At 60.2% G+C, this 61,958-nt stretch overlaps 4 protein-coding genes across 16 annotated transcripts; 2 read left to right on the forward strand and 2 right to left on the reverse strand.

Moving 5' to 3' along the window:
* The first annotated feature begins 6,262 nt into the window (after positions 1-6,262).
* UBE2Q1 (ubiquitin conjugating enzyme E2 Q1) lies at positions 6,263-21,067 on the forward strand. The gene is made up of 13 exons (XM_073322929.1): positions 6,263-6,658; positions 9,817-9,921; positions 10,339-10,443; positions 11,356-11,406; positions 14,920-15,060; positions 15,882-15,966; positions 16,568-16,628; positions 17,201-17,291; positions 17,387-17,445; positions 18,025-18,073; positions 18,848-18,943; positions 19,508-19,574; positions 20,628-21,067. Exons 1-13 carry the CDS (start codon positions 6,383-6,385, stop codon positions 20,657-20,659), a joined length of 1,218 nt encoding a protein of 405 aa, XP_073179030.1. The 5' UTR covers positions 6,263-6,382; the 3' UTR covers positions 20,660-21,067.
* A 2,390-nt stretch (positions 21,068-23,457) lies between these two features.
* TDRD10 (tudor domain containing 10) lies at positions 23,458-34,069 on the reverse strand. 8 transcript variants are annotated; one of them, XM_073322930.1, is made up of 13 exons: positions 33,883-34,069; positions 32,986-33,048; positions 32,062-32,138; positions 30,673-30,734; positions 29,926-29,996; positions 29,212-29,371; positions 28,647-28,689; positions 27,725-27,806; positions 26,967-27,114; positions 26,177-26,322; positions 25,280-25,434; positions 24,191-24,261; positions 23,458-23,794 (listed from the first exon to the last, which is right to left on the reverse strand). In XM_073322930.1, exons 2-13 carry the CDS (start codon positions 33,000-33,002, stop codon positions 23,738-23,740), a joined length of 1,089 nt encoding a protein of 362 aa, XP_073179031.1. In that variant the 5' UTR covers positions 33,003-33,048; positions 33,883-34,069; the 3' UTR covers positions 23,458-23,737. The 8 variants fall into 8 exon arrangements, with proteins under 8 accessions (XP_073179031.1, XP_073179034.1, XP_073179036.1 ...); XM_073322933.1 differs by having other exon boundaries at positions 33,020-33,048; positions 33,883-34,068; XM_073322935.1 differs by lacking the exon at positions 33,883-34,069 and adding an exon at positions 33,658-33,796 and having other exon boundaries at positions 33,020-33,048.
* Positions 33,552-47,182, forward strand: SHE (Src homology 2 domain containing E). 4 transcript variants are annotated; one of them, XM_073322911.1, is made up of 7 exons: positions 33,751-35,213; positions 36,412-36,529; positions 37,172-37,298; positions 40,434-40,748; positions 41,237-41,396; positions 42,083-42,202; positions 44,199-47,182. In XM_073322911.1, the coding sequence occupies exons 1-7, from the start codon at positions 34,714-34,716 to the stop codon at positions 44,383-44,385; spliced, it is 1,527 nt and encodes a 508-aa protein (XP_073179012.1). In that variant the 5' UTR covers positions 33,751-34,713; the 3' UTR covers positions 44,386-47,182. The 4 variants fall into 4 exon arrangements, with proteins under 4 accessions (XP_073179014.1, XP_073179012.1, XP_073179013.1 ...); XM_073322914.1 differs by having other exon boundaries at positions 34,997-35,187; XM_073322913.1 differs by lacking the exon at positions 40,434-40,748 and having other exon boundaries at positions 33,552-35,213.
* A 1,455-nt stretch (positions 47,183-48,637) lies between these two features.
* On the reverse strand, positions 48,638-59,512 carry IL6R (interleukin 6 receptor). Of its 3 annotated transcripts, XM_073322908.1 has the most exons (10): positions 59,415-59,512; positions 55,390-55,629; positions 54,998-55,121; positions 54,027-54,208; positions 53,656-53,816; positions 51,869-52,013; positions 51,707-51,750; positions 51,363-51,444; positions 50,887-50,995; positions 48,638-49,875 (listed from the first exon to the last, which is right to left on the reverse strand). In XM_073322908.1, exons 1-10 carry the CDS (start codon positions 59,485-59,487, stop codon positions 49,668-49,670), a joined length of 1,368 nt encoding a protein of 455 aa, XP_073179009.1. In that variant the 5' UTR covers positions 59,488-59,512; the 3' UTR covers positions 48,638-49,667. The 3 variants fall into 3 exon arrangements, with proteins under 3 accessions (XP_073179009.1, XP_073179007.1, XP_073179008.1); XM_073322906.1 differs by having other exon boundaries at positions 53,656-54,208; XM_073322907.1 differs by lacking the exon at positions 51,363-51,444 and having other exon boundaries at positions 49,689-49,875; positions 53,656-54,208.
* Positions 59,513-61,958: the final 2,446 nt, after the last annotated feature.

Raw genomic sequence — 61,958 nt, forward strand, 5'->3', positions numbered from 1 at the left:
CCTCCGAGTCGCTGCTCAGTCACCCAGCGCTCAGCTCCCTAGAGCTGCAGCATCGTGCATGTGAGTGCAGGTCCGACGTGGCAACTGGCTGGGTGATAAAAGATGGATAAGACGGTACTTGGCACGTCTGGCTGGGCCATGCCCAGGGGTGGGCTCCCACAGGGCCACCTTTCCAGCAGGACCCTGCCTAGGCTGCACCTCCTCTGGCTCCTCCAGCTCCCCCTAACCATGCATTGCACCCTGGCCTAGCACCTCTGGCTGGTGCTCCCCTGTGCCGGGGCTCCGCCCTCCAGGCCCTGTGTCCTTCTGTCCCCTGCCCCGGGGGCTCCTCATGAAGCAGCCCCTGGTGTTGAAGGATGGTGCAAGGGCTGGGGTGGGGGTGGGGGGAGAACACAAGGGGCACAAGCAGCTCAGAGCCCCATGACACAGGATGGTGAGGCCTAGTGGATAGACCAGGCAAGGGGGGGGGTGAGAAGGGAGTGGGAGGCAGGACTCCTGGGTTCCATTTGCAGCTCTGCCACGGACTCGCTCAGGGCCCTGGAAGGATGTCCCATCCCGTCTGTGTGAGTTTCTCCATGTGTAGGATGATGCCGTCTTGGGGAGTTGAGGCCTCCTCCATTAACATGTGTAAAGGGCTCTGTGACGAAGTGGGACTGTTCTTAACCTGGATTTGTGCTGGAAATGGCCCAACCTGATGATCACTTTAGATAAGCTATTACCAGCAGGACAGTGGGGTGGGAGGAGGTATTTTTTCATATTCTCTGTGTATATATAAAGTCTGCTGCAGTTTCCACGATATGCATCTGATGAAGTGAGCTGTAGCTCATGAAAGCTCATGCTCAAATAAATTGGTTAGTCTCTAAGGTGCCACAAGTACTCCTTTTCTTTTTGCGAATGTTTCCTCTGAATAGTGTGGGGGTGCCTCAGTTTCCCCTAGGCAGTTCTTAAGTATCTAGGGGGTGGGATGAGGGTGTATGATCATTGCAGAGCCCTAGAGGGCAGGTGTGTGCAGGAGTCTGGACACAGAGAATGGCCGACACCCTGTTTCCTGGCAACTGATGGCCTGGGCCCTTCCCCCCTGCAAGGTGAGAGCTACAGGGTTGGAGAACAAAGGAATCCAGTGACCTCCTGGCCCAGGGAAAGGGACAAAGCCCAGAGGAGGAGGGGCTGGAGGGAGTTTCAGTTGGGGGCTGGCCGGGACATGGAGTGAAGGGCAGACAGGGTTGTCTGGCTCACTGCCCCCCAAAATGGACCCAGCTGAGGGGTCCTGTTCTCTGCACCTGCAAGCTCTGTTTTAGACCATGTTCCTGTCATCTAATAAACCTTCTGTGTTACTGGCTGGCTGAGAGTCACGTCTGACTGCGGAGTTGGGGGGCAGGACCCTCTGGCTTCCCCAGGAGCCCTGCCTGGGCGGACTCGCTGTGGGAAGCGCACGGAGGGGCAGAGGAGGCTGAATGCTCCAAGGTCAGACCCAGGAAGGTGGAAGCCGGGTGAGCTGTGTGTCCTGCAGACAGGCTGCTCACAGAAAGGCGACTGCTCCAGAGTCCTGACTGGCTTCATGGGGAGCTGTTCCAGAGCATCGCCCAGGGACTCCATGACAGGCTCTGAGCTGGCTGCAGGATGGGGACAGGCAGGGCACTGTGGCGGGTTCACCCAGGGCAGGTAAGTGAGCAGGGCAGGGCCAGGCCAAGCAGCGCACAGGGTGCTCTCAGCACCAGGGGGCAGAGCCGGGATTGTTTTCCCTCTGTCCCCAGTTTCCACTCTGCCCTTCTACATGGGCTCAGGCCTTCTGAATCCCCAGCGGAGCTGGGGGGAAGCTCCCCCACAGCCATGCCATGCTACGGCCGTGCCAGGCCTGCCTGTTTCCCTACCGGAGATGCAGAAGATCAAGGAGGGCAGGGCTCCCGAGGGTCCCAGAGAAGCCCCGTCTACCCCGTGCCCAGGAGCAGCATCGGTCCCTACAGTCTATTCTCCCAGGCTCTGGTCTAGTTTTAAACCTCCCCAGTGAGGGGGCTCCCAGCCTTGCCCCAAGGTCAGTGGAGGCTCATTCAGTCCCAGGCTCCACCCTCTGGGGCAAGTGACCAAGAAACCCCCGAGCCGGAGCCCGTGTCTGCACTGTTGCTGGGGGAGGGGTTCGCTTTGTGCCACGGGGGAAGGGGCGTCATATGCATGTGCCAGGTTGCCACGTGCCAGCCAGTGCAGCTCATGGCTGGGAGCAGCCAGTGGGATCATCTCCCGCCTGCCCTGCGGCTCCCGGCCCGGCGAGGCGGGGAAGGGCCCAGGCCAGGCGGGGCCCCCCGATCTGTGCCGGGAGCCTGGCCTATGAGTGACAGCAAGGGGCCTCCAGCATGTCTGTGTGGCTGGTCACAAATCCTTCCCCAGTGGCTCGTGAAGCTGCCAGTCTCAGCACCAGGCGTCCCCCTCCCCCTGCTGCCGGCAAGGTCCCTTGAACACAGAAACTCCAATACCGCAGCCAGCAGCTCCTGCGACCTTTCTCTGCACAGACAAGGTCAGGATCTGACTGCTCCCTCCCGCCCCGCCGCCGACCAAACGCCTCCTCCCCTCCCTCTCTGGGTGTATCTAGCTCCAGGTCTCGTCTCCCCTCCACCACTGCCAGCCTGTCCCACTGGCAGACCAGGCCCGTCAGCACAGAGACTTGGCACCAGGCAACGTGAGAGAGAACCGCCGAGAGGAGCAGGGCTGGAGGACGCAGCCACCCCTGGCAATGGCACCTGCTCAGGCTGGCAGGAGAGTGTCGCCCCTCGGCCAGGTGAGGCAGGAGCCGTGGGAGCTGTCCAAGCTGGGCAGTACCCACGTGGCAGAGCAACGCCCCCATCTCTCCGCACTGGGGTGGAGCTGCTGGACGGCCGGGCTGGCGGAAGGCAGGGACACTGGATGCAGCCTCAGCACCTGGGCACCAGGTTCTCCCTGTCCAGGCTGGCACGCGCAGCAGAGCCCAGGGAGTGGAAGACCTGCCAGGGGACTGGGTCACGCTCAACCCCTGCTGCCCGCTGGTGGAAATGCCCCACGCTGTCCCCTGTGCGCTGGGTGGACACAGGTGTGATTTAACTGCCTGGGCATGTCTGGGTTACATGGGGGGCTGGTAGGGCTCCGTGTGGAGGGAGCCCAGGGCTGGGGTAGCAGCACTGATTCATTGCCTGTAAGGAAGCAGCCAGCCAAGCGGAAAGCTGTCAGTTCACAGCTTCCTTGCGGCTGCCAGCCCTCAGCGTGGACCTGCCCCCACCTCTTCCCATCTCTGTCTCCCCCGCACTTCCAGCATGTCATGGTGGAGCCTGACTGAACAGGACTGGTCCTGCAGGGAAACCCCTCCCTCTGCCAGCTGCAGACTCACTCTGTCTACTCCCAGCAGAGGCCATGGGGGACTGCACTCAGCCCTAACCCTGCTGTAGTTGGGTGGGGTCTGTCCAAAAAGCCACTCCCCCCCCCCCGATCGTTCCCCAGTGGGAGATGGAGGGAGCTGGCAGCAGCTCATGTTGCCATGGGGTGACATAAATGGCATCCCATGGCTGGCCGTGGGAAGCTGCCCTAGCCCACAGAGAGGCGTGGGTATTGCCAGGTGCCTCGGATGCTATCCCGAGAGGCGCCCCAGGCTGGATCCCCCCCAGCCTGTCTCTGTCAATTCCGCTCCAGCTTCCAGTGACCTTTCCGGACACCATTTGCCCGTGGCAAATGCTGACTCATGGTTGCAACTCTGGGAGCCGGAGCCCTCGCTGAGCTGAGCCAGGTGGCGGGCGCTGGTTTCCAAGGCCAGGGGCAAGTTCCATTTGTCTGTGTGTTCAGACAAGCACACGTGACATGCCACGGGAAGGATGGGAATGCCACAGCTGGGCCCACCTGATTGGTGGGGGGAGACCTCCAGTTAAATCACTTCAGCATCACTTCTGTGCCCCTCCCGCCCCCCCCCCCCCCTCGGCTCTAAGGTGTGTCTACACTGCAAAGAAAAACCCACAGAGCCCGGTCAATGGACTCAGGCCCAAGGGACTCGAACTGTGGGGCTAAAAATAGCTGTGTCAAGGCTTGGGCTGAGGTCTGAGACGTGCTGCCGCAGGGTTGGGTTTTGGGACTATCGTGGCCCTGCTCCTGCCCACCTTCATCATCCCTGTTTAGGAGCCTCAGCTCTCTCCACCAAAGTCCCCCAGGGATTAAAAACATAAATGATGGCTGGGTGGCTCACTGCTCCTAATCCCGGAGAGCAGAGAAGCCTCCCAGAGGGTCAGTGCGGGCAAGGGGTGGCCCCCTTTCTACAGCAGCCCAGATTCCTGTTGTGCCTGGCAGAGTGGGGAGAACTGGAAGCAGGTGCTGCTCACTGAACAGACATGGGGGGAGAATGGTGGTGTGTTTTGCTGCAAGGAGACCTGCCTGTGTCCAGCCAGGCAGAAAATGCCCGTCAGAACAATCCTGCTTGCAGAGCAGCAGCAGCTGTCGGCAGCACCAGTTCCAGGAAGCAGGGGATGAGCTCTGAATTTTCCACTAGGCTGGAGCCTGGGAGACTTCGCACAGCAACTTCACCCTGGAAATTTGGCAGCTCCAAGGGGTTCGGATCCCCTCCCCACACAAAGGGGGGACAAGGAGAACCCTAGGGAGCAGGGAGCTGAAAGCAATTCCGGAGCATCACTGCCATGGCCTAATGGCCTCAAGGCCCTGACTCAGCACTGCTGCCCTGAGAGCTGTGCACTGGAGAGGAAGGTGGGTCTGGAACAAGGTGCAGCATCATTCCAAGCCATGCACTTGAGCTGGGCTTTCAGGGCAGAGCTCGTACTCAAAGTAACTCTCCAGGTGAGCAGGAGTGTGGTAAGCCAGACATGAGACGTGGTTCTTCCACTCTACTCCATGCCGATAAGGCCTCAGCAGGAATACCATGTCCAGTTCTGGGCACCACACTGCGGGAAAGCTGTGGACAAACTGGAGCAAGTCCAGAAGAGAGCAATAAAAATGATTAAAGATCTAGAAAATACGACTTATGAGGGAAGCTTGACAAAACTGGATTTGTTTAATCTGGAGAAGAGAAGACACAATAACATAACATGTAAAAGGTTGTTATAAAAAGGATGGCAATAAACTCTTCTCCTTAACCCCTCAGGACAATGGGCTTAAATTGCAGCAAGGGAGATTCAGGTTCAACATCTGGAAAAACTTCACTGCAAGGGCGGATAAGCACCAGAGCCAGTTACCTAGGGAGGCTGCGGAGTCTCTGTCATTCGATGTTTTTAAGAGCAGGTTATAGACAGACGCCTGCCGGGGAGGGTCTAGGTAATGCCTGGTCCTGCCTCAGAGCAGGGGACCAGGCGAGAGGCCCAACCAAGGTCCCTTCCAGCCCCGCAATTCGCTGATCCCTGAACCCAGCCTTCAGGAGGGGGAGCGAGTTTCAGCGGCGCCTGGCGAACCGCACCAAGCCCTGGACGGAGGCAGGAGCCTCGCCGCGGTCACGCAGCTGCCCCGCTTCACGGGGATTCCCCCGACCCGCAGGCCCCGCACAGCGAGAGGGCAGCGGCCCCGCACCCCACCGAACCCCGCACCCCTGGGCGCTGGATTCCCAGCATCCACCACACACGAGGGGAGGGGCGGGGCCCGGGCCCCCGGGGAGGGGCGGGGGCTGCGGGGCCCGGGAGGGGGGAGGGGCCCGGGAGGGGGAGGGGGAGGGGGGCTGCGGGTCCCGGGAGGGAGGGGAAGGGGGGGTGCGGGGCCGGGAGGGGGAGGGGGGCTGCGGGTCCCGGGGGGGAGGGGGCTGCGGGTCCCGGGGCAGGTCCCCTGGCTCTCGGCCCCTGCCGGGGTCTCCCGCCGGGGGCCGCCTCCTCCTCTGGCCCTCGCTGGCCACCCGCCGGCCCAGGAAGGGGCTCGGGGCCGGGGCCAGTCGGGCGCGCACCCCCAGGCGATGCCACAGCAGCCCGCCCGGCGGGGGGGGAGGGGGGTTGTCACGTGGCTGGGGCGCCCCCGCTGCTCCCCCCGTGGCCGGAGCGCCGCCCTCCACCGGGGGCAGTGGGGGAGGGGCCCAGGATCCTCTGCGCCTGCGCCGGGAGAGTTAGCGAGGGCGGGGGCCACTTCCGGCCAGGGTGTGCCCGTCGGGGAACTCACTTCCGGGCCCCGGTGCGTTGGATCTGGTCGTCACTTCCTCTGTCCGGCGGAGGAGCTCAACGTCATTTCCTCTGCGGCTGCGGCTCCTCCCAGCGACAGGTGTGCGGGGGAGGGGCCACTTCCGGTGACGACGACCCGCCTCCTGGCGCGCGGGCCGGTGGGAAGGGGCGGGGTGACTTCCGGGCAGCGGGGCCCGTCCCGGCCGCCATCTTGGGCCGGCTCCTGGCGCTGAGGCGGGGTCGGCGGGGCCCGGGGCCGTCGGCGGCGGAGCGGGTCCCTCCATGGGAAGATGCAGCGGGCGGGGGCGGAGGAGGCGGCGGGGTCGCAGGCGGCGGCGGGGCCCGGGCGGAGCGGGGGCGGCGCGGCCTCCCCCGGGCGGCTCCTGAGGCGGGAGCTGCGGCTGCTCGAGTCCATCTTCCACCGGGGCCACGAGCGGTTCCGCATCGGCAGCGCCTGCCCGGACGAGATCAGCTGCGAGTTCGTGCCCGGGCCGGGGGCCCGCGCCGGGGGGTCCGGGAGCCGGGGCCCGCCCCCCGGGCCCGTCCGCATCCACTGCAACATCACGGTGGGGGGGGCGGGGATCGGGGGAGGGGCGCTCCCGGTTGGGGGGGGGCGGGGATCGGGGGAGGGGGAGGGGCGCTCCCGGTTGGGGGGGGCGGGGATCGGGGGAGGGGGAGGGGCGCTCCCAGGCGGTCGCTGCGTGGGGCTGAAACGCCCCAGCCCGGGGCTGGCTCCGGGCCGGCGTCTCCGCCCCATCGCCGGGTGGCCGCGGGGGGGTTAAAAGCTTCCCCGTGGCACGGGCCGGCCCCAAACCCTCGGCTCTTCGGCCAGCACGGTCGGAGCGGCCACGCTGCAAAACCAAACCGCGCCGAGCTCAGAGCCGGCCCGGCTCCTTGGGGCTCCCTCCGTGGGCCTGGAAACAGCAGCGTGCCGGTCCCCTGGGGGCTAGAGCCCCGGCGAGCGGGTGGGTCTCCGAGCCAGGGCTCCAGCCCGAGGTGGGACTGTCTACACGGCTACTTGTAGCCCTGCGGCATGAGCCCAGTCACTTGACCTTGGCTCGGAGGTTCGCTGCCACAGGATTTTAGGTTTTTTAGTTATTTTTTTAGCAGTGTAGATGTACCCTTTGAGAGGCAGAGTTCAGTCCAGCCTGCTCTTCTTCCTTGCTGTGAATCCCAGGAACTAAAGGGCTGTGGTAGGAATGCTGAGATGAGCCCCTGCCTCCAGCGCTATATTCATCCTCACTAAAATGGTAGTTATCTCTTCCCCTAAGGAACAGTTCCCTTGGCTCATTCAAGTTTAAGCTTCCTGTCCTGCACCTGCTCACTCTCTGGGATGATCAGGAATGGGTTGGGCGTTTAAATTTAAAAGTAAATGACCCATTTTAGTCTCCTTTTCAACATGAATGTAACTGATCTGAAATGCAAATGCCACGCTGCCCCAAAAGATGCTGCAGGGTTTCTGAGCAGAGTGGAGCTAGAGCAGGGGCAATAGGACATGGAGGGAGAGATGTGCATGGTGTACCTATGAATAAATCTCTCTTCAGTCAGGTGGGATTAGCTTCTGGATTAGACCCTGAAATCTCTGCCCTTTAGACACTCAGCTGTAGGTACTGCTGTATGCAGACACCACCTCAGCTGAGGCTGGCTAAGCTGGGGCTCGTTTGATGTGAGGTTAAAGTGCTAGGGGTGAGCAGTTTGCTCCTAAAACCCTGACTGCATGTTCATTTCCAGTAACTAGTGAGACACAGCTGCCTCAGGATGCTGTAACCCACTTCACATGTTATGCTGCCTAAGGTGAAGGGGGGTTGCAGATGAGCTGCGCCAACTATTGTCTCCATGGTGCTGGGAATATCACTCAGAACCCCAGGTGCCACTCTCCTCCTGTTCTGATTCAGATCTGACAACTGGGGATTGTGGCACCCCCATTGTCCACTGGGAGGAATGTGGATTATGGTAGACTTGTGCCTGTTGCCAGTTGTGATTTGCAGACTGCTCTATGGTGTTGGGTGAAATTCCTTAGGTGGACACAGGATAACCCAGTCTGACCTTCTGCTATTTCCTGAAACATCAGCATCCTGCTTCAGAGCTGCTGCTCTTTGCTTTCACGGGGAGGATGGCAGCAGGATTGCAGTGCACACACAGAAGCCAGAAGGTCACTGGGCAGAACTTTGAAATGGTAAACTGCAGTCTAGAGCAGCCTGCAGTGCGCACAAACCTTGGTGCAGAGTGCACATTGGGTTGGTGTGTAAGCAGGGTGTGACTGCAGGCTTGCCCTAGTATTGGGGCAGTCTCTGAATTGGATTGCTCCTGAGATTGCAGGAGAGGGATGGTGTTGGCCTGTTGTGACTGGACAGTTGCAGCAGTTAAACTGGCCATGGTGATTCTTGGGTCGGTCTCCCCTTCTGGGGGTCCCAGTGGGAATTCTGCTGGATAGAACTGCGTGCGTGTCTTTGGCCCCAGAGGATTTCCATTATTATCCTCAAAAAAGAAAAGGAGTACTTGTGGCACCTTAGAGACTAACCAATTTATTAGAGCATAAGCTTTCGTGAGCTACAGCTCACTTCCTCAGATGCAAGAAAGCTTATGCTCTAATAAATTGGTTAGTCTCTAAGGTGCCACAAGTACTCCTTTTCTTTTTGCGAATACAGACTAACACGGCTGTTACTCTGAAACCCATTATTATCCTGTTTCTCAGGACATGTAACTGTTGTAAGCGTTTAGTCCAAGACAAACCTCTCTGCTGCCCACCCACGCACAAGGTCTCTGCCCAGGGTGTTTGCATGCAGCTCAGAATGAGGAATTTTTGTTGAAAACACTGGTTTAGCTGTGTTTGAAATGAAACGTCAAATAAGGACTTGATCTTTCTGGTGCACATGAGACTCCTGGCTCTGCGTGGGCTGGATTTTACAGGACTCTGTTTGTTGTGGGTAAAAAGCAAAGGCTGAGAGTTCCCTTTCAGGGAGCAGTTGAGCATGTGCAATAAGAACATTAGCACGCTGCAGGGGGCTTTGGAGCTCATGGGCCTTATGCTGCAGCAGCCTCATTGACTCAAACATTCTTGTTGTACCTAGGTATTGGGGCCTGCTCAGGTAGGGTAGGTTAAAGGCTGGGGTTGCAAGCAGCTTGTCCTGAGGAGAAGCAACATTCTGCACTCCCTTGCCCAGGGGTCTATTTCCATGATGTGAGTTCCGGGATGATTTTCCAGAGGGCTTATTTAAAAAAAAAAAAAAGATACATTACCAAGTGCTGTCAGCAGAATGCAGGGCAGAGGGGGCCTGCTGCCTGCTCTTAAGAGGCTGACAGGCAGTGGTCTGCGTAGGATGGGAATGTAGAATTTAATTCACTCTCCTCGCCATTCCTGATCTGGCCCTAGTGCCCGTAGGCAGTAGTGTGAAGTGACATAGACTTTGCACTTTTCTTTCTCTCGCCTCCCCATCCGGCAGAGAGCTTGTGGGTTGGAGGGAGTGTAGCAGCACAGAATTGACACAGATTAGTGCCATCAGAGCTATTGTTTATTTTGCCTCCATCGGGGATTAGTCCGGAGGGTGGAGTGCATTTGCTTGGACGCTGTCCTGCTGAGCCATGTGTTTGTGAGGGAGGAGAGACAGGACTGCAGCTTGCTGCACCAGTCAGAGGGATGCTCCCTCTGACATCCTAGGCTGGGTGGGGTTGAGGTGCACTCTATAACAATGGCCCAAATGTGACCTTTTCCCCTGTTCTCTAGGAGTCTTACCCAGCTGTTCCCCCAATCTGGTCTGTGGAGTCGGATGATCCAAACCTGGCAGCTATCCTGGAGAGGCTGGTGGAAGTCAAGAAAGGAAATACATTGGTGAGGGTGGCAAGGAGTGGGGAAGGGCTGGATGTGGAGAGCTTGAGTAGTAAAAGCCCTACGAGTCCCGTCTGCTCTGTGGTTCTCTAGTGTTCTGCCTGGTGTGACTGTAAAGGGATTTGGAGAGTCAAGCCGAGCAGTTCAGGCTTGTCCAGCTAGTGAGTCTCCCTATCCTCTTCTGTTACGTGGGATGTGGCTTGGTTGCTGGTTGCAGCCTGCAGTCATTCTGGCATACAGCCCGCACTGGTGCGGTGCAGAAGCTGCGTTCAGTAAGGAGCTTCTCCCATGACCTCCCCACGTATCTCAGTTGCATGCAGTGAAGAGTGTGGTGGTGTCAGGGGCTGCTTAGGCTGCACTCTATTGCTGGGGGCTGTGTGTCTTTTTCTAATGCTGCTTGTCTGTCTCCTCGCTGGGCAGCTTTTACAGCACCTGAAGCGGATAATCTCCGACCTGTGCAAACTCTACAACCTTCCCCAGCACCCAGATGTTGAGATGTTGGACCAGCCTCTGCCGGCAGAACAGGTAACAGGCCTGAGACAAGCTGCTCCGACCTTGACCTGGGGGAAAAGCCTGCTGAGAAGATGGCTTTTGTGCAGCTTTGCACTGCAATGGCCCTTCTCCCATGTGCCCAGCCCTAGCTGGCACTCTGTCTGTCGTGGGATTCTGTGGTGCTAGATCTGGGGGTGCCCTCCAAACGGGGTCTGTTTTCCAGGGTTGCGGCTTTCCTTGCTCTCCTGGAGCATGGCAGATGGACTAGTACCTGTTTTCACCAAAGTGCTGCTTGCCTAGTACTCAGCAATGCCCTGCATCGCGTGTGCTTCTTGTAACATAGAGAGGGCAGTGCACTGCACGGGTCCTTTTCTTGCCCAGTCTCTGTGCGGGTGTCTGTGGAATTGAATGTGTATGTGTTTAGCTTCCGTACCTGAGACGAGTACGTCACCTTGGCATTACTGGCCAGCTTTGTTGAGCCAGGTTGCCTGTGCGGTGCTGGTAGAGCCCCGACTTGGTGATCTCCCCACTCTGGATATGTATGCCAGTGTGTCAGATGTTGCCCACTGGGCTTTCTCTGGTTACTGCCCCAACTTAACCCTTCACCTCTGAGGCAGCTATTCTAGAACAAACAGCCTGTAAAAAGCTTCTGGCTTCACTTTAGCTTTAAGCTGAATTCTCATTGTCAATCCTCATCCAACCTTCCCTGGAAGCATTACAGGGGATTCTAGGGCTCCACTTGCTGTTAATGAGGTACAGAATTGCCTAGGCCCCTGCCCCGGAGCACCTGTCGGCAAGCTTTGCCTGGTGGTAGCTTCCTAGCTGAGGTGCTGCTTGTTAGCGCAGGCTTTCTGGGTAGTTGTCACTCAGCTGGCTAGCTCCTCCCTGCAGAATGGCAGCGAATCTACAGGGGCCGTTCTGATGCTTGTCTCCGTCCTCCCATAGAGCACCCAGGAAGAGGGGTCCTCGGAGGATGAAGATGAGGAGATGCCAGAGGTAAGTGCTGGGGAAGTTCACACACTATCCGGCAGCAGGGGTGAGGTGGGGAGAGCGCTGTAGTGACATGTGTCAGGAAAGGAGCTGAGGCAGATTAGCCTGAGCAGCAGTTGTCAGATTCAAACCTGGCTTGTTCCTGTTCAAAGCATGAGCAGCTCCTTATGCTGGCCAGGTTGGGATCCGTCACTGAGCGTGTTTGGGAGTCATTGGGTCTGCTTTACTGATAGCCTTAAGGAAACGATACTGCTGCCATCCTCTGCATTTGGTTGATATCCGAGACCCGTGTTTTCAAGACTTGCCATTGCCAGGGGGAGATGAATTGTGAGCTGGGAACGGAATCCCTTGGCTTGCTGCTTTGTCTGTTTGTACTGCAGTTCTCCAGGGCCTGAAATTTACCAGCTAAGCTCTTTGATCTCCTTGGTGTGGAGTTTTGAGTTGCCATTGCTGGCATTGAAATTGCATAATGGAAATCTGACCCCTGGAGAGAGAGGGTTAGGCAGGCTTGTGAAGTGTGCAAGCAAGAGACTTGGCCAGGAGGTGAGAGGTAATCGTATCTCACTGCAGGCTGGTGAGGACTCAGTTTTGCTGTAACTCCTGTCGGCTTTAGCTGTTGGTTTGCGCGCTCAAGGCCTTTTCAAGGGGATGGAATAAACCTGACTCTGCATGGTGATGTTGCCTAAGATGCCTCTGGCTAGGAAATGGGTGTGCAAGGTTCATACAGTTCTTCCCAGCCATTACAGCAGAACCTGGGGGGCAGTTACAGGCCCTGTACAATTAGTGGGGGGTGGTACAGTGTAGGGATTGTAGTGAAGATGAGAGCCTGTTGGATCAGGGATAGGCTCATCCCCTGAGAGAGGCTGTTGTGCGTTAAACTGATACGCGACATCACATACAGTATGTGTAAACTCACCCACTTTCCCAGCCTGCCTGTGACATATACACTCCCCCACACTGCGCTGAGCTGGAACTGTCAGTAGTGAATGGACCCTTGAGAACTGGGTGGTAACTAGAGTCTCATGCTTTTTACAAATGTGGAATAACATAATAAAACGAAAAACCTCACCCTGCAGTTACTGCTGCATCCCACAAGGCTGGGCCCCTCTCCTCACTCCAGGCATTGCAGCTGTGTTCAGGGTGCAGTGCCGCTTCAGGTTTGGCCCAGCCATCCTTCCATCATGACAATGGGGGCGCAGCTGGGCCAAATTTGAGTGAGTGGCGATGTGACCCCATGCACCAGGTCACAACGTCACTCTCTCAAATCTGGCCTGGCCACTGCTGTCACCCCTCCACCCACTGTTGTCATTTTGGGCTAAACCGGAGTGGTGATGTAACCCTGTGTGCCTGGTTGTGGTGCCTGGAGTGGGGAACTGGGCTTAGCCCTGTGGGACAGGAACCACCACTGTGGGGTGAGTGCAGGTCAGGCTCACTTTCAGGGCCTCTGAGCCCCTGGGGCGGGACCAGACCCTAGGGGGAGAGTGGGTGGAAATGGATAAAATGAAATGAAAAAATCACATGGTCCTAGTGATAACACACTTGGTCCTGAGACTCAGCTGGACTAACTCTGACACCTCCAAAATGACCCCTGATCCTGGGCCCTGTGGCTTCCATCAATGTGCTGTGGCCAGGATCACTGTAGGGTGCTGCGCAAATTAATCCCATTTGGAGGGGTTTCCTAGGCAAAGCCCTTCCCAAAACACATCGTTTCTCCGGAATAGCGACAGGTGCCCTGGAGCGTGTCGAGAGCAAGGTGCTCCCTCACGGAGGTTTAAAACTTCATTGAGGTTCTGCACATAGTGAGGAGGTTGGTGGAGTCGGCACTTAGCTAACAGAGCTTTGTATGGAGGGACACTGCATCTCTCCTGAGTGCCGATAGCCATCAGTGCCTCAGCGCAAGTGACGAGTGCAGTCTGCGGATGCAATGGGTGTAACGCAACACATTGCTGCGCTGGGGAATGGCGCTTCTGACCATGCTCTGTGAGGGTTGAGCAGCCAGCGTGCTTTGGCTCTATGTGGATAGTGTTTTATGTCCCACTCAGCTACCTTCCCTGGCGAGCTGACTGTGGAGGGAGGGAAGGGGGCTGCAGAGCTGGGGGTGATCTGGAAGACCCTCCACAAGTACCCTGAAATACGGGACTACTTACAGAGAAAAGGGCTCTGAGCTGCTCTGGGTTTCACAAACACAGAGGCCCTGGGAATCTGCCCTGGGTCCCTTCCACATGCTTGGTGACCACAGCGTTTGTCTCCATGTATTGAGACAGCTCCGATCGCTTTCCCCCTTCACGAGCAAAGGCTGAGCGGAGCTACGGAGCCTTCCAGTTCGGGGGAACGTACATAAGGGGATAGTGGCTAATTATAAGAAGAGCTGGACTTGGCAGCAGAGAAGCCGGTAAACAATGAGCTGTACGTGCCAACTTTACATGTGGAGAGGAAACATGCCTGAGGGGAGCAGAGGGAGCTCACCTGGAGTCTGCTCAGAAACCTGCTTAATTTTGGGTCTGGGTTTCCTCTTTCAGAAATCTGCAGCCTCCGCCAAGGGGTCCCCCGATGAAGTAAGGGAGCAGGGACAGCGTTGGGAAGGGGAAAGGGCAAGATGGCTGGTGGTTGGGGAGCAGTTGGATACACAGTGAGATTCTCATGTGGCAGCTGAGACCAGCAGAGCCTAGTAATGACTGGATGTGGGATTTCACCTTTGAACGAGCTGCAGCCAGTTCCCCGTGGGAGGGCTGGGGCTGTGGGAGTGACAGCGGCTACAGAACCTCAGTATTTCTCTTGCTCTGGAGATGAGAATTTCTCGGAGTCCCATTGTTGAAATCGGGGTGAGTTTGCGTGTGCGCTCCAGGGACACGTGTAGTCTGCATGGCTACACGTGGCCAGTAGCTGTGTAGCAAACATGCTGTCTCCAGCAAAGGATGCAGGGATAATCCAGAGAGCTGCGTCTGCTCTGGGATCCTCGGGCGTTCTGAGCCTTGCTGTTCACTAGAGGCAAAGAGCCGTCTTTACTCGTGCTCGCCTGAGTGCAGCGACAGCTGGGAGCTGGAGAAGTGCAAAGGTGTCACAGCTGTATGGTGTCAGGGCGATGGAGTTTGCAGCTCCCTGGCACTCTTTACCTACTTGTCCTGGAGGCAGAGCATTGCAGGATGGGCTGGGGGCCATTCCAGGTAGTTTCCTACTCTCTTCCTGATCCTCCAGAGGAGTGAAGTGCAAGTGGTGTGCTGGACCCAGCTCGCTGCCCAGGGACTGGAATTTCCCATCCCATAGCTCAGACCTGGCTTCCTTCTGCCCCACGCTGGCTTCTGACACCACAGGCCCACCAGGATCTTGTGACATCTCTGCACATGTTGGGAAGGGAGTTGCTGAGAATTTCCACTGAGGGAGACTGGGAGCCCAGGGTGCTCCTGAGAGCCTGCCCTGGGTATCGTACGTTCCATTGAGTTGCTGTAAAACTGCAGCTGCCGGGAACATTGAGGAGTGGAGCTGGGTGTCTGGTGTGAGATCTTTCTTCTCCCTGCCCAGGACACTGAGGACTTGGATCACTATGAGATGAAAGAGGAGGAGCCAGTCGACGGGAAGAAGACTGAGGATGACGGCATCGGGAAGGAAAACCTGGCCATCTTAGAGAAAATCAAACAGAACCAGAGGCAAGATTACTTAAATGTACGTGTCACTAGGAGGGGGGAGGGGCTGGGGCACAGAGGGGGCCAAGGGATACCCAGTGAAGCTGCTGCACCACTTGGGAGAGCAGTGCTTGGGCCTGCGTCGGTCCCCTTCTGCTGCAGTGTTCTAGCTCCCTAAGCACAGTGAGCCTCAGTGACTCCGGTTTCCATGGAGGGATCTGCATTTGCTCAGTGCTCATGACGCTGGTAGTCTGCATGGCCACACCTGGCCAGTAGCTGTGTAGCAAACGTGCTGTCTCCGGCGAAGGATGCAGGGATAATCCAGAGAGTCCACGTGAAGACAACTGTGCTTGGGTGCCTTATCCAAAGGAATCTGGCTCGCTTACCTCTAATGCTACTGGAAGCAAGTGCAGCTGCTTCTCCCACTCCTTGCTGGAATTCAGGCCCCCTCCTCCAATACAGCTGAGCTGGAGCTCTGCCCTGCACAGCACCAGGAGGTCGGACCCTTCCTGGACTCCTCTGTTTTTGCTGGGGTACAGCAGGTGTCTTGGGGTAACACAGGTCTCGCCATTGGTCTGGGCTTGTCTTCGCTCAGCTCATCTCGGGCTCTCTACCTGCCTCCTAACTTAGAGGATCTGAATGTCTGGAGCAGCTGTCACTGGGGAGGGGTGGCCGTTACCTGGAAGACTGGAGATCTTGCAGTGCAGAGGAGGGGGCTGCACTGAGGGCAGTAACCCACCTGGGCCAAATCTCCCAGGGCAGGAGTTCTGGCTCAGGCCTTGGCTTCAGTAGCAATGACTGTAGTGAGACCAGTGAAACAATGTGATTGCCTCCTCATCCCTCTTCCCGACCCCCTTGCAGGGCGCAGTGTCTGGCTCTGTGCAGGCCACTGACCGGCTAATGAAGGAGCTCAGGGATATTTACCGATCACCAAGTTTCAAGGGCGGTAAGTGGTGACTAGTCTTGGGCCTGGAAAAGGGGGAAGGAGGGAGGGGCAGCTTCTGACCTTACTTGTGGAGGGCCCTGCTGTGTCTGCCCCGCCTTAATCTGATTGCTTGTGTCATGGTTGTGCCAGCCGGTAACTAATGGCCAGGGAGAGCTGGTCTGTTGAGCAGGTCACTTCCCTTCCCTATGTCCTAATGGAATGGGCTCCCCAGAGCCGTGTTTGGGGTTCAAAGGAGATGGGGGAGCTGGACCAGTGATATCCCGGTCAGTGTTAGAGGGGAACAAGGAGCTTATGCGTGGTGGGGGGCCTCTGAGTTGGTAGTTGCTTCCCTTAAGTCTCTAGATGGCCCTTTCACCGTGCGCACTGGTGGCGGTAGTGGGATGACTGTCCCCCGCCCCTACGCCCCAAGACTCTGGGAGGGGCAGTCAGAGTTGCTGGTGCCCCATGGGGACAGCCTGTCTAGACAAGGGCGCTCCCTGCCAGGTTGAGCTCGTGCTTTGTCCCAAGGTGACTTGGATCCAGAGGGCTGCTGCTCAGATCCTTGTCTGAACAGCGACTGCTGTCTGCAATGGCGCTGACGTGTCCTTTCTCTGCTCCGCAGGAAACTATGCAGTTGAACTAGTGAGCGACAGCCTGTACGATTGGAACGTCCAACTCCTGAGGTAGGTGGCCTGGCTCGGGAGGTTGTAGGCAGAACTTGGGCTGGCTGGGCCCTGGTACATAGAGCTTGTGTGTAGCGGGAGAGGAGGTGGGAGCTAGTGACTAGAGCAGGAGGTGATGCTTGACGGATCTGGGCTGTGCTCCAGACTCTGCCACTGAGACTCACATGCCCTGCCCACTCTGTGCCTCGGTTTCCTCTTTGCTTCGAGGGAGCTGTGGAGCAGAGAGCTATTTGCTGTTTCTGGAGCTTTGGCATGGGTGCATATGACACAGTCCCGCACCCCCCTGCCCTCCAAATGCAGCCACTCCTTGCCTAAGGCCACACATGCTTCCCTAGGAAGCTGTCGGTGTCGCGCCATGCTCCTGCTGGGGGGTCCTTCCGTCTCCTCCCCTGGTGCATGATCCTGCTCTTGCCTGGGGAGCAAGGGGCTGGGCTGTGAACCTGAATCCCTTCGTGTTTGTGTTCCAGTAGAATGGGCTTGGGGTCAGCCAGGTGCAATTGCCCTGAGTTCCTGTGGGCAGTACAGAATGTTGCCTGCCCTGCGCTCTTACCCCATGGGCTCTTCCTTTGCAGGGTTGACGAGGATAGCGCTTTGCACAATGATCTCCAGATCCTCAAAGAGAAAGAAGGGATGGACTTCATCCTCCTAAACTTCTCCTTTAAAGTAAGGCCTGCTGCCCCCGGTCCCTTCCCGCCCCACTCTGCCCTGCCGGAGCTTGTATTGTGATTCTCAACAGCCCTGTCTCTCTCTCCTTGCAGGATAACTTCCCTTTCGACCCACCGTTTGTGAGGGTTGTGTCCCCTGTGCTCTCGGGCGGGTAAGTGACCATTCAAATGATTGCGCTTGCCACCAAGTGCTTTGGCTGCGGCAGTCCCTTGTCCCAGATCTAGGGAGCTGCTGCTGGGGCGCAGTTAGATCTCTGCATTAGTACCAAGGATGGTGGTTCTTCTGGGCTGGGGAGGGGGTGTAGATAGTCTCCGTATCTCTTTGGTCCAAGTCCCCTTGCTGGGTCTGCGGAGAGCATTTGAGGTGACGCTCCAGTGACTCCACCCCCCACCCCAGTAGGTCAGTGGCCATCTCCCCAGTGTGCTGTTTGCTATTGGTGACTGGAGGCGCTAGAGGGGGAAGGTGACTGTGGCCTTTCGTGGGGGAGTGCAGGGCCCAGCATGGGAGGGTGACTGTGGTGGTGACAGAGGTGAAAGGCGCCGGAGACCTGCTCAGCTCCTGTCTTCATAGCAGCTAACTAGTGCTGTTTGTGTAGAACTGCCACCCCCCTTTGACGGGGAGCAGTGACTAGATACCTCAGGCTCAGGAGGGGGAAGGGACTAGGCATTGCTGCAAGAGATCTGTGTGATTGTCCTTCGTGTAACTGACTCAGGTCATCTTCCCTCCCAAGGTATGTTCTGGGGGGAGGAGCCATTTGCATGGAGCTGCTTACAAAGCAGGTGAGTGTCTTCTCTGCAGCGTAGGCTGCTGCACTGTGGGAAGGCCTGTGTTCTCACAGGTGGCCAGTGTGTGCCCTGGGCACCTAGTGCTTAGGTGCTGGGAGCCCTGCTGGTGTCTGAAAATCCTGCTGCTAGTGTTCACGCTCACACACTGCTCTGACTCCTTGACTGCCTGGCGTTATGGGGCTTCCCTGTTTTGTACAGCACTGCTGTCTTCGTTTTCGGGGAGGGAGAAAACATTTGCTTACAGGATATGGCAAAATGTTCAGTCAGTGGGCAACAGTGCCAAGCAGCAGTGTTTTCAAAGCGGGGGAGGACTTGAAGACTGCAAGGTGTTGAAACTTTCAACACAATCTTAAGCAAAGCAAATCTCTTCCCTCCCTCTCCTTCTCCCCCCCCCTCGAGTTAGTGTTCCATCAGCCTCCGAGAACACACCCCAGTTCTCTAGGGCTAGCATTGTTCTTTTCACTTTTATAGGCCAGGGTGAAGAGGGTCATGAAAATGTCCCTCTCTGAACAAGGGGTGACCAGCCTGCAAAGATTGACAAACACTGGCCTAGCACACTAGTGCAGCCTGAGGTGGGCAGGCTGCTGATCCTCTGTTAATAGCCGTAACCCAGCATTGCTGGATGGGGCCTGCCTGGACCCCCCAGCGGCGCCCAGCCGAGAGAAGCCAGCTCCTGCCAGTCAGGAGCAGAACGCCTTCTGTTGGCTGTTGCCTAGTCACTGGGAGGGCAGGTTCCCGCCAGTCTCACTGTTTCACCTTGTTTTGCAGGGCTGGAGCAGTGCCTATTCTATTGAATCAGTGATAATGCAGATCAGTGCCACGCTGGTGAAAGGGAAAGCAAGGGTGCAGTTTGGAGCCAATAAAGTAAGGCCCTGTCTGGAGCAGCAGGGGGAGGAGGGAGTGTTTGAGACCTTGGTAATGTTTCAGAATCATCTACTGTGTGGATGCAGTTTAAAGCCAAGATTCCCAGGTGCCTTAATACTTGGGAGCTGCTGTTTCCTTGGCTGACGTGATGAATCAGAAATGCCAGCAGTGTGCTTTGTCCGGGGCTGTGGGATGGAGCCAATAATCCCGGTGCGAAGCCCCCTGTGCTGTCATGCCTTTTGGGGCCGCAGTACCTACCTGCATCTCAGCACCCTCAGAGCTGCCAGGCATGCTCAGGAAACCTGACTGGGCTTGGGATGACGTGCTGCGTTCTTGTTACAGCTCTGGAGTGGGGGCTGGTAACCCTGCGCAGATGGGATCAGTCGCAAGCTGCCTGCCACCATCAGCTCTGATCATTTGCAGCCTTAGGTGTTGGTCCCAGAAATGGGTATGAAGTGACTTGGGGTGGGACATCCCATGGTGCTGGCCCGGGGCAGCTGGTTTAACTGATGCCCGTGTTCTGTAGTGCACTGACCTGACTGTCCCTCTGGCTTCCCCTTGCAGAATCAGTACAGCCTGACGCGAGCTCAGCAGTCCTACAAGTCCCTGGTTCAGATCCATGAGAAGAACGGTAAGGCCTCCAGTGGGGGGTGTGTGTGTGTGTGGGGGGTGTCTGTCTGCCCTTGCCATGGGGCTCCTGCAGAGGGCACAGCAGAAGAGACAGCATGTTAAGCCTGTCTGTGCCCACTTCAGAATCACTGCTTGAGAGCAGAGTGACTGAGTGGGATGCAGGCAGTGTGTCTAGTGAAATGCCCTGGTTCTCAGCTCGTGCTTGGACCTTGTGCAAAGCCTCCTCTCTTGGCATGTGGGAAGGACCCTTCGCTCGCTGCAGAAAGAGACCGAATGTAAGTGTGTGTCGCGCAGGGGAGATGTTGTGGCATCTGTGCAGTGGCAGGATGTCTGGCCTTGTTAAAATGTTCCTGCACTGCTTCATGATGTCTGATTCCATGAGGCTTTACCCATCTTATCCATGTGGAAGCTAGCAGCTGGGGCAGAGCAGGACTGCGAATAACAAACCCAGCTGGATGGAGAACTCGGTCTCTGAAGAACTGCAGCAGCTCGAAGGAGCTGAATGTGTAATACCTTACTTGGCCTGAGACCGAGATGAGTTACTGCTGACACAGTTCTCTCCTGTTTGCTGAAACTATCCATCTCTTCCTCCACCGCTTCTCAAATGCAGGTGCATGGGGCATATTTCAGGGTGGGTTAAATTTGGTACCCAGCTAATTGAACCATGTAATGCTGCCACTAAAAGAACGGCTGTGTAGCAGAGCAATAGCTGGGTGATGCCTGGCCTAGCCATCCTGGGGGTGCTTGTGGTCCCACAGAACTAGACCAGGTATTGCATGTGCAGAGCTGGAGTGCTCGAGATGGAGAGTATTTTCCTGCCCTGTGCGTGCAGCATGCATACTGTGCAGTGCTTCAGTGTGGGCAGAACCTACAGGCAAGGCATGGGAGGGGGGAGGAGACTGTCCAGCTGTCTATCGCAGAGCTGCATGGTCTCACATGTGAGGCTCTTGTCATATAGAAGGTTGCAGGAATCTGGTGTGACTGTTCTGGGGAGTCTAGCTGTAGTAGTGGGGTGAGACTTGTCCCTCCCATGGAGTCTTTGCTCTTGTTTCAGGCTGGTACACACCACCCAAGGAAGATGGCTAGCACTGACAGCTGGCTGGGCTCTGCAGGACCACTTGGTTACTTTTGAACGCTGTACTTGGCCCGTAAGATGCCCCTGTGGCTCCCTCCTGGGATGTGATCGCTCTGCCTGTTTGCAGGACAGTAATGTCTGTCATAAACTCAAAGGGGAAAACTGCGTAATCAGTCGGACTGACATGAAACTCTTGCTGGACCTTTGCTAGCAGGCATCCTTATTAAAACAAAACTCTTGAGCCTCTTGTATTGCTGGAAACTTTCGACTCCGCTCCGGTCTAGAGCACCCTCCTCACCTATGCTACGGATTTAATTTATTTTCTTATTTCATGTACACTGCTTTTTTTGGTTACAGTGTATGATGGATGTGTATGGAAAATGTATCTTTGAAGAAAAATTACAGTTTGTTAATTTGAAGATGCTGGTCTGACTGTGTTTTCTCATGTTACTGCTGAGCTGAGCTCTACACTGCAGGCACACCATACTGCTCTGAGCCCCTCAAAGCGATTGTGGGCAAGCCAAACTCTGTCTTCAGTGTGGCGGTGGAGCTGTGTTGGGGACGGGGCAGTATGTCTTTCTCTAACTTACCCCTGGCCAAAATCTGCTTGAGATCAACACTTCTGAAATCCCCACAGGAGAACTGATTGGGGAAGTCTGGTATGCAAATGACTTCTTTGAGCATCCAAATTCCATGCTGTAAGGAAGAGGTGGTTAGCCTGCTAATCTGCTAAATCAAGAACAGATTTTCCTTCTAGAAACCACAAAGCGTCTCACTTCTGGAGAACAGAGGATAAAGTAGCTATAATCTGTATGTGCTCTGGGGGGAGGGGGCTGTCGCTGCTGGGGGGGACTGTAAGAAGCCCTACGCTTGCTTGCATGTGAGATGTTGCCCTGCTCTCTAACCTGTTCTGGTTTTGTCTCTGCCAGGGCTGCTGTTCAGTAAGACACGGGTGAGCAAAGCACCTCGCATTCAGGGAGACAGCAGGTTCAGTACTAAACTGGCTAATAGCTGGGCCAGTTCTGTGCTCCCTGTAGAGGTAACAGAGCATCTCTACCTCCTACACTAGTGAGGCAGGTTACTGGCTGAGGGGAGGTTTGCCTGGAAAGGCAACCCTGTTTATGCCCCCCAAATTCATGGGGTGCTGATGAACTGATTATGGCAGCTGGGCTCTATCCTGTAGCCTCTGACTCCATTTCTGAAGAGGTATATGACTGCCCCTTTTACCCTTGCTGGCAGTTAACTATGTGATCTCAGTCCCCTGGACCTGCTGAGTACAGCTGGGCTTCTGGGCCTGGAATTGTCAGTGTGCAAGATGATGTGAATCCTCTGGCTTCTGGCCTCTAGCTATGGGCCATGAGACCAGCAGATCATCCCCCATCTGCCTCCTGTGTGGTTGGTTCCTTCCTTCCTGAAGCAGCTGCTGCTGGCAGCTGATTGCCCAGAGGTCTCCAATGGGGTAAACTGCCCCCTACTGCTTTCCTGGAGTTCAGGCACCAGGGGAGGGTGTGTGTGTTGGACAGAGTACTCCCTGCTCATCCCCTTGTTCGCTTCCTGTTCTTATCTTCCATCCCTTAAACGTGGCATTTAGATGGCCAGTACTGTGACTTCATAGCTGCTGTAACATCTAGGCCTGTCAGCATGAACTTTCTCGAATAGAAGCTACCAGAACTCAGGCACTCAGAAGATGCCCATTATCTTAACCAGCAGCCCTTCTGCATCTGTACTCTAGAATTACATGGACCATTTCATGGCCTGCTTGTAAGCCAGTTCTGTTCACAGAATAAAGGAAGCAGAGTGTCATTTGGGAGGGTCCAGGCTGTTTTCCTTACCAATTTTAGAGTTCCTCTCTGACTGAAACCTGCTTCACAAATGCCCTCCACCCTTTGAACCATGGTAAAATACCCATCTCACTGCAATCCTTCAGTAGAGTAAGACCCCGGGACAGGTTCATGGTGGGAGCTGAACTCCTGTTCTGATGTGCCATCAACCAAACACAGCCAAGCCACTTAATGCTAGAGAGAATTTCCCTCAAGCCCTAGCTAAAATAAAGACTTTCCCTGTGATTAGAGCTTTAAACTCACACACTAGATAGCTGGCTATTGTGTTGTAAGCTAGAGCACCTCACTAAAATGTTCTGTCCAGCTTCAAAGCTGCCTGCCTCATGCAGGGGTTTTACAGCTTTGTTTTGCCTTTCAGAAAAAGGCTTCTCTAAGCCAGGTTCACCAGCCTGGAGGTCACTGGGGGAGAATCTCAATGGTTTCACAAGAGCCAGCTCTACCCCCTGACTTTCACTTGTGAAATTAAGCTTGACAACTTCTGATCTAAAACTGTGGGTGAGGTGGGAGCCTGAGGCCATTTTACTTTAAATAAGCTTCTCAAGCTAGCTTTGCTCTGAGCCCCAAACCCAGACACTAGGGGCAGACCGGAGTTATCCATAGCCCTGATTCAATTAGTTTCTTCCCACCTTCAAAAACAAACCAACCTCTGCCCTTAAGCCTTGGCAGTTTAGTCACTCTTAAGAACTGTGTATTTGGACCCTGTCCAATCAGAGAAACAGAAATTGGGGATTTGTACCTACACTTTAAGATACTTTACCCAAATGAGCTTGCGGGCACAGCGTGACAAGGCAGCAGCTGAAGGCTCTAGTCCTGCTGAAGAAAGGGCTGCAAGGCCTTGTCCTATTAGCACTGAGGGAACAACCCTCCCTTGGGCCCAAAGAGGTGATTTGTTCAGCAGACAGGCACTCTGGACAGACCCACACCTAGCTCCAGCATGCCTGTAAACACAGCAGCTAGCTGAGGCAGCATTAGTGGGACTTGCCAGGGTCCATTTAATAGTCAGGCGCCAGAGGGACAGTCAGCAGCTCCCTCACAAGTCTACAGAAAAATCAAAACTATATAACTTCCCCTTGAAGCTAAGCGGGGACATCACTAAACCTGGAGAAATAAGAGACTCCCCCCACTCACAACAGTGGAGCCAGTTAATAAGGCTGGTTCAGGTTGAAGACTACTTTTCCAAGGTCCAGCAGTTCTCTACCCCGCTCCTCCTTTGGGCAGCTAGAGGCAGGTGCAGCCCCGCAGGGGACTTCAGCTCAGAGCTTCCTCTTCCTCCTCTGCGCAGAAGGTGAAGCTCAGGATGTGAGGCTGGCCCAAGGCAAGTGGGGCAGCGTTAGCAGGTCTCACCCACCATTTCCAAATCCCTCCTCTACAAAGCTGCCATTGGCCTCCCTTTCCCTCCCCCTAAGCCCGTGACCCACTGCCACTCACTCCCCTTCCAGGGAGGCTGGTGGCAGATGGGTAAAGATGTCACAGGTGTGGGAAGGAACCCCAGGGGACCTGGTCACTGCTGTACACACACCAGAAAGCTGGCTCAGGTATGTACGTTGGTCCAATGGTTAGACACATTCACACCCAATAAAATAGGACCCCAGGGTTTGTGATGACAGACGTGACCAATGGTCATGTGCATTTTGGGGAGGACAGCATCCCCTCAAATAACAGGAGCCTTTCACACACCAAGTGTGCAGGGCTACGTATTACCTCCAGGCGAGACGGGCCAACCACCTTCCCTCGCAGGATTTGCCGGACCATGGGTCTTGCAGAGACAATCTCTAAAAGACAAGGAGGGTTCAGTGGGGTTCTGCCCTGCTCCAGACGGAGGAACGCAGGACAGTAACTCAGTACTTTAAACAGCCAAGTGATTCCAGAGTTTACAGGGACCTGGCAGGATGCTCCTGTGTATAAGCTGTTGGCCTGGGAGGTGGGAGACCCAGGGTTAAGGCCTGGCTCCATGTGACTTCATTCTCCACCCGTAAAACAGGGGCATGGTACCCACCCTAGGGAGGTTGTGAGGATACAAAGACAGGCAAATAGAAACCATCTCTTCTGTTTCCAAGCGTGCTGTGGTAGACCCCATTAGCAAGGTGGTATTTTAATCAGAGGCATTAACTAGTGATGGCAGGACGAGGGATGCAAACCAGCAACTAGATTGGTAACCAGGGGGAAATGAGAATTCAGTCCACCCAGGAAAGCCAGTACAAGGTGGGCTTCCTTCCTGTTACACCCAACCCACGCTAGGAGCTGAACTGCTCTGAGGAGCAGCAAACATTTTATGGTAAATTAGGAGTTCGTGATACGTTGTCACTAGGCAGCAACCCAGCAGGAGGAGTGAGAAAGGAGAAATAGGCATCAAAGACCTTCAGGGTAAGGTAAGTTCTACTATGTTCCTGGACGAGCGGGTGACTGTTTTGCCACTGGGACTGTAAGTATCCAAAGCAGAAAAAGCCACAGTGCTTTTACAGCTGCGGAGCGTTCTTCCAGCCCAGGTTTGCACCTCCGCATTGGGAATCGGGGGTTTTCATACTGAAAATGCTGTTTTTTACTGAGTGTAATGGAGAGACAAGGTTAACCTTGCTGCCAGTCAAATGCAATACACCCACCTGGCCAGCAAGTGGCACCACCCTACCAGAAGGTTGTTTCTACCAAACTGAAGTTTAAAATCCGAGGGCTGTAGCCATGGGAGGCTGCAAAGGACAAAGCGATCCAGTCAGAGCATCAGTGGGACTCCACACAGCAGAAGGGTTCCAGGTGATCGGATCCCTTTGCAACATCGGGGCCTTATGCTAGTACCTTTCTGGAAGATGAAGGGCTGGGCCAGCGGTTTTATGGCCCAGATATCATCTTCATCCAGTTTCCGCAGCGAGTTCAGAGGGACAGTGGCTGAACGGCCAAAGTCAACAAAGAGAACCACTGCAAGATCTTCCACTTTCTCCAAGACCCAGCACCTGTGAGGGTCAGACAAGAGCCCGTGAGCCCAGAAAGAAGCTACAGGACCTGGGATTTAATATTTGTCCTGCAAAGAGGAGAGAGAGAGAGAGAAGCCAGCTGACTGCCTCAGGGGTTAGGGGATTTTTGTTTGTTTTTCTTAAACAATGCAGCTTAAAGTATCAGCAATATGGAGTTTTGGCTGCAATATTATCTACTGCCACCTCAGTAACTCCGACCGGGAGAGCGAAGCCAGGGCAGGCCCTGTCAATACCTGCATGAGACACCTTCAGGGAAGAAGCCAGGTGAGACAAGAGCTGGTTCTGGGCACTCAGCAGGGGGCACGTTTCACCAGCGTAGTGCGAGGTGACACCGTGCGGCTGGTGAACCGCCAAGCTTGGCTAGAGCGGAACGTGCTTTGTTTGAAGGCGGCCAGGGGTTCACCCCAACACCCGGACAAACCCCAGCTTGGATAACTGCACTAGCTGAGTTGGACTGCCCCTCTGCCAGGGGAATTCACGCTTCGTTCCCCAGTCTCAGCGGCAGCTCTGGCACAGAGCGGCTGCGGCTCGGTAGCGGGGACAGAGGCTCCTGCACGTGGTGAAGGCGCGCTAAGAAACCTGCAGCCCAGGAAAGGTGCCACACGCCCTAAGTGCACAGTGGGAGGGGAACAGATATCAGCAAATGCCCCCCGCCCCTTTGGTCCCAGCACTGCCTCGTGCCCAGCTGGTCCATTCTGAGCATGCAGCTTGTTTCCTATACCTGTTCCACGCTGCCCCGTCGTCCCCCAGAATGCACTCTGCCATGCAGCGGGTCCCTCGCTGCACCGCCTGCTTTGCCAGGCCGGGCTGCTTGGACTCCTCTTCCGCCAGCCGGCCGAACAGCTTGTGCATGTTCGAGTGACTTTCCTGCGGAGGAAAGAGCAGATTCCAGCAGCCACTCCCACCCCTCGCGTCAGGCTCCCAGAGCTACTGCCCAGCCGCCACCACTCACTTGTACTCTTGTGCCAGCCGAGGGTCACAGCCTTGCTCTCCCCTCCCCTCTAGCTTTGGACCACCCGTGCACCCAGCTGGACTCTGACTCCCTCTGCAATCCAGCAAATCATGCTTAGCCCCCCGGGGCCTCAGCGGGATTTCAGCACGATGCTGGCTCAGGAGCGAAGACCCCAGAGCAGAAACAAAACAGGGCAGGGCGGGGGGGAGTGGGAGGTCTTGGAACTTGATCCCATTGTGCCTTTTTCTCGTTAGATTTGAGCCTTGTAAATTCAAAGCACAGAGATCCCAGCATGAAACCGTGCTCAGAATGGGCATCAATCATCCCGTTCCCAGAAATCAGAACTCCCTGCGGTTCCCTTTGCACGTTTGGCCTTTTCCTCTCGGGCCTATATAAACCTTACACAGACTGCTCTTAGACACCAGCAGGCTTCTCACCCCAGGACGTGCTAGCCCAGAAATATGTGTTACAGTCCAGTACGTGCACACCAAGACCAAGGCGACCGTCTCACAGGAGGCTCCTGTGAAAGGACTCACAGCCCAGCTTCCGCCGTGCCTACCTCTGTGAGGTGTATGGCCCAAAAGTACGGGGTCTGTGGCAGAGCGTCCGTCACCAGCAGCCCTGCCTCGCCGTGCAGCTTTGCAATCGCCACTAACCAGTTTAAATCCTTAAAGCAGTCTTTTAGCATGAGTGCCAAGAAGGACCCTCTGGAGAGGAAACAAACTAGCTTAAAAGGACAGTCAGCAAAGGGAAGGCGTCTCCTGGGGTACAGCCCTTAGCAAGGTGGGAAAGAGAAGGGGTGCAATCTAGCCAACTGAAAGAGCTTCTCATCCATGGCTGCTCCTTCCCTCCAAGGCTCATTTACAGGGGTCCTCAAGCAGCAGCTCGGCCTCTCGTCTCCTGCCCTGCACATTCGATATGTGCAAAGCAAGGAGCAGCAGGTGCTCCGTTGCCAGCTGGAATGAATTCGTTCTACGGGTTACGAGAAGACAGTCTGGCAGGGAGAGGAGAGGAGCCAATGAGAGGTTGTGGGGTGGGGATCAGGGACCTGGGTCGGCGGAGTTATGGTGTGTCCAAAAGCCGTTTGAGCTATTCTGGGGATGAGGTGAGTGGATTGGTGCCCTGTCCTGTCCTGGTGGAGATCAGAGAACTGAACTCCTCCAACAAGGTTACAAGCTGTCTGGAACATGGCCGCCTCGACTGAACTAGCAGGGGAGGACTGCCAGAGCCAAGTGGGAGCATTAAACTTCACAGCTCAGTTATCCCCGAGCCGGGGATGCCGGGGTGGGTGCTGGAGTCCCTGGCACGGGTGCTTACCTCATTTCCATGGGAACCGCGTAACAGATCTGCCTCGCTGCATCGGGAGGCGCCGGCTGCAGGGTTTTGTTCTCTGCCTGAGCTAGGAGCAGAGGAAGAACAGGACGGTTTGAGATTTAAACGAACCCTTTAATTAAAATCCGCCAGACAGGATTTCAGTCGCTTTCCCCTCCTGCCCTGGGAGCTCTTGCGGCGGCTGGGGAAGGCTGTAGGAGAACGGGTTTGGAAACCTTACAGCGAGATTGAACAGGAGCAACCGAAACGTGCCCAGCGGCATTTGTCACCCCCAGAACCGAACCCCAAATTAGCTAAGCCGGTCCCTCATGCGGCTGAATTCCTTCGTCCCCAACAGGCCCACGTGCGCCAGGAGCCCGAACGGCACCAGCGTTGCAGCCCCCTGCTCAGGAAGGACAGTTCTGGTGTTTGGAGCCAGTTCTGTGTTTTGTCCTCCACAGGGCGAGCTGCTGACAGCAGGGACTAAGGAAAATGCAGGTGAGCTCCTGCCCGCCAGGAAACAGGAGCCCCGCTGCATTTTCCTTAGTCCCTGCTGTCAGCAGGGTTTGCGCGATTAGACAGTTGGCAGCCCGGGCGGGCACGTGGAAGCCCTGGCCGTGCCGGAAGAACAGGCCCAGCCGGCAGCTTGCTGGGCACCAGCCAGTGCAGACGCAGCACCGCCCGAAGGTCGGGTGTCCGCACGGGCGCGGCTCGTGCATGCGGGAGCCCCACTGACGTTCTGCCCGGGGGCCGGGAATTGCCGTCTGGGGGCCTGGTCTAGGAGGACTCCAGAAGGGTGCGGAGCAAAGGGGCGTGGGGCAGCCACCAAGCTTCATTCCCCATGGGGGTGGAAGGTGGGGAGCTGCTGATGGAACCAGTGCCTGGAGGCAGCAGGCCTGGACCCCCCCTCCGCCCCCCGAGAGCTTACCATGGCTCAGACCAAGCTCTCCCCTGGGGACTCTCTCCAAAGCCTGCAAAGAAAACAGAGCTGATCTCACATTACAAGACAGAGCCCCCACAGCCTGGAAGCACTCAGAGCTGGAGCTGCGTCCTGACTGCTCCCCGCAGCGGGCAGCGCAGGGCTGCGGACGGTCGTATTCCAGCCGGCTCTGCGGGACAGGGAAGACGGTGCACCGACACCGGGGCTCTCCTCCAAAGAGCCCAGCGTACTTTGCAAAGGTGGGTTTTATTCTCCTCTTGCACCAGGCAGGTCTCGGACACTGCATCCCCCCGTTCTCCCATTCACACCACGACAGGGCTGGCAACATCCCCCAGGCTTCCTGGTTTGAACCCGGGTCCGTCCTGCCTCCCACGCCCCACTCCGGGAAGCCACCCCCGCGCCTGACTGACGTAACGTGGAGAGAAGGGATGGGTGAGTGTCTCGGGCGCCACCACAGAGCGAGCAAAGGGCTCGGTCCGTCTTGGCCGCACACACTGGTGGGGGGGCCTCCCCTGCAGAAAACGGCGCAGCTCAGAGCTCGCAGCAGTCGTACTGGCATTTCCATGGTGCTCTGGGTCTCAGCCGGGTCCTTCCTCCCATTGCCTGCACCCGTGCAGCTCAGAAACAGGCGACGTCCGTTCACGAGGTGCCCGCTGAAGCGCCGGATTGCGGCCTGCGCCTGCTCAGAGGAGCCAAGATCTACAAAGGCATAGCTGGGGAGGGGAGGGGGAGACGTTACACAACTGCGTGTCCAATAGCAAGAGGCTAGAAATGGCCCAGCAATGAACAAGTGCCACTGGGCGGACCTGCAGGGAACTCAGGGCAACGAGCCAGACTGCCGTAGGGCAGAGAGCAGCCCAAACCAAGTTATCTCCAGGAACCGTTCCCGAGAACCTACTCCTTGGGCTGTCTTTGCCTTCCCGTCACACTAGCTTGGTGGGGACACGGGGGGCAGGTGGCGAGAAGCTTCCAGGGTGACCCCAGAAGGTTGTTTTGCTGTTTCTGGACAGAAGGGAGAAGTTATGGCGCCAGCTGGGGGCTCTTCTGAAGACGCCCCCTAGAATGAAATAACATGGTAACTACCCCGACCACCCAGTCTGCGGAGCCAGGGACCAGGTCCTGCCCCATCAGCCATTTGCTCTCCAAGGCGGGTATCAGCAACTAGCCTCTATCATCACAGAGCGAAGCCCCCTGGAGCAGGGACGGGAGCCTGCTGAGCCGGACAACAGGAAGCACTACACTAAGGGCAAAGGAAAAACAAACCTACCTTCTCAACCCCGCCTGGCACCTCTGAATACGCTGCGGGTGGAAGTCCCTGAGCAGGAGCAGTATGTCCTCCTAGGAAAGCAAAGTAGCCCAGGGTCAGGGGGAGGCCTCGTTACAGCAGAGACACCGACGGCGGCTGCAGCAGTCGGTTTATTTGTCAGAGTCGGGACAGCGGGTTCGTCCCCTTCCCAAAGGGACAGGAGCACATTTTATCTTGGGTGAGTCCAACCCTTGTCTGTGCCGCCAGGCAGCTGGCAAGGCTGCGGCGAAACCTGGTCCACACAGGCCGGTCGGCCCTGGAACGAGGTCTGCTGGCGCGGTTCCTGGGCAAAGGGTCACGCGAACGGAGCAGACGCCTGCCCCTGGTTCCGAAGGACAGGCAGGAGGGAATGAGAGCAGAGCAACCCCGGGCAACCGGATGAAAGCTCCTCTGCCCGGATCAGAGTCAACTGCTGAGTTCCTGCTGCAGGTCCCCCCCAAGAGCATCACTAATCCCATTGCCAGCACCAACCCGCCACCTCCTTGTCTCCACTCACACCGGGACAAGTGTGGATGCTTGCAAACCGCCTTTCGGTTCCCCTGGAAGAGTATTTGGGGGCAGAGCAGGGAAATCAACCCAAGTAACTGTATTCCGAAGAGAGTTAAGGACAGCAGACTGCACGTACGACTCGGTGGGACGTCAATGTTAATTGCTTAGCTTATATCATTAAAGCAGAGAATGCCCCTTCCAAAACAGCGGGGAAGATACCTCCTTCATATCAGGTGGGACATTTCCAACATAAACTTCCGAGTCCTTTTTCTTGGTGATGCCTTGAAAAACAAGCAAGAAAAACTCCATTTTGTGCTTGCAGCGGAGCAGGGTCTTGACAAGCTCACGGATAAGGCTCGACGCAAATCGCAGGCCGCCACTTTCTTCTGGAAACAGCAACTTGTTTTTTTTAAATAATTGCAGCAAATTTGACTCAAATTTTGGCCCAGCCACCCGTGCACCAGGCCTGCCTGCGAGACCCGAGCAGGACACACAGGATCTCCTGGTCTGGGAGGTGCACACCTGGAATGGCCACTCTCACAAACTGTGACTGCAACTTTTGAACAAAGAAACAAAAACAAAAAAAGCCTCCCAAGCAAAGACAGTCTTAATAACAAACCTGAGAGTTGTCTGAAGGGACCCCCTCTCCTGCTTGTTTAGGGGAAAGGGACAAATACATATTTTGGTAAATAGCTCCCCCTCCACGGTAATACCTGCTATTACGTAAATACATTTTGGGCTAAGTTCTGATGATGGACATTAGCCCACAGATGCTAACAATGCCAATCTGCATATCTGTGCACCGCACACATCTTCAGAAAATTCTCATTAAAATTAGTATTTCTGTACACACACAGACATACACACACAGAATCTCTGGGACGTTAGTTACTTTACTCCTCAAGAGATCAACAAGCTGTATTTTAGTTACAATAAAACGCGTCTTTTATCTTAAAAGCCAAAGATGGATTCCCCCATCACTCCCAACCTCGTGATCCAGGTTTTGGATATTAGTTTCCAGGAGGAGATGCCAGTTTCCTTTGACCCCTGTAAAAGGGTTTATAATGGAAATTCAGGTACAGACTTTTGATCCTGCAAAAAATTACCCACGTCCTTAATGTGTATTCAGTTTAACATCTGCATTTTGTGGGGCTACGTACAGGTTTAACCATTTGCCAGATTAAGGATTTAGCTTGAACTGCCACACATGGATTATTTTAGATCCCACTGGTGTTGATAACAAACAAAAAGCAGTTTGTCATTGCTAACAGCAGGAGAGTGCCCCACAAAAGTGCCTGCAACTCTAACGACTGACTTGTTTGCAATATTAAAAGCGCAGTTGTCAGAAGGTCACACGCACAAGAGATACCCGTCCTGTCACAGGACACAGCTGTAAATCACACAGACCGACTGTTCGACCTCTGACCCCATAAAGATGACGGACACCTTGCGGTGCAGCATTAAGCTCTTTTGGAGCAGTGCAACACACAGCGGTAAATCCTAGACCCACAGAGAGTTAATGATTCTCTTGCTTTCTTGGGGAGGATGAAAAACAAACAGCCACATGAGCAACCCCACCAGCGGTGGGGAAAAGGAACCAAGGTTTACCTGAGTATTTGAGCTGCTCCGGTTTCCCATTTGTCTTCTGGGGCCTGGGAGGGCCCCAGACACCGCTGCTGCTTGCCCTGAACGGCAGGAAGGAACAGAGGACATGCGCGTTTTGTGAGCTTTTAACTACAGCAAAACGAGACCACCCACCACCCGACAGTCACAGCGTGGAAGGAGGGTGATGTGACAGGGAGCTGCGGGTGCTCAGCGCCTCTGCGAAGGTAAATAAATCAAGCCAGACACACGCTCAGGGCCCTGGGTCCTTGCAATAGGCCACACACGCTATTCACCCCTTGCGCCAGGGCGCCTCTCTCGCACTCACTCACACGTGTGTTTCAAGCCTCATGCCACCGAAATAACCTCAAAACAGGACCAGGGCCTAGATCACAGATCCCAAGCCCAGAAGGGACCACCGTGATCGAGTCTGGCCTAGCACAGACCAGACGTTAGAACCACCCCAAAATAATTCCAAGAGCCGACCTCTTAGGAAACCAGTGCTGTGAGGTTTCCTGAGTTTGCAGCAGCCTGAAATGGTAGCTCTGGAAGGCGTGAACGGAGCTGCGGGGCCCTATGCCAGCGGAATCCCATGCTACCAGATTTAATTCCGGATAAAGATTTTTTGACGCCACCTCTGGATCCAGGGATGCTGCTGCAGAACTGGGATCCAGTTGGCCATGGGGCCTGACACAGGTCTGATCGGGGGCCGGAGCTTTGTACGGGTAGGGCCGTCCCAGGACTAGGGTGGGGGAGGGGCAGTTGCCCAAGACTCTCCCCAAACCGAGCGGTGGCTGGGGCAGCACCACAGAACCCCATGGGACACACTGCAATGTGGGGGGCCAGGAGCTAGGATGGGCATTTCCCAGCCCGGAGCCAGGAGAGCCCCCCCCAATCCCAGCCTGACAGACACCCAGCCCCCCAGCTCACCGCCAGCATGAGCTCATCTCCCCCAGCTACTCACATGGCTCAGGGGTCACAGGGCCCAGCAACCTGCAAAGAGACCAGGAGAGACCGAGTGAGCGGCGGGGGGCCGAGGCCCGTCTGACCAGGCTCTCCCAAGGGTGGGGCCGGCCGGCGCGGGGGCAGCCTGCGGATGGGAACCCAGGGAGGTGCCCTCAGAGATGTGCCCATTGCAGCCAAGTGTGCACCCCTGGGCACCCCCACCAGCTGGCCCCACCTGGGAGGGGCACCAGAGGCCTATGGGGGAGACCCCCTTGCATGGGGAAGGGGGCAATTTCCCTTCCAGGGGTCCCCCCAAAGGGGATTATATAAGGGGGCCAGTTAGCGGGTGGGGCAGTTCCCCGAGGGGCCTGATGGGGAAGGTTTGGGGGGGTCCCGTGCTCAGCCCCGTCCCTGGCCCTACCCAAGAGGGGGACGGACGTGCGGCTTCCGAGCTCGCGGCACCGCCAGCTGCCCCCCGCGTCCCACGCACCGGGGCCCCCTCGGGCACCCACCCCTGCGGTCCGGGCTCGCCGCGCAGCAGCCAGGGCAAAGCCGCCGCCGCTCAGCCCGGAGCCGGCTCCGAACCCGCGCCCCGCGGGAGGAGCGGACGGACCCGCGCCAGGCCCAGAGCCGGAGGGCGCAATGCCCGTCGCTCACTCGGGCCGGGTGCGAAGCTGCCCCGGCGGGAAAGGCCGCGCCCCGCTGGATAATCACGAACGGCCAGCGCGGCTCATTGCAATTATCGCGCGCACGCAGCTTGTCTCCGCCGGCCAGGTCCGCAGAGCGATTCCCGCTGCGGAGCTTGTGCGGGGGCACGAAGGTTTTGCGCCCTGGCTTGCGCGGGGCCGAGGGTTATTCGCAGGCGGAGGTCGCAATTCTCACCCGCGCGCAGAGCGTTCAGCGGCGCGCAGGGGCGGCGATTTACAAACCGGGCCCGCCGGCAAAGCGCGCAGAGCGCGCCCCGACACCGCTGGAAATCGCCCTGCTCGCTGCGCGGCAGATTGCGCCCCCGCGCGGTGGGGGTAGCTCTCTGCAGGCCAGGCGCCCTCCCCCTTGCGGCCGGCCGGGGCCCTGCGCCGCCCCCTCCGGATCTGGGCGGGGAGCCCGGGCAGCGCTGGCCGGCGGCCTCGGAGCGGAGCTGAGCGGCAGGGAGCGAGGCGCAGGAGACGCGGAGCCGCCCCCGCTGCGCTGCGCCCCCGCAGACCCCCTCCAGGCCTCGGGGCTGCCCGGGAGCTGGGCGCCCAGTGGCGCTTCGTGGGGCCCCCTGGGGTGGGGTGCAGGACCTGGAGCGACTCCATCTGATCCCCCCCCGGGGTGAAGGAGGATCCCCACCCCCCTTCTCCTGCAGGTGAAATTCTCTCCCCCCCCCACTGCTGCACCCCCCATGGGTTAAGGACCAGCCCCCCCCACGAGTGACTCCAGCTCCCCACCTCTGCGATGGGGGCCCCCTTGCCATGACTCTCCCCCCCACGCTGGGACTGTGATTTACCGGGGGCGAGGGGGAAGCAGGACCACCCCGTCTCCCGAGCTGCATCCCCTGCTGGCTCTGAGCTGGCACGGAGCTCCCACGCGGGCCCCGTGTGTGGGGCACACCCCCTCCCCCAAGCCACCAGGCTCCGGATCCCCCCATCCCCACCAAAGGTCACCCCCCCTTCTCCCCCAGCATCTCAGCTTCAGCTTTTCCCAGCCATAGCCCGGCGGCCCCCCTGCCCCATGGCGGCCAAGTGGTTCAAGGAGTTCCCCTCCAATCTGAAAACCGCTTCAGAACGGGCCAGGCCGGGCAGCGGGAGCCTGGGCAAGCTGTGCAGTGCCTCCCGGAAGCCCCTGGGCCCCGCTGAGCCAGGCCCCGGCCCACTGCAGGGCAAAAACCGCAAGAACTCGGCGGCCGAGCTGGGGGCTTGCAGGGCAGCTCCGGGGCCTGGCAAGGATGGCGGCAGCAGGCTGTCCCGGGACAACCTGCAGGGACTGATCCAGGCTGCCACGGGCAAGATGCGCAAGAACTCACGGGTGGAAGGCAGCCCCCAGGAGGGCCCCCCCAAGGGCACCGGCTGCAGCACCTACATGAACCGGCTCATCAAGGTGGATGCCCATGAGAAGAACGGGAAAAGCTACCCCAGCAGTAGCCCAGCGCCAGCTTCCAGCCCGTCGCCGGAGGAGGACAAGGCCAAGAGCGCCAAGCAGGAGACGGTAAGGAGCCGTGGACGGCCTAGCAGGTAGCGCCCGGAGCTGGCTTTCGCGGGAGCTGTTGTGTGGGCTTGGGCTTGGCTTGGGCAACTCTCCCAGGGGCACCTACATGGCAGCAAATGGCTGTTCTTAACTCGGGGTCAGCCCCCTGGGAAGACACGGCCACTCCGCTTTTCACGGGCGTTAGCAGTGCGGCCCGTGGGGCTTTAACTCCCGCGGCTAACCCGCGGTCAGAACGCAGTGTCCACATGCCCTGTGCCTGGGGAAGGGGATGGTGCTGCCCTGCCGGATGGAAGTATCGGTGCCTAGAGGGAGCCAGCGCCCTCAGGGAGAGCGGCGGCCCCTTTGCCTGGCAGAGATCCCGTGCGTGGCCGTGGGCAGGTCACCTTCTCATTCCCCCTCCCCATACCTGTGAAATGAGGGACCTGAGGAAAACTCCTCGAGCAGGCAGCATTCAGTGCCATCGACTCAGCTCATTAGCCCGGCTAACTCTGTGCTCCGAGCCCTTTCCCTTCCGCCGTCTCTTTGTAATTCCCTTTATCCCAATCTCGCTTTAATCCATCACAGGGAGAATAGGCGCTCTGTCCCTCCCGCCTGCCCCAGCTCATTGATCCCACGCTGACCTCGTTTAGTCCCTGCGGGCTTGCCTGCTCATTAAGGGAAGGGGTATGAAAAGTCTGGCTGGAAGGATCCCGTTTGCTGGGGAGCGGGACAGGCTGAGTTAGGGGCTGCGGTTTAGCTAAATAAAGCGTCTGGAATTGGAGAGCCGCTGGCAGCACTGGCCTGAGCCATGATCCTGACCTGCAGCTCTCCTGCTGGCCCAGACAGAGGTGCCCCCGGCCGGTCAGCCCTGACCCACAGAGCGTCCCCCAGGAGCCCCGGGCTGCTCTAATGCACCTCGATTCTGCCCCACAGCTCTCGCTGCTCTTCCTGCCCAGGGCCCCTCCTTGCCCGCTCTGCAGATACGCCCCCGTTCCGACCTGCAGCTCTGCCGCTAGCCAGCCCAGCGGCCAGCCCCAGCCCCCCAGCCTCACTGGATAGCGAGAGTGGGGGAAATGGGCGCCCGGCATGTCCTGTGTGCCCACCGCACCCACGCTGATAGGCGAGTGCGTTTCACGTTGGCTTCTGCAGCCAATGGCCTCATTAACCCTCTGCCCCTGCTGGCACGGGAGCCCTCGCCTGGGCACCCCCCACTGCCTGCAACCCACGCGTGTCTCTGCCTCTCAGGTCCCGGGTCTCGAATTCAGGGTGCTGCGGTTGCACATCGGGCCCCCTTTGTGCTGGGCGCTGCACTGATGCAGAGGCCTTGTCTTCTCCGGGGACGCTGGCATGCTGCCACCAGCTGGTATGATCCCCGTGAGCGTGAGGCCGTTGCGGTTGTCGTGTGCGTTAGCAGGTGACAGGGAACCCCAGGCTCCCCGCTAGCATCACCGCGACCGGCCGGCATCTGTGAAGGCTGCAGGCCGCCTGGTCTGTGCTGGGAGCTGCATCGACGTGAGAGAGAGCCCCTGCGCCGGCGGCCTCACGGGTCCGAACAGGCAAAGTGTGGGAGGAGAAACTGAGGCAGAGGGGGGGGAAAGGGACGTGCCCAAGGCCACCCAGCAGGGCAGGGGCAGAGCAGGGATAGAAGCCAGGTCTCCTATGTTCTCCCCACCAGGCCAGGCCACCTCATCTCTCTCTGTCCCTACCAGCTTCTGATCCCTCTGGGATTATATTGTCTTCAACCGTGAAGCATTCCCGTCACCGTGCGTGCGAACGCAGTCGTGTCGCACGGTTGTGTCACCAGTGGCTGTGAAGCAGGGCCTGGAGCTGACGGTGGTGCTGCTGAGCATCCCCCTCTCCATTTGAAGGTGTGGGGGGCTGTGGGTCTCAGCACTGCCGGAAACACAGGCCCTCCCGCCCCATAACTGGGCACGCTGGTGCTGCGGCCCTTAGGGGGCTTGTGGTTGTCCTGGCTGGTATGTTGGGAACTCTTTGCCCCCCGCAGGTCATCATTCTGGAGGACTACGCTGACCCGTACGACGCCAAGCGCACCAAGGGCCAGCGGGAGGCGGAGCGGCTGGAGGAGAACGACGGGTACATGGAGCCCTACGATGCGCAGCAGATGATAACAGGTGCATGGTCGGGGAGCCGCGGCGGGGCTGGCCAGTGCCCATCAGACCCCAGGAAAGGAAAACTCTGGGCGGGATGAGGCATTGGTCAATATTTAAATCTGCCCCTTGCCAAATCGGGGAATGCCTGGCTCTGGGGAGGCTCATTCACGTGGCGTGAAGTCCCATGCAGGGGGGATATTCGCAGATGTTAAAGACCCATCCCCTGAAGCTATGGAGCTGGGTATGATGTGGGTTTGCTCCAGGCTGGGCAGACTCCATCCTTGCAGCAGCCCTCAAAGCGGCCTGTGGAAATGAAACCGAGCTGGAGCAGGAAGCCGGCTCTTCTGTTTCCTGTCGCTCTGCGGGGAGAGATAAGGAGCAGAGTGGGCTCTGGCCAGGGCCTGACCCGGGGGTCGATGGACTCTGACCTCTGCTCAAATCCCTCAGTGAAGGGAAGTGAAATGAGCACACACCCCCCGCCCCAGGAAGCGCTCCATGAGGCCAGGTACTGAATCCCTCGCGGGCCCGATCCTGGTGTGCAGAACCCCCATCGTCCCTGGAGTCCTTGGCCAGACTCAGGTGGGTCGGGCTCCGGAGCTGTGTCTACCTGTGTCTGGGCCTGTTCGGTTCCCTTCCTCCCCGCTCTCTCGCCCGCGTTCTTAGACCAGCCAGCTCAGCTCTGCTGCACAAAGGCCTGGCCAGCGACAGCCCCAGCGCACAGGGCTCCTTCCCCATCGGGTGACCCGGCTGGCTCCTGCCTTCGCCCTGGGCCGACCCACCGGGGCTGGGAGCTCTTCGTTCCCAGGGCTCGAGGGAATCGGGGGTGGGGGCCTGACTCTGCCTTCGGTCACTGACCCCGGGAGGCGGCTGGGTCGTATCTCGGGGCAGGCATGGAGCGTGGCGCTTGGCCCCGTTCGCACGTGGACTCCAGGGACTGCGAGGGGTCTCAGGGAACGAGTGCACACGGCGGAGCTTTGAATTCCCTGGGTTACTGCTTATGCCTCCCCTGGGCTCCGATCCAAAGCCCATGGAAGGCCCGGTTGGTGTCTGGCGGGGGTCAGGTCTGGGGTAGCCAGGGGACACTGGTGTACTTATGAAGTGACTAGCACAGCAAAGGGGGGGGTCTCCATCCCCTGCCCCCCCCCCCCGACCTGGTGTGCCGGGCGCGTGGCACCTCACTCTGAGTACTGCTGGGCCAGGGAGCGGGTGGTAATCCGTGCCCGTGAGCCTGCCCTGCATAACTCAGCCAAGCCAGAGGCTGGGTGGGCGACGCCTTGGGGAGAGGAGGGGGCGTGGGAGCAGAGTTAGGGCTCTGGGCTGTTTGCGGCTGGAGCTTTGAGTCCCCCCTGATTGCTGCCGGGTTCCACGCCCCAGTTCTGCAAAACAGCCGGGCACACGCCTGAGCCTCATCCCAGTCGGTGGGGCTGGAGCAAGTGTGTAGGGACTCTGTCAGTCGGGGGCTCGGCGCCTTCCCAAACCCAGGGTGTGTCCATCACTGTAAGCAGTTGGGCCGGGTTTCTGCTGCGCCCTCAAGACTGCCCAGGCCTGGGTAATCGCAGCTTCCCCTGGTCAAATGGCAGGGCTTCAGCAGAGCCAGTGTGCCCCGGGCTGGACCGGCAGGGGCTGTGGGTCAGGAGTGAGGGGCATTGGCAGAGCCGGGTGGGGACCCCTGGGCTGGACTAGCCGGGCTACAGGGTGGGATCGGCAGAGATCGCTGGGCGAGCTGGTGCAGCACGTCTCCCGCTTTCACCTCTGAGGTTCTCCCCGGGCGTCTCCGTGGGCAGAGGTTCTCGGGCTTTGTTTCTGTCTCCAGCGCCCCGGGGGTGGCGTGCTCCTGGGCTGCCTGAGGCCCAAGGGACAGCAGCGGGGGCACGGGGACTATCTGGGAGCGCTGCGGTTCCCTCGAGCCCAGAGAATCGGGGTGATTTACAGCTTCATTTCACGGCAACTTTCTCCCGCTGCCCTTTGAAAAATACATCCTGCGGGTGCCTAGCAACCCGGCGTGCTGGGCTGCCCGGCTCCCAGCACAGCCGCCTCCAGCCCCAGCCCGTGCCGTGCTGCGCTGGGCCCGGCTCGCCCCAGCCAAGCAGCTGGGTGGAATAACAGGAAGCCAGTGGAGCGGAAGCTGGAAATGAAAGATTTGCTGCTGGCTGATGGGTTTTTTCCATGCAGGGCGCCGGGGTTTGCAGTGGACGGAGAAGGGTTGGGGGCAGCCGGGTGGTTTTATTGAAGGCTCGGCTGTGCCCACGGTGGCCCCGGCTGCAGGGTAGGCTCCTGTTGCGAGGCGCTGGGCAGGGTCCCTTCCCTGGACTGCCCACAGCAGCCATGTGGGAGCTCCCTCCCTCCGGAGCCAGCGCCATGTGGGAGCTCGGCTCTGGGCCCCCTTCTCCTCGGGGAGCAGCTTGGCTCCGTGACTTGGGGGATAAGGGTCCCGGTGCTGAGTGTGAACATGGAGGGGGGACCGGGGTCAGTCCCCAGCCCCTGGTCAGCTGCATGCGCGTCCTGAGGTCAGCAGGGTTAGCCTGGTCCCAGCCCTGCTTCGCTGCGCCCGCTGGCCTGCCATGGTGTAGGGGCTCCTATCGGACAGCCAGGGCGTAGCTTCCTGCCTGCGTTTCCTCTGGGAGCCTGTCCTGCACGTCCCGCTCCATTCTCCCAGCAGGAAGGATCCCTTTGCAGCTCCAGGATTGTTCCTGTTACCGTGGCGCCTTAGGGAGGGGCAGAGAGACCCCAGACCCCCTGGCACTCATCTCCTGATCTGTACCCTAGTGCTGAGACCAGGGGGACACGCCCTCTTCCCAGCTCCATAGCATTCAGGGAGGACAGCACCTTGCCCTCCCAGCTCCATGTGCTGATGTCCCACAAAGCAGCATTAATCCCCTGCCCCCCGGAGCTTGGGTTTGCAGGGCCGGGGGGTTCCCAGGACCAGCTTGGGTCAGCCCTTGGGTACAGGCCTGGCCAATGCCTGTGGGGGTCTGTGGGAGTCTCCCAGGGCGGGGCGTGTTGGATTGAGCCCTGACATTGCAGGTTCCAGGGTGTTCACCCCAACCTTTGGGTCTGGGGGATGACCTGGGCATTATTATGGGGCAGGGGGCAGGCCCCCTTGCTGCCCCCTCCCACCCAGCTCTGGCTGACTCTGGTTCTCCCCTGGCCTTTCAGAAATCCGCAGGCGGGGCTCCAAGGACCCAGTGGTCAAGGCCATCCTGCTGCTGGACGGGCCCGGGGAACTGGGGGAGGGTGGCGCCCGGCCGGACACAGTGCCCAAGCGGCAGGGCTCCAAGGAGCAGGTGGGGAAGGCCCCGCTGCAGCTGTATGATACCCCCTATGAGCCCAGGGAGGCACCGGCCAGCACCACGCAGGACAGGAGGGCGCGGGCCGTGGACAGCCGGCTCCCGGAGAATGACGAGCGTCCTGCCGCAGAGTACGAGCAGCCCTGGGAGTGGAAGAAGGAGCAGATAGTGAAGGCTCTGTCAGGTAGGGGGAGGGGCTGTGGGGCGCTGGCCAGCGGGATGCGGGGGGGGGGGGGGCGCACTGGCTGGCGGGACACTGGGGCTGGCAGGGCATGGGCCTGCAGATGACAGAGGCATACGGGCACATGCCTGGGGCCTGCTCTCAGAGGAGCAGCCATGGAGTCGCTCTGGTTTCTGCATGGCCCCAGGCTGCCCCACTCTCCTGCTAGCAGAGGCCAGGATGTCCGTCCACGCCGTGTGGTGCCCATATCCAGTGGGCAGTGCCCAACCCCTGGCAGGGGGCTCAGGAACATGTCCTTGGGGGTGAGGAGGGGATCTGGGCTCCCCAGCTGCTGGAAGCCCAGGAGCTGGGGAAGAGCCGAGCACAAGGGAGACACGGCTGCCCTTGCAGCCATGGGGAGACGACCGCGGCCCATTCAGGCTGGCTCTGGGGTGGGGAGAGTCGGGCACCTCTGCCCGTGGCTGGATGGCAAACGGAGCCCTTCCTTCCAGTCCAGTTTGAGGGAGCAGAGCGGGCGGGCACCCCCAAGGATGAGGTGCTGCGGCAGCACCATCGCCAGAAGAGCTGGACTCCCAAGACCCTGAAGCCGACGCTCTCAGACCACGGCGAGGGCGAGCGAGTGGACCCAGCCCTGGCGCTGGAGAAGCAGCCGTAAGCTCCGCGCCCGGCCTCCCCCTCCCCTGCCTGGCCCCGTGCCCAGCCTCTGCCCGGCCTCCCCCTCCCCTGCCCAGCCCCGCGCCCCAGGAAGCGTCCCAAACAAAATGAGGTTACTTCATGACTTTGGTTCACCATTGCCCCTTCCCACCGGCCTGTCCCTCCGAGGGCTTTGGGGTGTCCCTCGTCTCGACCCCTCTGCCCCAGGCTCTCCCCGCTGCCTTTGGGAGATCAAATTTTTCTCTCCTCCCCCTGCCTCCAAATCTTGGCTTTTTGAACGAGGATGTGGAGGAGCTGAGCAGTGGCTCTGGGCCAGCCTCGGTGTTGGGGTCCCCTGCTGGCCCCATCTCCTCCCATCCCAGGATCTCCAGCCACTTCCTAAAGCTAATGAGATTATCAGCCTCCAACGGCCTGGACACCCAGCCCTTAAATGCATCCCCCGCCCTGCTTCCTGGGCCATGCAGGCGCCTTTTACTAACATGAGAGGGAAGTTGGAGACTGTGCTGTGCCATGCACCCCCAGAGCTAACCGCCCAGCAACTTGAGCGCTCCTTTGGGAGAGCATATGAGGGGTTCCTGTAGCCCCCCATTGCTGGGGAGGGGGCCACCCCACACAACCAGAATTCAGGGGCCCCACAGGACTTGCCATGCTCAGAAACCCAGCTCGTTTTCTGCTCCTCGCAGCTGGTACCATGGAGCCATCACCCGGGCTGAGGCTGAGAGCCGGTTGCAGCCCTGCAAAGAGGCCGGTTACCTGGTGCGGACCAGCGAGACGGGGAACGGCAAATACTCCATTGCGCTCAAGTAAGTCGTGGAGACTTTTGCCCGCAGAGGGGCGGGCAGAGCTGAGATCAAGGCCCCAGCCTTGGGTGTTGGATGGGCCTGGCTGAGGGATACGGCTCCCCTGTGGCCAGGAGGGTTCAGCTGGCAGGGCAGTGGCTGTACCATGGGCTGGGATCCATCGAAAGAGCCGATCGCTGGTGGGAGATGCAGGGGTCAGTCCCACTGAGACAGACTGAACTAGGCGTTTCCCGGGAGCGAGGTGACTTGGCCCGTGGGGAAGCCCTGCTGCTGGAGACTTCTACACGGGATAAAATGGGGGGTGACACCCCTGGGGCAGTCATGTCCAATGGACACCTTGCACTGGCAACTACCAGACCCCAGGCCCCTCTGGGCCAGAGGTAGAACCCAGGAGTCCTGGCTCCCAGCCCCGCTGCTCTAACCCACTTGACCCCAATCCCCTCCCAGGGATAGAACCCAGGAGTCCTGGCTCCCAGCCCCGCTGCTCTAACCCACTTGACCCCAATCCCCTCCCAGGGATAGAACCCAGGAGTCCTGGCTCCCAGCCCCGCTGCTCTAACCCACTTGACCCCAATCCCCTCCCAGGGATAGAACCCAGGAGTCCTGGCTCCCAGACCCGCTGCTCTAACCCACTTGACCCCAATCCCCTCCCAGGGATAGAACCCAGGAGTCCTGGCTCCCAGCCCCGCTGCTCTAACCCACTAGACTCTGGGCCCTTCCCAGAGCCAGGGAAAGAACCCAGGAGTCCCGGCTCCCAGCCCCACTGCTTTAACTCACTGAACCCCATGCCCCTCCCTGAGCTGGAAATAGGACCCAGGAGTTCTGGCAGGGCTCTGTGGAGCTGCCTTGCAGAAACATCTTTGCTGGGCAGAAGGGTCTCTGGGGAGCAGACTGACCCCCTTGGTTTCCGTGCCTTGTGGGTGTGGAGCCCCATGGGGAGCCCCCATGCGAGGCATGGGGCAAGGCCCCGCTCCCGGTTGCTGGCTGTGTCCTGGGAGGGCGGCCCTGAGGGCCGGCTCGGGTCGCAACGATGCCTGGCCCCTGGCTCTCTGGCACAGCGCTGGAGGATCGTTGTCGGCAGTGCTGGCGGTGTTTCCTTCCTGAGGAAGTGGAGCCCCTGGAGCCGAAACAATCGGAGAAGGGAAGGGAACAAACAGGGGGGCTGGGCTGGTGACGAGGCGACCGCGGGGCCGGAATGGCCCTGGGCAGCCCCCAGCCAGGCCCAGCCCAGGGAAATGGGCAACATACCCAGGGACTCGCCAGCGCCTCCTGCGGCTGCTCCCGTCCCACCTGGCCGGGGGGACGATGGTGTCGGTCTGGCATGGGAAGCAGTGGGTGCAAACGGCAGCCCAGAGTGCTGGCAGCAGAGAACCAGGCCCTGGCAGCAGGGCTCGCTGGCAGAGCCTGGAGGGGGCGGTGCCCAGGGCTACACCCCGGGAAACACCCCCGCCCCCAAGGCAGCACGCTGGACAAGGAGCCAGCCCGGAGCTCTGCACCCAGCAGTTCCTGTTGGGTCTGATCCAGCTGCTGTCCGTGGAGAAGTCTCCCCCTGGAGCCAGTCACTGCTGCTCTGGGGTCACCCTTCAGTGCACAGTGTGGGGGGAGCAGGGCACTGGGAGACCAGACTCCTGGGTTCTATTTACAGCTCTGGGAGGGGAGTGGGGTCTGGTGGTCAGGAGCCAAGGCTCCTCCTGGGTTTTCTTCCTGGCTCCGGAGGGGGAGTGAGTTCAAGTGCTTAGGAGCCAGGACTCCTGGGTTCTATTCCTGGGTCGGCCACTAACTTGCTGAGGCCCAGCCTCCCTGAGCCTCAGTTTCCCCTCTGCACAGTGGGGATAACGAAGCTGCTCGGGCCTTGCGAGGTTTCACACCTGAAGTGCTGGGAGGTCTGGGATGGGAGGAGCAAGAGCGAGGACTGCTGCACGCAGGGCCCAGGGACCCCGGCTGCGGTCGCTCCCCATGGGCAGGGCTGATCTCCCCCCACCCCGTGGCTTTGCTGCAGGACCAGTCAGGGATGTGTCCACATCCTCGTGGCCCAGACCAAGGACAACAAGTACACGCTGAGCCAGACCAGCGGCGTCTTCGGCAGCGTCCCCGAGGTGGTGCATCATTACTCCACCGAGAAGCTGCCCTTCAAAGGGGCGGAGCACATGACTCTGCTGCACCCTGTACACAGCAAGCTGCATTAGCGCGGCTGCGCCCAGCCAGCTGCCTGGGCCTTCGCCATGGACATCGGGGCAGCCAGAGGGCCGGGCAGGCGGGCGCGCGCGTGGAGCCAGGTGCATCGCAGCAGCAGCAGGCTCTCCGGGGCCCGCTCTGGACAGAGTCGAAGGCCCTGCTCACCAGCACGGCTGAGCTTGTTCCGTCCGGGGGAACAGCCTGGGAACACTGCCCCATGGAGAACCCCCTTGGCCCTGCATGGAGCCGGAGCTGCCAGGCTTTGGTGCCGGTATAAAGGGATGTAGGGATCACTAGCCTGTCTCCCAATGGCCTGCCCCGCGGGGAGGTGCCCCGGCCTCGGGTGACCCCGTGCTGCCTGGGACTGTCAGTCAGCATGACCCTGGGCAGCTGGTCCTGGTCTCAATGCCCTTAAGGCCAGAGGGGCCATTTGGCTCCTCCAGGCTGACCTGCCACAGGCCAGAGCTCCTCCCCTGCTGACTCCTGCCTCCCGGGCCAAGCCAGAGCCGCTGTCTGAGAGGGTGACATCCCCTTTGGCTTTCTGGGGTCTCGGATGGTTGTGGGCAGCTGGGGCCTGACACCCTGGGCAGCCATTCTGCTTCCCTAGACTCTCCCTTTGCCCCAGTGCTTCCTGTCCAGGCCAAGATGGTTGACTCAATCGCAAGGTGTCTCCCTGCTGTGAGCATCCTTGTGACCCTCCACTGCCAGCTCATTCCGCCCTCCATGCCTTCTCTTCTCTCCGGTCTGTCCTGCCCTGGTGTAGCCCAAAGACAGGGCCAAACGCCCTGTGGCGGTAGGAACGGAGGGCAACCTCTGTGTTCGGGTAGTGCCCGACGGAGTGCGTTCCCACCTGCCGGCAGGGGCGTGCGGGCGTCTTGCTCCAGGTGGCAGGAAGGGCATTTTTCTGACATGCTTTCAAGTCCCAATAGGTGAATTACTTGTGCTGAGTGCCAGCTTGGAATTAAGTAACTCCCGCTCGGACTGTGGCGCTTTACATGCCCTCTGGGGGGGAGCAGCAGTTGACAGAGGGGTTCTTCCGGGTGCCCTTGGGCCCGTTCCCAGGGGCCTGCCTGCCCATACTTCTGGCAGTGCCCTAACGAGGACTTGCCTAATGGAATGGGGGCACACGTCGTTACCTATTCCTGGTAACCTGTGCCAGTTGCCTCTCCAGGCTCTAAACACCTGACTGCTCCTTTGGGGCATAACTGACGGGGCGGCCGGCAGCCATCCTGGCAGCGCCTGCATCTAGCTTTCTCCCTCTGAAAACAAATTGATGGTGCAAGTGTGTTTTAAAAAAGGGCTCCAGCAACCCTCCCGTCACAAACCAGCCTGTGCACGGTGGGACGGCCGCGCTGCCAGGGGGAGAGAGGTGAAATTCACCCTGGTGCAGAGCAGCCTGCGCCAGACCTCGAAGTGGGCATGAAGGACGGACGGGTCCTGGCAGATGGATGGATTTCCTCACTGCCAGCATGAAAGTCTCTCTTCTGTCTGATGAGGCCAGGGCTGCTAGGGGTAAGTGACCCCTGGGCTTACTGGAGTGGAGAAAGGAGAGAGCAGAATTTCTCAGGGGGCCCTGGGGGCCCAACTTCAGCCTGATCCCTCCCCCTCTCCCCCCACAGTTTGTCACTGGTATATTTGACAGCACGTGTTCGTTGCGTTCATGGGGTTCCCTGTGGGGTAGATATGGCAGCTGGGACAGGACTACACCAGCACAGCCCCCAGGGTGGGCACCCAGCTGCCCTGCACTAAGGGTGCTCCTGGTCCCAGCCGGGTGAGGCCTAGCTAGTGTGACACAGCCTGTTACCCCAGGCTAGGGGGTTGTGCGGTTCGACTGCCCTGAGGTGGGTAGAGCAGCACCGTGGCTCTGCTCGGCCCCAGCCTGAGTCAGGTGATTCCCTCCCCATAAGGGGGCCTGGTCAGCAAAGCCCCTGTGGCCGGGGCTCAGGTCAGCACCTGCTTTGCTGACTTGGCACCTGGCAGGGATTTGTAATGGAGGGGACGCAAACTGCCAGCAGAGCCCCAACTCCTACGGAGGCCACCCCCTCCCCACTGCTCTGCCCCCTACCCAGGGCCTCCCCTGCTGCACCCTTGGGTGGGCAGAGACCAGAAAGGGGCCAGTTAGTGGTTGGGACAATGCTGCCACCGTGTGGCGAGGACTCTGCATTACAGGGTGGGACCAGGCAAGGAAGGAAAATGTTACTCACCCCTTGGTTGCCGATTCTCCCTGCTGGAGCGTGGCCGGAGACCCGGCTGGCCGGAGACCCGGCTGGCCAGCTGTGGCCTCAACGCAGGGTTAGCTCCGCTCCATTGACCCTGTGCCAGCACCCTCGCGGGAGGGGTGCGGATGGCGTGGGGTTGACATGTGCATTGGCTCAAGCCCTGAGTGCCTTTGCCCCATTGAAGGAATTGAATCCCCTTCCCAGCGCAAGCCAGGCTGCTGCTTGGTCTAGCTGTTGTCCCGGGGCATCCGGGTAGAAGGTGCACGCAGCATCCAGCTGGACCGACGCTCCCGGTGTGCGTATGGCCACTTTATTTTTAGGACAGGGCAAGTGACGGGCAGGTCATCCTGGCTGGTCGTCATGCGTTGTTTGAGCCCTGTGCCACATGTGGATCGCTAGCTAGTGTTCGACCTTTGGTTTTTGGAGACTGTGTCTTTAACCAGCTGCTTGTCTGTATTAATTGTTTTTAATGTATTTATGATGTTGCCCAAGAAGGTTTTATGACTTCTCTGAATGTCGGGTGAGAACGGGCACAAGGCTGCTTGTAGCCATGGAGCTAGGAGGAAATAAACTCTCTCTTCAAGGAAAAGCCTTGCCCAGTATCTGTGCGTGTAGCTGAGCCCTGGGCAGAAGAGACGCTCGCTCGGGCAAGGCTCCCTGGGCTTTGGATTTTCTGATTTGCATCAGCATGAAGGGGAAAAAAATCTTTCCTTCTCCCTTTTCAGTGACAGAGACAGGGTTAGTCAGCTTCCTGCTCTCAGCCGCACTTGGGGAACTTTGTGTCTTATAAAATGTGTGACCAGAAGTGAGAGAGAGACAAGTCACACAGCTGGTCTGAGATGGAGTCTGCTGTTAGCCTGGGGTAAATCTGGCTTTACTTCTGGTCAGGCCTTGTGCAGCTGGGGCCGGCAGAGTTGCTATGGAAGAACCCGCTCTGCATTAGCCATTCTGGTCCAACGGCCTTTGTGGAGGCTCTGGTCTGGAACAGCAGCGACTGTCCCACCCAGAGTGGGAATCGTACCAGGATCGCTTTGCTGGGCAGTTTCCCCCCTGTAGACAAGGCCTAAGAGCAGCATGGGTCCCCGGCCCCCCGCCTGCTGTCTGACCAAGTCTGGAAGCTGTGTGAGCTCCTGCTGCTCTTGGGGGGCCAGGGTGGCAGAACGGCTCCATGAGAACCATGGCGAACCCCTTCCCCCAGGCAGAGAACAGGGAGGGGGCTTCAAAAGCAGCCCTGGGCATGCTCCAGGGGGTGTTTTCCTGCCCGCGGGCTGGTTCCCAGGTTGGTTCCCCCCAGCTTGGGGGCCTGGCTCCTGCACGCCGGGGTGAGGGTGTTAACTCTCACCCTGGGGGCAGAGGGACGCTCCTCACCTGTCAGGCCCTGCCACCAGCTGCTCTGGGGGGAAGGGGCTGACTCAAACCCAGACTAGAGCTGATGGTGGCAGGTACTTTCAGGGTAGGCCATTTACATAGCAGGCAGCAAACCTTCCTCTGCACAGCCCTGGGCGGGGGTGGGGGATGCCCCAGCCACTCACACGGAGAGGGCGCTGACAGCTGTGGGGCTAGCACCCCCAGGGAGGCCCGGGGCTCAGCCCACAGCCTGGCCCCTGCCCTATACATCTCCCCTTGAATCCACAGCCCTGGGCCCCGCTCCCCCTTTGAACCCATCCCTTCTCCCATGTGCCCAGGGCTCGAGCCCTGCCATCCCCCCAGCTGCTGCTAAGAGTTGGCCAAGACCCTGCTGCCTTCGCCCCCCAGCCCCAGGAGAGACAGCTGCATCCTCTAAGGCAGGGGCCAGCCCCAAGAGGGACCCGTCCCCTTCACCAGCTGCAGCCCCCGTTTTGCTTTCTCAGGTTTGCAAAACAAATTGTAGGCCTAAGAGCCAGGACGCCTGGGCTCTCTGCCTGGCTCTGGCCTGGGCTCGCCAGCCATGGAGGAACATGTTAGTGCTCTGCTTCCACCTACGCCTCTCCAGCGCCAGGTACGGCTAATACCCCATGAGCAAACCCATCCCACGCCCCCACCCGGCCAGCAGTAGCCCTGTGCACGCAGTAAAAAACATTTATTGGACACACGTTTGCCAACACACGGTTCTTCCTGTACAAACCCCTGTTAACACAAACACCAGTTTGATGGGGGGGCGGGGGGGAATCCCATGCCCAGTGCTGCACCGGGGAGGGGCGGAGGCCAGTCACACGCCCAACTGAGCATTTGTTACGGCCCCACACAAGCTGCTCCAGGGAGGCGGGGAGGCCTGGGTTCTGCCAGTGCCCTTCTGGGGGACGCTCGGGCGCGTCCTGCCCCCCACGTCCATTCAGACGGTGAGCTCCCTGCGGCAGGTCTGTCATCTGTGGCTGCTGCGCCTGGCACCGCCAGCCCCGTACAATTGGTGGGGGCAGTGGGATGGAGCCCACTCTAGCTGCCAAGGGCCAGGCGTGGCCCACTACTGCCGGAGCGGGGCAGGCCCTGAGTCCGTCTGCTCCCACCTAGCTGCAGTGCTGGCTCAGACTCTGCTGGCCCTCAGGCCCTGGTGAGCGCCTGGCCGCGGGGCAGTGCCCTGCATGCCCAGTGCCTGGAGCTTGCCTGGCTCTACCGGTAAATGCCCCTCTCCCAGCAGTGGGGCCGGGCCAGCCCTTGCCACCTTCCACGTGGAGTGGGCTCATTGGACGCCCTCCACGCCGTGTCACTCGCGGGGGCGCCGGCCCCGCCCACACCCAAGGACTGTCCAAACCCCGCCACGGGGCGGGCTGGGAAACACTGGCTCCGGCTGCTTGGGGGAGACCGTGGGAGAGCTGCTTGGCTGCCAGTTTGAGCCCCGGGCATCGCTGCAAGTGGGCGCGGGTCCATCTCCCGGGGAGGGCAGAGCAGGTTTGGCTCCTTCCAGCAGCGTCCCTGGAACCGCCAGGAGCCCAGAGCGGCCCGGAAGCGGTTGGCACAGCGGCCCCAGCCCGCCGGGGCAGAGGTAGAGCCATGGTTAAGGGCCGGGCTAGTTCTAGCTGAGCCACAAGGTCGGGGCCCTGGCTTGGCGCCTGCTGGGGCAGTCGGTGTGTCGCAGGCCAGCGAGGCAGGCTCCCCGGCTACTGGGGGACGAGGAGGTAATCCATGTTGGTGACCTCGAAGGGGCCCGTGGAGCCGACGCTGCCTGGTGACGCCGGAGGGGAGAGGAGCGGGGCTTCGCTTACCGGAGACGTGGGGCTCGGAGGAGCCAGCAGCACCAAGGGGTGCTGGACCACCACGCTGGCCTTGCCCTGGCCCAGCGAGCCCCTCCTCCATTTCTTCTTGTACCTTGAACACAGAGCAGGTCAGGAAGGGGCCAAGATTGGGGGGCTCCTGCCCCACAGACACCCCAATTCCTGCTGGCAGCGGGGTTGGGACTCAGGCCAGCATTGGCAGGGTGCCCATGGCCCCGGGACCGCAACACGGCTGCCCCAGGCCTATGGCTGTCCCCGGGGGCAGGCAGAGGGCAAAGCCCCACTGAGTCTCCATCAGTAATGGCCTGTGAGATGGGCATTCAGGGCAGCTCTCCGTGGCACAAGGGCCAGCAGCAAACACAGCCGGTGGTGACTGGGGTGTCCTGTTCCCCCCCACACCTGAAGGCAAGTGCTGGCTGGGGGGCCACAGAGAGCGAGATGCACCCCGCTGCTCCCATGGCAGTGTGCCCGAGCCCCCCACTACACTGTTTGGGTCAGTCACTTGCAGTGGAAGGGGGAGAGTCGTGCTGGGGGCAGGGCTTGGGCCCCTCTGTAACGGATCAAGCCCGGCTGCCCAGCACACAAAGATCAGCTAAGGCAGCCCACAGCCCTCAGGAAAGGACCCCGGCGGAGAGCCAAGCAGGAGTCCATGCTGCTGGACTGCAGGGAAACAGAGCGGGGCTGGAGGGGACTCTCCCAGCCCTGCCGGGGCCTCAGGGGCATCTCTCGGCTGGAGGGAGACCAGGATCTGACTCCCAGAGGCTGCCCAGGCCAGCAGTGGGCACCCATATAAGGGGCAGGGGCCCTTTGCTGTTCGCCAGAAGGCCCCAGACTGCTCTATGGAGATGGCCTCTCTTGGCTCCGCAGGGGTAAGTCCGGCAGGAACTGGGCTGAGCCCAGCAGGCCAGACCCTGTCCTGCCCTGGGAGTCACTCCAGACTCACACCGGAGTAACAGATCCGACCCAGGCGTGCACTGCTGGGCCTGGGGCACCAGCTGAGAGTGACTGTCCCTCCCTCAGTGCTTCCCCAGCAGGCCAGCGGTAGCATCGCCCCACCCAGGGCCTGGGACCCAGCACCCCCCGCACCACCCTGGCCGCGTCTCACCTGAGCACGATACCAGCGAGCAGGCCGGTGCCCAGGAACAGGCTCCCTCCGGTGACCAGGAATGTGTACAGGGGCACAGTGGCGCGGTCGCCAACACCAAGAGCCTCCCCTGCAAACCGAGGGGACATGGGCACCGTTACCCAACATGGCAAGGCCCAGCGCCCCCCTCCCCAACCTTGTTCACTTTGCAGGGCTGGGTATTGCTGGGCCACCTCCCAGCGGGGGCTTTGCAAAGGCCAGGGGAGCCCTGGAGAATGACGGGGACCACCTGAGCCACCGGCCCAGCCTGGGGCCCACCCATAGGGCTGCCACCTGGCTCACTTTGCCCCGATCAGCCCGTCCTGAGGCAGCTGTACTGGGCTCTCTGTCTGGGTGCTCAGCTCATGCTGCCAGCTGGGCTCTGGGTCGCCCCACATGTCCCTGGCGTGGGAGCCCTGGGCCTGACAGACCAACAACGCAGGGGGGCATCTCATTACCGTTAGCGCCCTCTGTGTTGCTGCTGTAGGGCCCGGGGGGGCCTGTGAACGTGTCGCTGTAGAAATCATAATCCGAGGGGAACTGGAGGAAAGAGACAGGGAAGTGGGGGTTAGCAACAGGGTCCCCCATCCCTGCCCGTGACACCCCCCAACGCACGGCATGTCCCCCGTCCCCGCCCGTGACACCCCCCAACGCACGGTATGTCCCCCGTCCCGCTCCCCCGTCCCCCAGACCACAGAGCCCTTGGGTGGAGCACACACAGTGCTAAGCCCTGAGACCTATCCACCCTCCCACCAGGGCCCACGGCCAGACGGGCAGGCAGCTCCGGCACCACCCGCCTTACCTGCGAGCTGTAGGATCCTGTCTGCCACTCGAGGCTGTTGGGATCTGCAATCCAAGGAGAGGAACAGTGAGAGTAGCCCTGGGAATCGGGACGAGGGGGTGGGGGTCTAGGGACCCAGCTCCTCCCAGAGGATCCCTCCCCTCCCATCTCCCTTAGTCCTACCTGCCCACGGGGTGCCCACGGCCTCCTGGCTCCACTCACTCCACGAGCCATGGCCAAACTCCTCCAGCCCCCGCACCTGCACCATGTGCCGTTCGCCATGCCAGGCATCATGGATCACCAGGGACGTTTCTCTTAACTGGTCGACCTGCAAGCAACAGGCAGAATTAAACCATGAGCATCAGGACTCCCACAGCTCCCCTGTGACCCCAGAACCTTGTGATGCCAACTAGCCGAGGGCACAGGGGGTGCAGAGTTTTACAGGGATCCCCCGAGTCCGTTGTCTAGGATAATTCACTGAAGAGTGGAGGGGGGAGATCTCTGCTGGGCGTCACCACCCCCGTGAGACGTGCGCACGGATCCTCTGGGGAAGCTGGGTCCCTAGACCGGAGGTCTGTAAGGTCTGGGAGTTTAAGCAGGTCACCGGGTGGTGAATGTCTTCCCTTCAGGCAGGCAGGAGACGCGCTGCGTACGCCAGCTAACCGAGATCACAGACCCCACAGGAGCAGACCTCCCAGCCAGCGGGGGTCAGTTTGTGACTGTGACGAAGTGGGACTGTTAATGTTTCCTCTGAATAGTGTGGGGGTGCCTCAGTTTCCCCTAGGCAGTTCTTAAGTATCTAGGGGGTGGAGTAAGGATGTATGATCATTGCAGAGCCCTAGAGGGCAGGTGTGTGCAGGAGTCTGGACACAGAGAATGGCCGACACCCTGTTTCCTGGCAACTGATGGCCTGGGCCCTTCCCCCCCTGCAAGGTGAGAGCTGAAGGGTTGGAGAACAAAGGAATCAGGTGACCATCTGGCCCGGGAAAGGAACAAAGCCCAGAGGAGGAGGGGCTGGAGGGAGTTGCAGTTTGGGGCTGGCTGGGACATGGAGTGAAGTGCAGACGGGGTTGTCTGGCTCACTGCCCCCCAAAATGGACCCAGCTGAGGGGTCCAGTTCTCTGCACCTGCAAGCTCTGTTTTAGACCATGTTCCTGTCGTCTAATAAACCTTCTGTTTTACTGGCTGGCTGAGAGTCCCGTCTGACTGTGGAGTTGGGGGGCAGGACCCTCTGGCTCCCCCAGGAGCCCCGCCTGAGCGGACTCGCTGTGGGAAGCGCACGGAGGGGCAGAGGAGGCTGAATGCTCCGAGGTCAGACCCAGGAAGGTGGAAGCCGGGTGAGCTGTGTGTCCTGAAGACAGGCTGCTCACAGAAAGGCGACTGCCCCAGAGTCCTGACTGGCTTCATGGGGAGCAGTTCCAGAGCATCGCCCAGGGACTCCGTGACAACTGGGGGAAACTGAGGCACCCCCACACTATTCAGAGGAAACATTAAGAACAGTCCCACTTCGTCACAGTGACGAAGGCTCCAAGGGCAGTCTGAATCTCTCTGGGCTTGTAGCGGGCTAGCCAGGGAACAGCCAGCGGGCTTGCTGCAGGAATGGAAGAGCCCAGCCACGCCCAGCAGCAGTACGCTGGGAGGATCGGGGGCAGCGTTCGCTCCTGGCCCCGTACTAACGTCCCATTAGTAAAGCTCCGGCTCAGTCTAGGACGTGTGTTATGATGCTAGCAAGGTGTGTCTGAACCCTGGGTACCCCGGGAAGCATCACAGTCCCCCCTTCCTTTCCAGCCCCAGGGAGCTGGGTAGCACCCTCCCCGTCCACAGGGAAACGCAATTCACCAGGGCCTTCTCCCCAGGCTGTAACTCTGGGGGCAGGGGCCCAGGCATGGGAGCCCATCCTGCTCAGCAGCTACAGGGTGGGGCGTGCGTGGAGCTGGCCTGTCAGGCGCGGGGCGAGCGGGGGGGCTCACCTCCGTGTAGCTCTGGGAGCGCTCAGCCCGGTACCGGACCTGGAAGTGCAGCCGGTAGAATCTGGAGTCCCAAGAGGGCGGGTACATCCAGGTCACACGCAGTTTCTGGGGCGCTCTCTCCACCGGCTCCACCAGCACGTTCACCGGCGGGTCCGGCTTCACTGTCAGGGAGAGGGGGGTTGCCATGGCAGGGGGGTCTGGTGCAGCACGTTTGCCCCACCAGCCTGCACCCAGCAGCCCCTGGGGGGAGACCCGGCCGGAACACGGGCAGGACGGCAGGCAGAGCTCCAGGGAGGGGCAGGGGGGTAGGCAGGGGGAGAAGGGGGGCAGCAGGAGGGGCAGCGGGGGTGAGGGCAGCGAGCCGTACGTACAGACGCGGTTGGCCGAGATGACCTGGCCCTTGCTGGCCACGCTCCCCGCCCCGTTGCTGACAGACACGGAGACCAGCAGGAGGGTGTCGTCCTCGCTGGGTGGCACCGTGACCCTGCACGTGAATTTGTCCACCTTGGGGAAGTAGCGGCAGCGCTTCTCCGTGGCGTTCTCCCCGGTGAACCTGCCGGGGGCCGGGGACACGGCTCAGCTCCAGGCGCAGCACACAGCCAGCGGGCCCTGCCCCCCCAGCTCCCCAGGGTCCCAAGATCAGCTCCAAGTCACAGCAGGGTCTGCCCCGGGCTGCAACATCCCCAGCTGAGCCAGGCAACAGCAGCCTCATGCCCCGCTCGGGTATTGCCCCTGGCCAAGCGCTTTCTGCAGCCACTCTGGGGTGGAGCGGAGCAGCTGCAGGGCCGCGCTTTGGAACAGGAAGAGGAGAAGGACCTTGTCTGGAACTGAAAGTCGGGAGGGTGTAAGCAAGGGGGGATGTGGGGAGGATGCCTGCAAGGAGGTGCACGGCTCTTTCCTGAGCAGGCACGGTCAGGCCCTTGGCGTGGGGTCTGATCTGAAGGCCAGCAGCACCCCCTGCCCCCCACCAGCGCTGCCCAGGGCTCGGCCCACGGGAGAGAGCCCCCAGGGGATCCCCACATCCAACCCTGCCATGGCGTCCCCCAGTCCAGCACTGTCCCGACTCCCAGCCCTGCGGGATGGCAGCACCCAGTGAGGGGGGAGGGCGATTTGGTGCCAGGAAAGCAGGCCCCAGCTCTGCTCCCAGAGCGCCGGCAGCTGGGGAGCGGGGAGGGACCCTGCCAGGAATCGGCAGCACGGCCATGCTGGCTACATCTACGCCAAATCCTGCCCTGGCCTGGCTCTCATCCCCAGCTGGCTCCACGGCTAACAGCTACCCAGGGCTGGGTGCCCCTCGCAGGGCCTCAGGGTGCTCCCCGACCAGCTCCCCCAGGCCTCTCACCACTTCTTCACCCACAGCGCGGCCCTGGTCCGGGGCGACGGCCTCCTCCGTGGCTGCCACTCGCACAGGACGTCCCTGACGTGGCTCCTCCGGTAGCAGGAGAAACCAGGCGGCTCCGGGGGCTCTGGAGTCAGAAGAGCAGCGGTGAGGGAAGCCCCTGGACTGTGAGCAGGGGCTAGCGGCTGCAGAGCTGGGCAGGGGGCAGAAGGAGGGCCAGCCACACCAGCCAGGCACTCGCCCAGTGCTGCCTTTGGACCCTGCAGGAGGAGTCTGGCAGCCCGGACGCTGCTGCCGCATTCTGCAGGCATGGGGGCCCCCGCAGTCCAGGCGCCCGTGGATCTGGACATCCCCCCCGGCCGCTGGAGCAGGCACCCCCGCTCCGAGCGACTCACCTTCCACCAGCAGCCGCAGCGAGCGCACCAGGCAGCCGCCCACATAGCAGCTGTATCTGCCCGAGTCACTGTCCTGCACCAGGCGCAGCAGCAGGCTGGCCCCCAGCACCGCGCGCTCCGAACTCACAGCCTGGTTCTCCAGCTTCCAGCTGACGGTGCCGTTTGGCTCCGGCTGCCACTGCAGGCAGGGCAGGGTGACATTTGCTCCCACTGCGCTCAGCACCGTGTCAGGCGGGAGGGCTGCAGGAGGGGAAGTTCCATTAGTGCAGAGGGAAGGGAGTGCAGTCTAGGGGTGAGAGCTGGGGGGACCAGGACTTCTGGGTTCCATGCCCAGCTGAGCCACTGACTCATTGCATGACCCTAAGCAAACAACTTCGTTGTGCCTCAGTTTCCCCTTCTGTTCCATGGGGATTGCCACCTTCCCTGGGTGCCACAAGCTGACCAGGAGATGCTGTGACAGGAGAGGAGTCTCGCTGGCTGCTGTGTGCCATGGTGGTGCTGACCCTCCGTCTCACCGCCAGGCTGGAGGCCAGAGCCTTGGCCACTCGGCAGCCCCTTCCCGGCTCCTAGGAAACCACTCGGGAGGGGCTCCCTGACGGAGGAGACAGCCAGCCCGGGTCAATATTTGCTGGAGAGGACAAGCCTGAACGAGCATCTGCCTGGCTGAGCTGTCACTGCCTCACCCACCTCTTTCCAAGGCACTGCGGCTGGGCCCCACCACCATCAGATCCCCCCTTCCCAGCCCGTGCCAGCCACAGCTTGAGACGTCTGGCCAGCCATGCCCCAGCCTGGGCGCTACCTGGGGTGCGTTAACGGGGCCGTGGGCTCCTCATTTCCCTGGGCAAGCTGGGTGCCCAGCAGCAAGGAGGTGCCTGAGAGTGCCCGGAGCCGGTTGCAGGAGGGGTGTCAGGGCTCCTGGGGTGTGGGGAGCAGATTCAAGGGATCCCTGCTCCTCCAGTTCCCAGAGCCTAAAGCCAGGGTACACGGCAATCACAGGGGACCCAGGACCCTGCCAGCAGGGCAGCCACGCAGCAGCAGGGCCCTGGAGGGCTGCTGGCCTCAAAGGGTTAATTCTCAAGCCACCCCTGGGACAGGGTCACCACCGGCCCGGGGATGGGGCCAGAGCTGGGTTTGGTTCAGCTGGATTGTGGCTGGGCCAGGTGGTTTGTAAAGGTCAGAGGCTGACAGCTCCCCCCGTCCCCCCAGCCAGGACAGGAGCTGGGATTTTTGCAAACCCACAAGCGTCAATAACAAAAGCAAACACTCAGGTTTCCCAGCGCCCAGCACCCGCACGGCCCTGCCAGGAACAGCCAGTCCTACCCGAACCCATTTACGCAACGGTCTGGCTCAGCACAGGGACCTCTCAGCTGCCTGCTAATCCCGGGGGCACGTCACAGGCGCTGCAGGGACCAGCCCCCATGCATGGGGCTGAGAGCCAGGAGAGCTGGAGTCGAATCTGGGCCAAGCCTTGGGGGGCAACCCCTGCCCCCCAGTAAAGTGGGGGTAATAGGACACCTCAGGGAGATGCTGAGGGAGGGGGCCACCTCTCCGCTGAAGGGACCAGGCACTGGGCTGGGACCCAGGAGAGGTGGGTTCAGTTCCCAGTTCTGCCACAGGCTCCCTTGGGGCAGCTCCGACACCTCCCCAGCCCTCAGCTCCCCGACGGTCCGGCCGGGGGAACCGCCCTACCTCCCTCAGCTCCTTAGGTGAAGCTTCTGGGGCAGGAGCCATCTGCTTCCGCGGCTCTGCGCAGTGCCTGGCTCAAGGACCCCTCAGGGGGGTCCTCTATGCCAGGCCCCCAAACACCCCTGGAACTGGCAGGCTCGTGCCCAGGGGCTGTGGGGCAGAGTTCCTGGGGACTGGAGGCCACGACTGGGCAATTCCAGACCTGTGCTTTTCCCCCCACCTGGGACTCCTGGGCTGGGGTCCCGCCCCGCCGGGTGGGTTAACCCTTCAATCAGCAAGGGGCGCCCTGGGTATAAATAACCAGCGACAGTGCGAGGGCTGCTGGCTCAGTGGAGACGCACGTGGCAGCAGGCTGCTCAGAACCCAGCCAAACCCAGTGCCGGGGGCCTGGGCAGCTCCGCACCGCCTGGCCTGCACCTGAGGGACCCACTCCCTACTTGCCCTGCAACAGCAACTCAGCCCTTGGCTATCGGCACACAGGAGGCCTGGGCACTTCCCCATTGTGCTGGGAAGTTTCAGTTCCTCCCGGGGAGAGCAGTGGGGGGCTGGGAGGCAGGACGCCTGGGTTCGTTACTTGGCTCTCCCCAGAGTCAGCAGCTCATTGCTCTTTGTGTGGCGCGACTCCACCGCTGCCCCGGCCTGGTCCCTGGGTGGCCACGGCCAGACACAGAGCAGGGAAGCTCGGAGGCTCCACACAGGAGAACCCCAGATCCCAGCCACAGATGTGGGGCAGTTGGGAGCCCTGCTCATGAGCCTGGCGCAGCCCAGCCGACGGGGGCCATGGGGTGACGCTGGGTCATGCAGGTCGAGAGTGGGGAGGCAGACGGGCACCAGGCCAGGCCTGACCCAAAGTTACCCTCCTACAAGTGCAGAGTTCTCTGCGCCCCCCGGGCCCCTGTCTGGCCCCCGGGGGAGGGGTCTGTGCGGCTTTGGGGAAGGCAGGATGAGAGCGGCAGCAGCCTCTGCCCACATCCCCTGCCCAGGCCGCAGTGGGCTCCACTCCAGTTCCTGTGGTGCCTGCAGGTCACAAGGGCCCAGGTCCCCCCTTTGCAGCGGGGGGTCCCCCCTCCTGCCCAATCCTAGGCCGGGGGCAAGGTGCTCCCTCTGCCCCCACTCCCTGGCAGCTGCAAGAGACTGGGACAGGGGCTCAGAGCACATGGGTCGCTCACAGACTGCCATGCCCCTGGCACCAGGCAAAGGAGTGGGGCCAGCCCCCAGGCAGCCCCAGCTGGGAGCTCTGGAGTTAAGGGCCTCTGAGCCCCCCGCATTTCCCCCAGCTCCAGTTCAGCTTAGCCCAGGGACCTCCGGCCAGGAAGGGGAGCAGGAGCCCGAGGCCAGCCCCATGGGGAGCCCCCAGTGGGGCCCCGCCATTCAGGGGACAGAGGAGGAGGTTGTGTGGGGGTCCCAGCAGGAGCATGCCAGTGGGGAGGGGCAGCGCTCACCCCCGAGTCACAGCGGGGGGAGCGAAGAACAAGGAGCAAATAAATCTCAGCCCTTCTCAGCTCAGACTGAAAATAAGGCGCTGCCATTCCCCAACCCCGGGGAGCGCGGAGAGAACCCAGGAGTCCTGGCTCGCAGCCCGCACCCTCCCTCTAACTCACCAGACCCCACTCCCCTCCCAGAGCTGGGTTAGAACTCAGAAGTCCTGTCCCCGCCCTCCGGGAGCCGGGACCCGAACCCAGGAGTCCGGGACACACACCCCCCTCCGGGAACAGAACCCAGGAGTCCTAGACACACACCGCGCTCCGGGAACAGAACCCAGGAGTCCTGGAACACACACACACACACCCCGCCTCTGGGAGCCGGGAGCAGAACCCAGGAGTCTTGACCCCCCCCCTTCCGGGAGCCGGGAACAGAACCCAGGAGTCCAGATCCCCCCCTCCGGGAGCCGGGAGCAGAACCCAGGAGTCCTGACCCCCCCCCTCCGGGAACCGGGAGCAGAACCCAGGAGTCCTGACCCCCCCTCCGGGAGCCGGGAGCAGAACCCAGGAGTCCGGGACACACCCCCCCCTCCGGGAACAGAACCCAGGAGTCCAGATCCCCCCTCCTCCGGGAGCCGGGAGCAGAACCCAGGAGTCCTGACCCCCCTCTCCACCTCCGGGAGCCGGGAGCAGAACCCAGGAGTCCTGGCTCCCAGCCCCCGCCAATCTTTGCAATGTCCCCATGGCGAAAGAGACCCCCCCGCCCGCGGCTGCCCGGAGCCCCGATCTCCCCGCGGGGTCCCGGCCGGCCGGGGCTGCTCACCTGGCTCCAGGGGACCCCGCGGAGGAGAGGACGCAGCCCGACGCCCCCCCGCCAGGCGCCCCGCAGCGAGCCGCCCCCCCGGCCCCCGCACCCACCTGGCGGCGGGCAGGGCCCCCCCGCGGCGGCGGCGAGCAGACACAGCAGCCCGGCGGCCCGGAGCGCCCACATGCTCCTGCGCCCCGGGGGCTGCCGGCGTCCGCCCCCCCGCGAGCATCCCGCAGCTCGGGCGCCGCCCCCGCCCGGGGCTTCCCCCTGCACGTGGCGGGCGGGGGGGGCGCCTGGCGGCGGAACAGCAATTGAGGAACTGGGGGGGCTGCGATTGTGAAAGGGGCGATTGAGCAACGGCGGGGCGGAGCGCGTGGGAGGGTGGGGGGCACCTGCAGAGACGCCCCCCCCCCCGCGCGCGACTCCCGCCCCCAGGTGCAGGCTGACGTGGTGTCAAGGGGGGGGGCTGGGAGCCGGGACTCCTGGGTTCTACCTGGGGCTCTGGGACCCGGTGGGGTGCGGTGGTTAGAGGGGGCAGGGCTGGGAGCCGGGACTCCTGGGTTCTAGGAGCCTCTGGGGGGCAGGGAGTGGGGTAACAGGCAGCCCCCTCTCCTAGGGCCTGCTCTGAAGAGTTTGGCTGGGATGCCCCCAGACAGGGGGAGCTTTGTGGGTGTGATGGGGGATCCCGCTGGCAGCCAGCCTTGGACAGGTCTCTGCCCCCCAGTACAGCACTGGTTACTCGGCCTGGGGGGGGACACGCGTGAGCAGCCCTTGGCACTGGCCTAGTGGGCACTGGGGAGACCCAGCTTATGCCCCCACTGTGGGTATGGTCAGGGCTGGGAGGGGGCGGCTGTTTGTGTACCAGCCTCGTTAATCAGTGACAGCGCCCAGGGACAGAATGCAGGCAGAGGCCTGGCCTGCCCCCAGTTCAAGGTGAGCCCCCCCCCCCGCTCCAGCTGGGGCCTGTTAACCCCCTCCGGACTGGGGCTGTGTCCCTGCCCCGCTCACACGGGGGTAAAACTCCTGATTTCCAGGGGCGGGCAGGAGAGCGGGTGGGGGCCCCGCTCCAGCAGCTTGGTGCCAGGAAGCAAGCACATGCTGGGGGCCGGGGGCGAGGGGGGGTGTTACAGGACAGAGTCAGAGAGTTTAGGGCCAGAAGAGACCCCCACAGCTCCACACAAAACCCAGCCACCAGCAGGGACCGGCTATCACAGGAGCCCAGATTAGCACGTGCCAGGGAGTGGGAGGCCCCGAGGCCCCACAGTGGCACAGAAATGAAGTGAGACACCCCGATAATCCTGCCAGTGACCCGGGTGGCAATTCCTCCCCACCCCACCCCTGGCCCTCAGTGGGACCCTGAGCATGTGAGCAAGAGCCAGCCGCTGCTCCATGCCACCTCAGGGCCCCACTGGTTCTGAGGGAGGAAATGAAAAACCCTCCCAGAATACCGGGGGGGGGGGGGGGGGATCCCTGGAGCTCATGGGCCAACTTCTCAGCTGGTGTAAAGCAGCCACGGTGCAGAGCAGGGGCGTTACAGCAGCCGAGCACTGGGCCCCAGGGGCGTTTAGCAGATAGGCCCAGTCCCTTGGGCCAGTTCAGGCTAAACACTGGTCATGGGAACTTGCCCTGCAGGGCTGGCCGGGGAGCGAGGGGGGGGCCTCTCTGCCTTTCCTGTGCCTGTCCAAGTCGGCGCTATTTAGCTGTCACCCGCAAAGCAGGAAGAATTTGGAATTTAAAATAAAGTGCATGAAGTCCCGACCTCAGGTGATGCCCATGCAGCTGGGGGGGCTGGAGGCGTCCCAGAGTCCCCGGGCGATGCTCTGGACCTGCTCCCCACAAAGCCAGGCAGGACTCTGGGGAAGTCTCCCCTCGGGGAGCAGCCTGTCTGCAGGACACACAGCTCACCCGGCTTCCACCTTCCTGGGTCTGACCTCGGAGCATTCAGCCTCCTCTGCCCCTCCGTGCGCTTCCCACAGCCAGTCCGCCCAGGCAGGGTCTTGGGGAAGCCAGAAGGTCCTGCACCCCAACTCCGCAGTCAGACGGGACTCTCAGCCAGCCAGTAAAACAGAGGGTTTATTAGACGACAGGAACATGGTCTAACACAGAGCTTGTAGGTGCAGAGAACCGGACCCCTCAGCTGGGTCCGCTTTGGGGGGCAGTGAGCCAGACAACCACGTCTGCCCTTCACTCCACGTCCCCAGCCAGCTCCAAAATGACTCCCTCCAGCCCCTCCTCCTCTGGGCTTTGTCCCTTTCCCGGGCCAGGAGGTCACCGGATTCCTTTGTTCTCCAACCCTTCAGCTCTCACCTTTGTGGGGGGAAGGGCCCAGGCCATCAGTGGCCAGGAAACAGGGTGTCGGCCATTCTCTGTGTCCAGACCCCTGCACACACCTGCCCTCTAGGGCTCTGCAATGATCATACACCCTTACCCCACCCCCTAGATACTTAAGAACTGCCTAGGGGAAACTGAGGCACCCCCACACTATTCAGAGGAAACATTAAGAACAGTCCCACTTCGTCACAGGGGGGGGTTCAAAGCGACAGCTATGCTGCTTTAAGCACCTAGGGAGCTAGCTTGTATCTCCAGGGAAGGGGGCCCAAAGCTGACCTGAAAGGCCAGTTGGGGCTCGAAGAGGGCAGCTCTGAGCAGGCGGA

The sequence above is a fragment of the Lepidochelys kempii genome, chromosome 24, assembly GCF_965140265.1.
Source record: "Lepidochelys kempii isolate rLepKem1 chromosome 24, rLepKem1.hap2, whole genome shotgun sequence".
NCBI classification, from domain to species: domain Eukaryota; kingdom Metazoa; phylum Chordata; order Testudines; family Cheloniidae; genus Lepidochelys; species Lepidochelys kempii.

Bases quoted from the DNA above. Each gene is read 5' to 3' on its own strand.
- TDRD10 (XM_073322930.1), bottom strand. The intron at 29,997-30,672 runs GTATCTTCCCCG...TTGCTTTCCTAG, and splicing joins TCCCACCTGATATGAAGGAG to GAGGACATACTGCTCCTGCT. The intron at 23,795-24,190 runs GTAATACGTAGC...GCCTTGGGCCAG, and splicing joins TTGGCCCGTCTCGCCTGGAG to CCTCACATCCTGAGCTTCAC.
- UBE2Q1 (XM_073322929.1), top strand. From the start codon at position 6,383: ATGCAGCGGGCGGGGGCGGAGGAGGCGGCGGGGTCGCAGGCGGCGGCG. The intron at 6,659-9,816 runs GTGGGGGGGGCG...CCTGTTCTCTAG, and splicing joins GCATCCACTGCAACATCACG to GAGTCTTACCCAGCTGTTCC. The intron at 17,446-18,024 runs GTAAGTGACCAT...TTCCCTCCCAAG, and splicing joins TCCCCTGTGCTCTCGGGCGG to GTATGTTCTGGGGGGAGGAG.
- IL6R (XM_073322906.1), bottom strand. From the start codon at position 59,487: ATGTGGGCGCTCCGGGCCGCCGGGCTGCTGTGTCTGCTCGCCGCCGCC. The intron at 52,014-53,655 runs GTGAGCCCCCCC...TGTTGCTTGCAG, and splicing joins GCTCCCAGAGCTACACGGAG to GTCGACCAGTTAAGAGAAAC. The intron at 51,751-51,868 runs GTAGGACTAAGG...CTTGGATTGCAG, and splicing joins CGTGGGCACCCCGTGGGCAG to ATCCCAACAGCCTCGAGTGG.
- SHE (XM_073322911.1), top strand. From the start codon at position 34,714: ATGGCGGCCAAGTGGTTCAAGGAGTTCCCCTCCAATCTGAAAACCGCT. The intron at 36,530-37,171 runs GTATGATCCCCG...TGCCCCCCGCAG, and splicing joins TGGCATGCTGCCACCAGCTG to GTCATCATTCTGGAGGACTA. The intron at 41,397-42,082 runs GTAAGCTCCGCG...TGCTCCTCGCAG, and splicing joins CTGGCGCTGGAGAAGCAGCC to CTGGTACCATGGAGCCATCA.